The sequence below is a fragment of the Mytilus edulis genome, chromosome 3, assembly GCF_963676685.1.
Source record: "Mytilus edulis chromosome 3, xbMytEdul2.2, whole genome shotgun sequence".
NCBI classification, from domain to species: Eukaryota; Metazoa; Mollusca; class Bivalvia; order Mytilida; family Mytilidae; genus Mytilus; species Mytilus edulis.
Window position 1 is genome coordinate 82,377,136 of NC_092346.1, and position 72,089 is coordinate 82,449,224.

The following is a 72,089-nucleotide window of genomic DNA, read 5'->3' on the forward strand; positions in this document are numbered from 1 at the left end:
ATCATTTTCTGCAATGACATTTATTTGTTTGTTCTACATTTATATCTTATTATAAGTATTTAACTTTTAATTGGAAATATCTCAGCATTCGGTATTTGTACTTTAAAATTTGAATACAGGAAATGTATTTTTTCTTAAGGAAGAATGAACACCAATTAAGATAAAAAATATTACTTTTCATCAAATTTTTGTTGCTATTAAGAAAGTGCATTTCCAAGGCCTCATTCTGGAAATTACTAAGCCAGATATTATTAATGACATATGAAAAAATAGATTACTTGTTTGAAGATTTCCCTTTCCATTCTTGTCTAGTATACTATTGAATTGCAAATATTTAGAAAAAAAAATCATCTGACGGAGTCTAAAATTGAGTTATCAATATGTGTATCAATAATTTGTACCAAAATTGAGAAATTAACTACCTTTGGACAATAACCGAAAGATTGGAAATGAAAAGAGAAAACTATTGAAAAAAGTATGGTCAGAAAGAATACCAGGCGAGTGAGGGATCTGGATCAGACCATGGACGATGATTTGTATTACATCAAGTAAACGTTTTTCCGAAGAACAAATTTTTATTCAACAATTACTTTAACACATATCAATTATAAAAACTAATCGTTGATTAAGATAACTTTACCACACACGAGATGATTTCAGCTTCACAAGTGTGAACCTCCCTTTTCTATTATAAGTAACATTCCAGCTACACAAGTATATGTAGTATTAACCCATCTTATGATTCAATATTCCAGATCTTTCATTATTGATCATGATTTCCTTGAAGAAGGGTTTCTGCCTACAGGGAAGCTATTTAACAAAGTGTTATAAGTTGTGAAGCGGAAGACATCACTTCCAAATTTGATTGTTATGGAATATCTGTTTAACATATGACGACGGATATGATTCCTTCCACGGATTTGACTAAACTTTATGTAAGCTTTGGATTTCAAATATTTTGGCCACGAGCATCACTGAAGAGACATGTATTGTCGAAATGCACATCTGGTGCAAGAAAATTGGTACCGTTAATTTTATTTTATTCCAATTGTCGTAACTATAATCCTGTTCTCTTTTCCTCTAGTAAACCAATTTTTTCACGGTCTTTATCTACTGTAATGATCACATTAGATATGTCTGAAGAATTGACTGAATATTACTGAATAAATTAACTCATCATAGATAAACTAGAATTAAAATTTTGTATTTGCGCCAGACACACGTTTCGTCTTCAAGAGACTCATCAGTGACGCTGGATTTATTAAAGTTAAAAAGATCCAAAAGGTATGAACATACAACATACCAACCACCAACTCGCTCCAACTTCCTACATAATTGCCCCTCTCATATTACCCAATTTGCAAAACTGAAGCAAAGTGATCAAAGTTAAAGTTAAGGGGTCAAGACTGTATCTTGGATACAACAAGCATAAATTCAACCATATTGGGTGAATGAATTGATTGTTAGGTGTACATGTCCGATTGACAGGTTTCATATGACCTTGACATTAATTTCGTGGTTCATTGGACAATATTTAGTTTTGTGGATTTGTATACATGTACTTCTGTATGCTATAGAATAGAGCCACTATATTTGATGTATGTAATATGGAAGGTGTACATGTCTAAATGGAAGTTTTTTGTGTTCACTTAATCATTGTATTGGTTTATTGGTCGATGATAAGTTTTTGTAATTTTTTCAGTTTATCAGATAGAATAAGCAAAAGTTCAACAATATGAGGTAAATGAAGGATTGTACGGTGAACATGACTGTTTGTCAGTGTTGATATAACACTGAACTTCTTTTCATGTGTCATTGGTCAATGTTAAAGTCATATGAAACGAGTGACTGGTAAAACACAATGATTATCTAATTCTTGAAGCAATGCATGTAAATATCATAAACTCAGTTTCTTGTGCAGGATTTTGTCATTTTTTACGCATCGATATCATATTATCGTCCATTTTTTTTTCTAGCGGTCTGTTATGATGTTAAAATATGGCAGCTAATTAGTTGTCGTGTTTTGAAGCGGTAGTTTACCGATTGTCACCTTTCAGTAAACAATCAACAAAGAAGCATTGCCAGTGATCACGTGTATAACATGTACAATATAAGATAATACTTTATTTCAATGACAGATCCATGCGTATTGCGATCACCGGATTTTTACGAGAAAGGTCACGATGAGTTCACTGCATACGGAAAACATATCGGCGCATTGTTTACTGGAAGCAAACAATTAAAAAAAGGAAATTTCTTCTTAATTTTGACATATTATGGAATTTTCTTAAGAAAAAAAAAAATGCACATTAGTTTTATCATAAAAACTAGCAATTTAGTTATAAAAACATATGCCTCATATTTCTATTAAATTTGAAGTTTCATATGAACGATTAGTGTTTTGATATGATACTAGGGTACTATAAGTGCTAGGACCCGTATGGAAAAAAAGTTAAATACTGAACTCCGAGGAAAATTCAACACGGAAAGTCCCTGATAAAAAAATGGCAAAATCAAAAGCTTCTAGCTCTAATGCCTCAGAAGACGATCAACAGTTTGTAAAATTGCTAACACATCGGCATTCCAAATCAAGCAAACAGAAAGGCAAGCGTGTATGTCGCTTTGGATTTCAAATTCTGCCCATTGAAGATCATGAAAGAAACCTTTTTCCACCAGATCATTCAAAAACAAACATTCTTCAGCATAAGGACAATTACAAAAAAATAGTATGGGCTTTGCTCATTGTTGAAGGCCGTACGGTGACCTATAGTTGTTAATGTCTGTGTCATTTTGGTCTTTTGTGGATAGCTGTCTCATTGGCAATCATACCACATCTTCTTTTTTATAGATATACAGTTCGTTATTGACCCATATGCTGTGTGCATATATATAGCCAGCTATATATTGAAATCTCAAGGAGTTATGCGTATTCGTTTGCAAAATGCAGTGGATGAAGTGAAAAGAGGAAACTTCAGTGTAAAGGAGAAAAAGAGAGTTATTTCTAACAAGTTCACTGCGAAGGTCCCGCACAAGAAGCAATCTATCTGCTGCTCCAACTTCCATTGACAACGAGTTCTACAGATGTCAATATCATCAATTACTCATTACTAGAGAAGCGTATTGGTATTTTAAAGCCATCATCTGTGCCCAAAACACTTCCCGATGAATCTACAGAAGTCATTTGTGCTGGACTCCTCGATAGGCACTCACAACGTCTACCTTCGTTGTGAATATTATATTGCCACAATTCGCATCCTCTTTTGAAAACCAATTTAACAAGATAACAGGTATCTTTGACACAGTTGATCAAATAGACGGAGTAGACAATAATGTGGAGGCAATAGTTGCAGATATGAAAATTCAGTTGCCTGATGGAAGTTTGCTGGTCAATAGAAGGATCTCAAAGGTAATACGTTTAGTGAGTTATAGATTTTAAAAAAGATTCAAAGTTATACTATCATCGAGAGCAATAAATGCCCTCTGTCCATAGAGAGAGGAATCTTCTCTCAAAGGACAAAGTACCACTTATGGAGATGAGTTTAAAATCCATGAAGGTCACATTATTTCATTTTAGACAATGTGTGATGCCTTTACTACAGATGAAAGCATTGAAGAAATTTACAGATAGTCAATGACGAAATAGATATATTGCCCCAAATTTCAGACAAACAGAGGATGATTCAGAACAGTCCCGATAAGACATGGAGTCTATACTCCAGCCTGTAGATATGCATGTACACATTATGACATAGGAAAATATATTGGATGCTCCAATAGTACAAAAAATGACATTGAAATTGTTCAACCCACCACTTTTATTCCCCTTTAAAAGTGTCCTGTACCAAGTCAGGAAGATGGTCATTGTTATATATTGTTCGTTTCTCTTTGTGTTGCATTTTAACGTTGAGTCGTTTGTGTTTTCTCTTATTTTTGAGATATTGAGATAAGACGTGGCACGGTACTTGTCTATCCCAAATTCATGTATTTGGTTTTCATGTTACATTTGTTATTCTCGTGGTGTTTTGTCTGATGATTGGTCTGTTTCTGTGTGTGTTGCGTTTCGATGTTGTGTCGTTGTTCTCCTCTTATATTTAATGCGTTTCGCTCGGTTTTGGTTTGTTACCCCGATTTTGTTTTTTGTCCATGGATTTATGAGTTTTGAACAGCGGTATACTACTGTTGCCTTTATTTATCACCACCGGACCGGAATCTCTGCTGGTGGACAATCTGTCCCCGAGGATTCTACCAGTCCGGTAGCCTAACAGCATGAAAACTAGTAGAAAAAATAATATTATACTGGATGACACGACGCCCAGGATAAAAAGGTGTCAATCGGCTGTTGTCAAGGACACAACAACACCGATTTTATCAGGTGTCCCCAGGATCATCTTAAATGATGTTATGAAAATGACACATGTGCAGTCTTCTGAATCCTCATTGTACTATAAAAATGCAGACAAGTTTGAATATATTCGGCCGTGTACGGTTCAACTTTCAGATATTTTAGATTTCAATGACAACCATCAATATTGCTCTATTTCCAAATGTAACCGTAAAAATTGTAAAACCTGTGATATTCTTATAACTGATACCCACTTTCAAAGTAATTTAACCACCAAAAATTACAATACACATAGCCATGAGGATTTGAATTGCACTGCCTCCAATATTGTTTACGGTATTGAATGTACTCTTTGTGGATTGATCTACGTCGGGGAAACTCGACAAAGACTCAATTTTAGGATGAATGATCATCGGTCTAATGTTAATGATCCTAATAACAACAAATTTCTCTATAAACATTTTAATCAGCCTGACCATTCTATTGTTTCAATGAAAGTCCGGATTATAGAGAAAATATATCATCCAACAAATGACCCCATATTGAGTACACCATATCGTTTACAAAGAGAAGACTTTTGGATCAGAGAGTTGGGAACAGCCATTCCCTATGGATGCAATGACAAAATTGATGGTGTAGGTATTTTATCTAGTCCCAGGTGTAGTACTGTCAATACATTAAAATTATTTAATACTTCTGCTCGACGAAATAGAAGTCATGGTCACAGAAAATATATACCACCTGCTGTACACACCGTGACAATTGATAGTCTATTAACGTCTGTTCAAAAACCTTTAGGTATTCATCATATTAGAACTAAATTATACTCCATTTCATTGTCAAAACTTTCTTTACTATTTCAAGATGCCAAAAATACTTCCGTTACTGATTCTCGTTCTGTTTTGTATAGATTAGTTGCAATTATCATGGACATTGCTAACCATAGACTATTTAAACCCGTATTGACTACATCCAATAGTGAGGAAAAGCGTTACTTTTTTAAGGTAGAATTCGCCAATAAAGGTTTAGATGCTGTAAATATTGGCAATATTTTTCATCAAAAATCTGTACAAAAAACTATACCTGATTACTTCAAAAATAAAGCTACACCTGTTATTTCTTATATTTACACCAAGTCTATTGCATCAAAGATTTTCAACCACAAGAGAGTTTTAGAGGATTTTAACCTCAAAGATACAAAATCCAAGCCTCCGGATTGCTCATGTGCATCTTCTCAATACAATTATAGTCCAGCTGGTCATATTATTACTGGTGACCTTGGTATTGTTACCAATAAACAACTAAGAGAGTTGCTAGCCAAGGGACCAAAGTATAGAATCCCCCAGCCCATCAACTGGAAAAAGAATTTCAAGTTACTGATGGATGCAGTTGAGGACTATGCAAGAAAATGGATAAAGCGCGAACCAGACGAACCCGAACTGGACACTTTGTCTGAATGGATCAAAGCTATTCGATCATGCATTCAGAGGCGCATACAAAAACTAAGATGTAATATGAGTACAAGAGTTTCTAACCCTTTCAAGAATCCGGAGGTTGTGGATGCTTTATCCTCTTTGCATGACAAATATGTCGTTGTTCCGGCAGATAAAGCCTCCAATAATATTGTCTTCATATGTAAAAAACATTATTTGCAATGTCTCACTACAGAGCTTGGAATTGATCAAACTACTGGTAATCCTACATATTCTTTAACATCATTTACCAAGGATGAAATTTTACAAAATCATAAATCTGTCCTTCTTTCTTTTGGTATCAACATCAAAGAAAACGAAGAAAACTTGCCCTCATTATACTGGATACCTAAATTACACAAAACTCCATATAAAGAACGATACATAGCTGGGTCTTCAAAATGTTCGACTAAACATCTTTCTAAAGTATTGACTACTATTCTTTCTACAGTTAAAGATGGGCTTCAAAAATATTGTGAGGAGATATATTCTACCAGTGGTGTTAACCAGATGTGGATTCTCAAAAATTCGAAAGATCTACTGCTTAACCTTCGATCACAATCTTTGCAATTTTGCAGCAACATAAAAACTTTTGATTTTTCTACGCTATATACTACTATTCCCCATGCTCAGTTGAAAGATCGACTTCACCAACTCATAAAACAGAGCTTTTTCTATAAAAATGGGAATCGTAGATACAAATTTCTTGTTTTGGGATACAATACTTCATATTTTGTGAAGAATCACACTGAATCTTCCAGAAAATATACTGAAGATGATATTATTAAAATGCTGGACTTTTTGATCGACAATATATTTGTTGAGTTTGGAGGATTTATATTTCAACAGACAGTCGGTATTCCAATGGGTACTAATTGTGCACCCCTGCTGGCTGATTTGTTTTTGTATTCGTATGAAGCAGAATTTATTCAGAACCTTCTAAAAGACAAAAAGAAAAAGCACCTTGCGAAATTCTTTAATTTTACTTTTCGATATATTGATGATGTTTTATCGTTGAACAACCCATACTTCAGCCAATACTTACATCTCATATATCCCAGTGAACTTGAAATTAAGGATACTACTGATACTAGAAGGACTGCTTCATACCTTGATCTTTTCCTCAATATTGACGTAGATGGACGACTTCACACAAAAATCTATGATAAACGGGACGATTTCAACTTCCCAATTATCAATTTCCCATTTCTCAGCAGTAACATACCCTCTGCCCCTTCGTATGGTGTTTACATATCACAATTGATACGTTATTCACGTGCTTGTTCACACTATACGGACTTCATATACAGGAGTGTGCTCCTTACGCAGAAACTGCTCCAACAAAGTTATGAGGAGGACAGATTAAAATTGACACTCCGTAAATTTTATGGACACCATCACGAATTGGTTGATCCATATAATGTCTCTTTAACCAAACTAGCTAAGGACATTTTTACCACATGGTAGATTGTGGTTTGTCATTATGTCGTCTAATCTTTTAATTACCAAACGTGACTTATTCCCGATTGTGACCGTTCTGCTGAATGTGAATTCGCATTACTATAAGACGTGTTTCTGTACTTGTTTATCCCAAATTCATGTATTTAGTTTACATGTTTAATGTTATATTTGTAATTCTCATCAGATTTTGTCAAATGTGTTGACGTCTTCTTATTATATATTTAGGTATGACGTATAGAAAAATTAACCACCTCCTCTTTATTAATTATATTAAATTTTGTACGATTATTTACGTTTGAAGTTGGATTCATAACAAACTGGACATATATATATTACAGTTAATTGCTATTAATAAGTATTGCAATATGCATTTTGTTTAAATGAATTATCAGTATTTAGTTCTAAATCAATCCTAATTCTATCTCATTTTTGAATGATAGTTTTTCATATGTGACGTCATGCTGTTTCTAAATTTCATAAATTCAAATGTGGCATAACGTTTCTGCCTTTTCGCCATCGTATGTGACGTCACAATTTTTTAAATTACGTTGACGCTTGGACTGATTCGGATGTGTGTCTATTTTGTGATAAACTTGGGTTTAGTTTTCTGTAATTAGTTAATATTTCAGTTTCATTATGTATATCTCTTTCATATTCATTTGTTAACATTTACTGTTTGCAATAGCATTAAGTATTCTATATAATAAGGATGTTCTTATCCCGTGCATAAAAACAATGCCGTATTTGTCAAAACCTTTTCAACTTTTAATCTTCAGTGCTGTACAACTTTGTACCTTTTTCACGTTCGATCTTTTATATCTAGGCGTTATGTATTCAGGTTTAGTTTTCTGTAATTAGTTAATACTTTAGTTTCTTTGTGTATATCTCTTTCATATTCATTTGATAAAATTTACTGTTTGCAATAGCATGAATTGTTCTATATAATAAGAATGTTCTTATCCCGGGCATAAAAACAATGCCGTATTTTGCGAAACCTTTTCAACTTTTGATCTTCAGTGCTGTACAACTTTGTACTTTTTTCACTTTCGATCTTTTATATCTGGGCGTCACTGGTGAGTCTTGTGTGGGCAAGGCGCGTTTTTGGCGTATTGAATTTTAAACCTGATGCTTTTTGTTATCTATTAATCATGTTTTTCTGTGTCTAATGTGTTCTCCTATTTATTTGTATTGTAGTCCTGTAATATTATGTTGTCATTTCAATGTTATATTTAACTTTGCCATTAAAGTGCGAGGTTTGGCATGCCTTAAAACCAGGTTCAACCCACCACTTTTATTCCCCTTTAAAAGTGTCCTGTACCAAGTCAGGAAGATGGTCATTGTTATATATTGTTCGTTTCTCTTTGTGTTGCATTTTAACGTTGAGTCGTTTGTGTTTTCTCTTATTTTTGAGATATTGAGATAAGACGTGGCACGGTACTTGTCTATCCCAAATTCATGTATTTGGTTTTCATGTTACATTTGTTATTCTCGTGGTGTTTTGTCTGATGATTGGTCTGTTTCTGTGTGTGTTGCGTTTCGATGTTGTGTCGTTGTTCTCCTCTTATATTTAATGCGTTTCGCTCGGTTTTGGTTTGTTACCCCGATTTTGTTTTTTGTCCATGGATTTATGAGTTTTGAACAGCGGTATACTACTGTTGCCTTTATTTATAGCGAATACACCATCAGACCAATTATATTTGGAACTACATTGTAGTTCGTTCTTTAAATCCAGATAAAAAATGTTTCTTCTACTACATGTTGAATACAAATAAACAAACGATGAAGCATATCATGTTTTCTTATCCTGTGGAGCAGGGGTGGGTAAAAGTCATGTGTTGAAAGCTGTTTAACAAGCCTTATTGTGATATTATTGCACTGCAGGTGAAAATTAAGATGAGATTAAGGTTGTTATTGGAGACCCAACATGCAAAGCTCTGCAAACAACATAAAAGGTAACATATTCTATTTTCCATATTCCTCCTAACCAGTCTTTGAAAACTTATATACCATTAGACCACATCACTTTGAACACACTGAAAAGTCATTTTGCTAAGTTAAAGGTCCTTATTATAGATGAAGTGTCCAATGTTAAATTTCCGAAGTAACCGACTCCAGGTTATCTTTGGATCAAAAAAGTTATTTGGTGGTATATCTCTGCATTTAGTTAGTGATCTTTTAAAGTTACGCTCTGCTCTTGATCAGTGGATTTTTTCATTGTCAAGAGCAGATTATGGACAACTAGCAACTAATTTTTGGCAAACCTTGGTTTTATGAACTGCGTCAATTTGCACATTTACTCAATAGAGCCCGAGAAAGGGTACAAACAGAAAATGATCTTCTCACATTATTTACAAGACTGGTTTCATCAGCTAGGGAATCTAAAATATAGACAATTACATACATTTGTTCAGTTCGAATGCACTTGTTGATAGCACAATGTATATTCATTATCAAAGATAGAGGGTCGTTATTATGATGCTCAGTCCTCTGAATAAATAAATGGAGATGTAACAACAAATATCAGAGGCTCTATATAAAACTGATCTCAGACGCTTCCACCGCAAACAACTCAAATCTTGCTCTTAGAATTACCTATGAAAGTTTCTGCAAACTACATAATGATTCAAAATGAAGATATAAAAGATGGTCTAACCAATGGATCCTCCTACCAACTTATGCATGTAGACATATCAAACAATAAACCGATACTTTTGTGGGTTGTTTTTCTGGACAAAGACATTGGTGCAACACAAAGGAGAAAAAGCAAATCACTATACAAAGGAACTATTAATCCTAATTGGACACCAATACATTTCATAACCAGACAATTTCAAGTAGGAAAATACAAAATTGTTCAAATTGTTCGCAAACAATTTCCATAGAAACCAGCTGCAGCATCAACAGTGCATAAATGTCAAGGAATTTAACTTTCTAATCCTGCTGCATCCTTAAAAGGACGCATCCAAAGTCACATAGTATATGTGTCATTAAGTCGAGATACCTCACTATAGGGTCTCCATCTTCTCGACTTTACTAAGGAAAATAAACTAATCATAGATACCAGGACTAAGAAAATAGTGACGCTCGAATCATAAAATGCTTAAAAGGCAAAATAAAGTACGAAGTTGAAGAGCATTGAAAATTGAAAAGATAATTGACAAGAATGTCAAAATTGAGATATCTCGAGTAGAAATGAGAAGCAAATTGTTTACAGCCAATTGCCACTCGCAAAGCCAAAGCTTGCAAGATCATTATGATTGAATAAAATTCATTGTGAAAAAGGGATAGAGGGAATACAGTTGAAAGTGGCATCATCTGAACAAACACTTTTGTCTGACATCAATAGACTGTCATTTATTAACCAATGTAGACAGCATTTGTGATACAATACGTTCTGTTGTGACACCCAATTATTACAGTTCTTCTTAGAGATATCAGTATTGACCAGTTCAAACAAACTTAGCAGTTGAACAAACTTCAGAGTACTATGTGTATGTAGGTCAAGGTTATATCGATGAAACCACAGACAATCATTATTCCATTGATCATGCCTATATTACAATAACTGTTTGAAAGTGGGAGCCTAGAAAATTATTCGAGTGCCCACAAGATACACTGGTTTCATATTGTATAAGGTTGTAATCTCATAAACGTATTTCTTCCTTGTTAGACTTCATGATTCCTGTCTACCCACCCCTGCTGCTCAAATTTGTGTCTCTTAGATTTCAAAATGATGTCACTTATGATAACTAGGAGGTCAAGCAGGTCAAGCTTGATTTGGCTTTTCCATTTGTAAACCCTACAAAAATTCACTATTTTTTAAAAAATTCTCAAAATCCTAGGTAGGAGGACAAGGTAAATTTTTCTTACTTAATGCATTAAGGGCACACAGTTTGTCCCGCTAGAGGGGAATTTTCTATCTAGTTTATATGTCGTTACTGTTGAAAATATAGAGGTCACATTTGATATTGATGATTGTAACTTTTACAATTTAGGAGTTTTGGTCCTTGTGATATTGAAAAATGGCAGGACACAAATAAATGCTAAAAAATCTGATTTACTGTCATTCTGACAGCTCTTTTTAAAGAATACATTTATGTTACTAAATAAAGGCAACAGTAGTATACCGCTGTTCAAAACTCATAAATCCATGGACAAAAAACAAAATCGGTGTAACAAACTAAAACCGAGGGAAACTATCTTATTCTATGATCTGCAAAGACATATGTTCTTGCTGTGTGACATCAGTGATCCCCAGGTATGGTTTAAATATCCTAAAAGGCTGACCAGACTGACAAACCCTCATTTCAATCATTTTGTTTTTATAGTTTGGATATCCCTCAACATGTCATACTGAATTTGACGAGAAAGAGGCACACACATGAACAGATTAACTTAAAACACCTTTTTACACATTTCCCGTCTGTTTTTCGTAAAATTATCGTATTTAGAGCTCCCCCTCACACTATTAACGTTTCTTTTACAATCCGAAAAAATCAGTATTACGAAATATTCTAAATATATCCAACCTAGTGACGTCATTGTTGGAATGCCACACTTCGCAGAAGTATGGTTATCTTCCACCAGAGATATGGTGCTCATATTTGTTTTCAGTTTTTAAATCCTATATTTAATAAAATGAATCTAATGCCCAAAAATATATATGAGAATAAATATCTGCCATACATATATTGAGTCTTTAATTAAAGATTATAATAATTCAAGAAATAATGTGTGGAATAAAACCGCCCGCATATGGTAAATGTTTTGCTCATTGTTGAAGGTTGTACGGTTACCTTTAGATGCTAATACCAACGTTGATTTGTACAATTGAGTTGTCTCATAAGCGATCATTCCGCAACTCCGTAAAAACTAAATAATTTAAGAAATCTAAAGTGGAATAAAATCGGCCGCAGGGAAAAAACAGTAAACGAGGTCTGGCAAGACGATACAAACCGCCGGCATTTTTAATATTGGCAAGTAGGTGTTCTTCTGGTAACAGAAGTAACAAAAGTTCCTCTAAGGAAAATTAGAGTGAACGAGGAGCACGACCCCACACTGACGCTAGGCCATAACTTGAATAACGCTTCCTCGGTACTCGGAGGATAAAATTCAAAACTGGTAACAGTGATGAACCGGCCGCTCTGATAAACAAGAGAAAGCCGTTTATAAAAAACACAACTTCCCTGTGGTACCATAGGAGAATATTATAACATATGGTCTAACGTAAAATTATAGGGTCATGACCCCCCTGTCATCTTGCCAGATCCCGCCAAATGAGAATGTCTAAACACTCTCACCCCCGACGAAACGAGTTTACTACCCGTACAATTAACTTATCAATTAGGAAATACTCGACGGTCAGAAAAAAATGGAAAACAACACGTTTTATAATTTATTGCGTCCGAAGCGCTTTTCTGGATTTACCTTCATCAGAAACGCTCAAAGCCAAACATTTGAAATCCGAAGATGTATAAGTACCGAAAATCGTTGAAGAGCTTTATGTCAAAAATACCTAAAATAAATAGCCAAATTCATCTAAAGCCAACTTTGCCTGAGGGAGTTGAAACCTTAGTTTCATAATAATTTCAAAATTTATAAACAGACAATTTTAGTAAAGTGTGTTAATCATGTCAGTACCGAAGCACTGACTACTGAGCTGATGAAACCCTCGGGGACTGATAGTCCACCAGCAGAGGTATCGACCCAGTGATGTAAAAAATGGAAAACAACACGTTTTATAATTTATTGCGTCCGAAGCGCTTTTCTGGATTTACCTTCATCAGGAACGCTCAAAGCCAAACATTTGAAATCCGAAGATGTATAAGTACCGAAAATCGTTGAAGAGCTTTATGTCAAAAATACCTAAAATAAATAGCCAAATTCATCTAAAGCCAACTTTGCCTGAGGGAGTTGAAACCTTAGTTTCATAATTATTTCAAAATTTATAAACAGACAATTTTAGTAAAGTTTGTTAATCATGTCAGTACCGAAGCACTGACTACTGAGCTGATGATACCCTCGGGGACTGATAGTCCACTAGCAGAGGTATCGACCCAGTGATGTAAAAAATGGTAAACAACACGTTTTATAATTTATTGCGTCCGAAGCGCTTTTCTGGATTTACCTTCATCAGGAACGCTCAAAGCCAAACATTTGAAATCCGAAGATGTATAAGTACCGAAAATCGTTGAAGAGCTTTATGTCAAAAATACCTAAAATAAATAGCCAAATTCATCTAAAGCCAAAAAGAGGGAGTTGAAACCTTAGTTTCATAATAATTTCAAAATTTATAAACACAAAATTTTAGTAAAGTTTGTTAACTTGCAAACGACTCTAAAGCTCCTTGAACATTATTTAAGAAGACATCATTACCTATATCTGACAAATGCACTCCGTCATGCCTGAACAAATCTCTTTCTTGGGCTTTTATATTTGGATGGCAAATTACAAGGCCAGGATTTAATTCTTCTTTGAATATATTTCGAACAGCTGCATTAACTCGTTTACGAGTCGAATTGATAGCCACCTGATTTTCTGCCAAGTGCCAGTATCTACGAGGCAAAATTTCACTCCATACCAAGGAGAGATTTGACAATAACACATGTAATCGTATAATGTCCAACCTTATCTACTCAATAAGCTCTTTTCCTTTGATCAAACCCAAATCGTTAGAACCCAAATGTATGATCAAAATTTGTGGAGGTGGATAACATCTAAGATTTTCTTCAACTGAAGGTAACAAATTTTTCCATTTCATCCCTCGCTGACCATACCAATGAAGTTTATAACCTTTTGACTGTAATCCGAGGTTTTGACCCCCTGGTCTTCTCTTAATGCCTCTGGCCGCCCAATATACAATAGATGATCCCATGACCCAAACTTGACGGGGTTCTACAATGACAAAAATTCTTAAAGGTCCTGATTTTCTTTTTAAACCCTTTACAAAACATATTAAAATACAGTTTCGAAGATCTTCGTATCTATAAAATTTACCAAATCCGAATGTAACTCGTGTATGGATCAGAAACCCAAGATTCTTAATATCTGAATCCGAAGCCCCCATTCTGCTATAATGTGATGCTCCGCCTATTCTGAACGAATGTGATAGGATGTGGTCTTTAACGCCACAAAAATACAGGGTTTTCTTAAGTATAGAAATAAACTGAAAACGAGTCAATGGAGATCCATTGAAATGTAAATACAAGGGTTTGTCAGAAGCCGGATATCGTATTCCCAAAATGGCACGCAACATGCTCACAGGACAAAGATCTGCCTCCCTTTGCGGAATTACTAAAGTTGTTGAAATACCTCTCTGGTCAGCTTTCGAACTGCAAATCTTCAAATGCAATTCATATTTACTATTTGAAAATTTCAATGACAGATCATTAATGAAAATTGTGTGGGCTCCGATATCTGTATTCGTATCGGCCGTGAGCTCACCTATTCTTAATAAAACAAAGAATGCAAGACTAAATGCAGAAGCGAACAGACAAGATTCATAATGAGAAGAGCAAACGGATGGGAGTGATCGTATAATTTTGTTCAAAATTTCTAAAGTAACAGGAGCGCGAATATCTGATAATTTGGGACTATTCCTTCGAACTCCCTCTAACATTTTAGAAACTATAAAAGTACACGTAGTGTCAGTTACACCTAATAATTTATGTTTATGGCTAATCCCGGATAAGTATGTATTGATTGTAGATGATGTTAAACCAGAATACGATAAGTAAGCTATAAAACGAGTTAACACATCAATTTGTATAGGCCATGATACATTTAAGTCATATTCTTTGCTAAACTTTACTAACGACTATAATGCTGTCTTGTAAGTTTTCCATGTATTTTTCAAAATATTATGTTTGAGGGAAATAAATACAAGTTTCCCTACTAAAATCATTACTCTAGCAGATTTAGATGACTTTTTATTCAAAATTGTTACAACTGACTGATTGTCAATATTAAACAATAACTTTTTATTATCTAAAAATCGCCCCCACAATTGAATAGCAACGACGACTGGAAAAAATTCCAAAAACGTGATGTCCCTCAAAATACCGTTCTGACTCCACTCTTGAGGCCAACAAGCTTGCGACCATTTGCCATCAAAATAAATCCCGAACCCCCTATTTGAACCTCCGGTGCTATCAGTGTTTAGCTGGATTGTCTCATTTGATGTCCAAATCAAGTCTAGCATGACAGAAACACCGTTATACTCGTATAAAAAGGATAACCAAATTTGCAAATCATCTTTCATCTCAGACGAGACGCGAATTCTATGCCAAGCTTTCTTTACGTTGCAAGTTGCATCAATTAACCGACGGCAAAATGCCCTGCCTGGAACAACGACATGACAAGCAAAGTTCAATAACCCAATAAGTGACTGAAGTTCACGCAACTTTACTTTTTTACAACCAAGTATAACAGTAATCCGTTGTTTATATCTCGATTAACTTAACTTTTTGCAGCCGGAGCTCCATGGCGATAGTATCAAATTCTATGCCAAAAAATGTTAAAATTTCAACTGGTAAAACTGTTTTATCTTCTGCTAAAGGGACCCCCAATTCTGGCATACATTAGTAAATTTTTTTGATAAATTGGCACACTGGTTCGTGCCTGCTTCTCCGGCGAACAAAAAATCATCTAAATAATGCAGAATATTCTTAGAATGGCTGCACTTTGCCGCATACCAATGTAAAGCCGTGGAAAATTTTTGGAATAAGGAACAACTCAGACCTGCCCCGAGAGGCAAATTACGGGCATAATAAAACTCATCATCAAATTCAAAACCCAACTGATCGAAATCACCAGGCCAAATTCTCAACAATCTGAAGGCGGACTTTTTCTTATTCCAGGCATAGATTACCTTAGCCGTATTTGGCACAACTTTTTTGAATTTTGGATCCTCAATGCTCTTCAACTTTGTACATGTTTGGCTTTATCAATATTTCGATTTGAGCGTCACTGATGAGTCTTGTGTAGACGAAACGCGCGTCTGGCGTACTAAATTATGATCCTGGTACTTTTGATAACTATTTACGTCGGCTTTAGCCAATAAAACTTGCGTTTTTCCTAATTTTTTAATCATCTCGACCGCATCATCAATACTCGCATAACGCACAGAACAAAATTCTCGATCAATAAAATCATTAACAGAATTACCAGTAGGGGATGACAGATTCAACACTAAGCGAAATTCTCCTTCAGTTGTTTTAGGAATGAGAGCAAGGGGGAACAGCGAAATGTAGGAAAAGGTGGATGTGAAAATGGACCTAAAATACGTCCGAACTCAATTTCTTTATTCAACTTCTTCCTAGTGGTCTCTATATTCTTTAAAACACTTTTAGAATTTTTACAAGTAAAAGAAAATCTAGGACCAGTGTACATCAGTTTAAAGTCAAAACGTAATCCCTGAATCAATTCGACGGCAGCAGTTATTTCCGGATAATCCAACAAACATTTTTCGACTTCACAAACATTGATAGGGGAATTTCCTAATTTATATAAATCTGACAAATCACACCGTTTAACATTTTTAAGTTCTACAACTTGTAACTGGGTGTTGCCCGTTACATTTTGAGCATTTGTGATCAAATTTGCATTTTCTTTCAAACGTACAACGGCCTTGGTTGAAATTCCGACATTTTTGAAAACCGGCTCCACTGTAGCCACGAAAATTACTCTGGTTATGAGGAGACCTCCCTTGATTTCTACTAAGATTGATATCCGAAACCTGACGAGATTGATAATTCGAGGTAGAATAAGGGAATGTGACTACAGACGATGACTGACTGACATTCCCCGTCACCACGCACAAAATCCACAATTCCTGATCAATGACACCCTAGGAAGATGATGGAAAGCGCTCTTTTTTTAGTCGGTACTGATCACCATACACGGCCCAACCATTATTAGTACCCCTAGACGACGCTAATCGAATGCTTTGCATTTATTTCAAATACTCTTGGGCTTTCATAGGCCATTTTTCTAATAGAATTGCCATATAGATCATAAAGGCCGAAGTCCAAATTTCTATATTGTTTAAAGAATCTGTTTTTTTATTAACCACAGTCAGGGCACCTCCTTTCAAAACAAAATCACCATCTAAAGTAGAATCAGAACCCAAATCTGCAGCAGATTTTAGCAATAAACCTAAATGAATAAACTCACCCCGCCAAATTTTTTCCTTAATCTTTAATGGAATATGGGCCCCAATCGGATCAAATATGCTAGGAATGGTTTCCGGAATGTGATTAGCTAGACTCGACTGGGACCTCCTACTATGATAAAAAGGGGCTGCATTTTGGTCCCCTGGATGTGTATACATACCATGACTATCCTGAATCGATGCACTACAAAAGTTTAAAAGTCTGAAAAGACCAGTTTTTGTCTTAATTTGCATGAACTTTTACTCGACATTCTTTAAAAGTATGACTTGTGTCTTAATTTTTCTTGATGAATTTTCATTTTTATTAAATTTGTATTAAATTTACTCGACATATTCTTGACATTCTGAATATTGTCTTAAAATTTCTTGACAAATTCTTGACATTTGAATACTGTCTTGAAATTTCTCGACATATTCTTGACATTCTTATATTTTATCAATATGGCTTGACATATTTTGAACATTTTGAATTGTGTCTAAAATTTACTTGACAGTTCTGAACTCTACAAATCATGACCACTATACATGGTATAACTTTATCTTTATTTCTCTTTATATGATATACTGTTGTTTCAAGTTACACTTCTTACAACAAAAATAAAAGTTGGGCATGTAAAATAATTGAAAATCTAAAGTATGAAATAATTTAAATGTGGGTTTTTAAATAATTACAAGTTTTGATTCCTAAATCTTATAAATTAAATGATTTAAAAAACCAATCATTCTGTAGACATATTTCATTAAACATTCATAATACTCAATGTTTATATGGTAACTAATTATCAAAATGTGGTTTATATAAATAGCAAATTATGATGATATACAAATCATTCATTTAATAAAGGAACAATTTGTGTAATGTCACCTGTTGGAATACACATGGACAGGATGTTCCCCATAAAATTAAGGTATTCCACACCCCCAGAGTACACGCAACTGTCAAAAAGAAATTACTGATTTACCTGTTATCAGCCATACAACTTGTCAGTTGACTGACCATGCCAGTACAATTTAAAAAGTTTGTTGATAGAAGAAAATGAAAATCATCATTTTGATGATGAAAAATTGAATTAAAATGAAATTTCTTCATCAAAATTATGAAGTTAATTATTTTAACATAAAAACAATTGAATAATTCCCAAAGATTAAAAAAAAATTATTATCTACTCCAGGAATAATAAGTCTGTTCACATTTCAGGTGAAATTTATACTGTTGAGATAGTGTCCAGACATATTTAAGACTGTCAAGAATGTGTCCAGACATATTCAGACATTATTTAGAATGTCAAGAATATGTCAAGACATATTTAGACATTATTAAGAATGTCAAGAATATGTCAAGACATATCGAGACAAATTTAAGACAGTCAAGAATTGGTTGAGACTAATATAGACCTCTATCAGATGATACAGGAAGTGTCGAGAAATTTTAAGACAATGTTCATACTGTCAAGACACTTGTCAAGAAAAATCAAGAACCTTATTAGACAAATTCATACTATGTCAAGAATTTTTTTTAATTATTCAGGCAAATTAAGAATGTCGAGTAAAAATTCATGCTAATTCAGACAAAAACTGGTCTTTTCAGACTTTTTGACTTTTGTAGTGATGGGACCATCCCGACTTGGGAAACTATGCTAGAACCATTATCAGCTGCTCTTCTGTGGATGATTGTTGTGGCGACATCGTGTGATTCTGGTCGAAGAGACTCTGTACTCGACATCGGAACTCTGGAAGACGACGGTCCAGGAATGGCTACAGTCACAGACACAGGGTCTAACTCCGCACGGTCACTAAGGTTTTGGTTGGGGGCAATAATCTCGTCTCCCCTTGCATTTACCATAGCTTGGGTTTAATGACTACCCGACGCAATAATGTTCTGATTTCCACGAGGAGCCATGGGTGTTTCTGGATCAGAATGCACATTACTAACGTTTGGTCTTTTACGCTTAGACGTAGCCTTTTTCTCTGAACCAGATCGTAAACTATTAGGCGGTTGCCTGTTTCTTTTCTGAGGTTTCATCTGTGTTGAGGATGGAACTGGATTTTTCAAAGCAAATTGAACAACCTTCCCGTTCAAACGTTAGAAAATTTGGAAGTGACGTCACAATACGCTAAAGTCACGTGACATACACGGTCAAAGTTTAGAATGCAAAGATAAAAGGGGGGCCGCGAGAATAAATACGGAATTACAACTTTTATTAAACCTGTATTATCAGTAAACCGATAAACATTATTATTTGAGTTCTAAAACGAATTTTATCCGTTATTTACATTTATCACAGTCCATCACAGGTAAACTAATTGAGCTATAAATAGATCAAATCATTTTATGGTGTTGTGTGTACAATCTATAAGCTATCATCGTATTTGTTATGTATTTTATTCCTTTGAATAAACAAATTTTATATTAATGAAAATATTTATGATTGCCTTAATATCATGCATTAAGTTTTAAGTTTTCTGAAAATTATTTGTATTTAGGGTATGGTTCTCGGGGCTATTTCACATTTTGTAAACAATCGAAATGGCAGCCATGACATGTGTGTGGTTTAGGCACATGTTACAATATAAAAAAGAAGATGGTATGATTGCCAATGAGACAACTATCCACAAAAGACCAAAATGACACAGACATTAACAACTATAGGTCACCGTACGGCCTTCAACAATGAGCAAAGCCCATACCCCATAGTCAGATATAAAAGGCCCCGATAAGACAATGTAAAACAATTCAAACGAGAAAACTAACGGCCTTATTTATGTAAAAAGATAAACAAAACTATATCTGACAAAAGTCAGATTTCTTTTGCCTAAAGGGATTTATATGTAAATTGCAATAAATTATTCAGAAGGAGATACATTCTTTTTGAATTAAATGTCTGAAGTTCTGTGAAGATTTCGAGTTTTATCAAAATTCTCCAAACGTAGGATCTTTGTTGTAGGTTGTAAATAATAAAATTCAAACCCATTTGAATTTTGGGGACATTTTATTCACTTTATATCTCCCAATTGATACGATATTCCCGTGCTTTCATTTCCTATCATGACTTTCTTGATAGAGGGTTACTGCTCACAAGGAAGCTATTAAACCAAGAGTTCCAAATGGTGAAGTTGAAATCATCCCTTCGTAAATTTAACGGACGCCATCACGAGTTGGTTGACCGTTATGGAATAACCGTTTCACAAATGATATCGGATATGTTCCTTACGTCGTAATTACAATCCCCTTCCCTTTCATGAATGTGACCTACCGAATTAGACTATTTACCGGATTTGTAATCACATAAGCAACACGACGGGTGCCACATGTGGAGCGGGATCTGCTTAACCTTCCGGAGCACCTGAGATCACCCCTAGTTTTTGGTGGGGTTCGTGTTGTTTATTCTTTAGTTGTCTATGTTGTGTCATGTGTACTATTGTTTTTCTGTTTGTCTTTTTCATTTTTAGCCATGGCGTTGTCAGTTTGTTTTAGATTTATGAGTTTGACTGTCCCTTTGGTATCTTTCGTCCCTCTTTTATATAGAAAGACAATGACTATAAACAACTGTTTTATAAGATAAAAATGCTTTTTAGTTTAAAAAAAACTAAATTTTCTAGTCTGCATGATTTTGTAACTTACGGATACATTTCACATTGAAAATATCCGATTGTGCTTAGTTTTTAATTAGATTTCTTATCCGATTTGCCGATATATTATTATATCCGTAATTCGATAACTCGATAAAATTAACATTAAAAATATAGGGAAAGGTTTGGTGTTTGGAAATAATATTACAATAGCCGATATATTTGTTTAGCGGATATCCGATTAGGTGGAGTCTACTGTATATCAAAATGTAGGATTTGGAAACAAGCTTCACACAGCTTATATTAATCATATTGTTTTTTTATAAGTACATGTATCCCTGTGATGAGAGTTATAACTATGAACTTTATCAATGGAGAATTAAAACTGAGTAGATTTTTCAGTCCTCACTTTGTTGAAAAAAAAAAATTCGAATGGTCGAGCCAGCCATTCAGTGGTACACAATTAGAATTATAAAATATGTTGAAGTAGTTGTTAAATTCAATTGAATTTTAGATAATTAACTTTCAACTTTAATCAAATGTTTTGATTTAGAAGGTGCGCAGCTCTCATTGGTCCAAATTTATTCCATGATGAATTCTCCCTCAGAGCTCTTCAGCTCTTTGATAATACTTGCTTTTAGATTAGTAACTGTATAATATGTACAAGTTCTACTAATTGGTCTAAATTGAGGGAACATCCAATAAGCCTGAAAGGGAGTAAAACATTATAATCAACGCAAACAAAACTTTACACAAAGCTAAAACGCAATTATGCAGTTTAAATTATTTCTATCGTCACAAGTTCTTGAAATTTTGTCTTGAATTTGAATTCAAAATTCCTACAAATAGCTGTTGAGTTCTTATATAAATTATAAATTGAATACCGAATGATAAGCTAAGGGGATCAATGAATAGACTCTGAATGTGTCTGGGTTTTTTTAAAAGAATATAGTGGTGTTATGTCATAAAATTAACTAAATACACCTAAAATTTAATCCAAATTCATGTTTAACTGTACTTTTTGAAGTATGGATAAAAATAAATAAATAAGGAAATAAGAGAGACAAACAAAACAGGACTTAGGCATTGGAATAATGTGTTCCTTACTTATAATCATTAGAGGAGTTGCTCTATACTTAGAAAAGAAAGACTTTGAGCAATTAGTCAGAGCAAGTAGAATTTTGATAGTTGATGCATTGACACTACACATAGGCCAATCTGTCCTATATGCTCCCCTATATTACTATTAAGCTATAATGTGAATAACAATAAGGTCATCAATGCCTCAATTTTGTAAAAGGACCTAACAAGACCTATTTCTCAGACAAGGTGTATCATAAAACTCATGAAAGCAATACAATCCATTTGTAAATACTTATTATATCTGCTGTTAAATAAGAATAGCAAAAAAGTAGTTTCTAAGTATGCAGTAAAAACAACGAGCATTTCAAGTAAACAAACACCAATGAACGACCACGTGTTTTCTGCTGTGCTTGAACTATAAAACGACTCATCAGCTATATTCACACGCATTTTTGCTCAGACAGACGGTTAAACATATCTTGTTTACATTATATTTTTATAAAAAATGTATTTGGTGTTATTACTTGTGTATGCATGGAATTATAATGAAGACAACATTGATGTTCAGCCTATAAAATTGAATACACAACATTCCAGAGATGTACACACCAAACACATCTATTTTTGTAACAATGGATGGTAACGTATAGCCATTTATGTAACAGTGAATTACATTGGATAAGCTACCCGAAACAATATTAAGCTCTGGATCCGCGCCTGAATAAATGATTTGCATATTCATGGCCAAAAACGTAAACATTTGAACCTCCATTTTGACGTAGGAAACGAACTAATTTTGAATCTTGAATTACAGGACATTACGCACATTACCAGCATATCATGCATGACCAATCATGTGAACGAATATCTTTTAAATTGTATTCTATACTTACTATTCTATGTTTAAGTAAATTTAATGTTTTAATTTCCTACAGAACGAAACATCGTTAAACAAGACGACGAAGAAAAAAATATAAAGGTGTCGCTGTTTATAGGCGTGACTATTTTAAACACGGGTACGTATTAATTGTGTATCGAATTATTGTTGGTAATGTTTAGCTAGTCACAGTGGGGTGCTTTGACTAGTGAATGCTCATATATTGGTGTTCTTTTAACAAATATCCAATTCATTTAATATTCACAACAAACACTTTAGGTAAACAACAGCAATATTCGAGACAAAACTTACAATCAGCTGTTATACAATTGTAGGAGAGACAATTGTTTTGTTGTATCAAGAACACATCCGTCGATGTTTGATATATCAACACGGAAGTTTAAAGAACTACATTCTTTATACTATGCAAAAAATAAACCAGACAAAATATTGACAAGAATCTACTACAGGAGCCAAAGGTAAGATTTCAATCTATTTTATAATTGTCAGTTTTGTGAAGGAACGTTTCATTTACAAAAATTAATCCCGTCATCCAAACATGATTCCTTAAATCTACAATTTTAAATGCGATAATATTTAATTTATTGATAAATATAATTTGTCCGAAATCTTAAAAAAATATTTTAAAGATTCTTTATATAGTTCTTAAAGAAAATGGTCCAGCAAACAAAATTGAACTTGTATGCAGTTTCTCAAAGATATACTTGCATATGACCTTTAAATGTAATCGATAGAATTTGACGACTTTTAAATTTTATTGATTACATGTAGTATGATATGCACGATATCTTTTTAAATATTTTAAAGTTTGTTTATATAATTTATGAAGAAAATGGTTTCACTAATATTGTTTACAAATATTAAACATGTCAGACATTTTTTTACAAACAGATGAAAATGAATTTTTAAGACTTTGTTTAAATTGTATATTTACTGCATGATAAAAGTACTAAAAGCACTAGTGGCCTTAGATTTTTGAAAATAGCAAAAAAAGTAAACGGTCATGATACACATTCATATTCATTTCTGAATAGTAAAATAAAAGTACTTCAGTTAACTGTGAATGTAGATTTTTTTTGCAGTGTTATAAAGTGGTGAAAATTCTAAAAAGGCTATCATTATCCCTTATGGGCCAGGAAATACTACCGAGCCACCTAAATGATTAGTATAATATGCCTGAAATCTTTTTAAGAATTTTAAAGTTAGTTTAGATAGTTTGTGAATACAAATGGTCCAGCAAATTTTATCACAAGTATTAAATCTGTCAGAAAGTGTCTTCCACTAGAAGTTTATAAGAAAAACGCTTCCATAAGATAAAGATATCTTATCAGTTTTAAATCCAAATTCACAAGAATATCACCCAAATTCAACAACATAACAAAATAATTATAAACACATACATAACAATATTATATAATCAGGTGTCATTCTTATGTTTTTTGTCTATCACAAAAGGGTTTCTGGTATCATGGATGAATTTTACAATTATTCTCAATATATCATTTTCACCACAAGCATGTGTAAGACTTTAAATCTATCATTAGTCATGTTCATAAAAGAAAGAAATATTTCACTAGTTTTTGAAAGAAGCAATTCCGTTATTTTGATAGTTTTTCACGGGGTGAAATGAAATTTCCTTTCTTCTTTGAAAAGCACAAGGAACAAAGTTTCTCATCTCAAGAAGTTTGAAAATGCTGACCTTGTTTAATATTTAGGATACTGCTACTTGATGTGTTAATGCAATATATTGCCTTAGTTGTTGACTTCATGTAACTCTGGATTTATTGACTTGGATGCCCATCCCATTTGAAGAATTTTATCTGAATTAAGTGCCAATGAATTATTTGTTTATTCTAAAGATATATAGACTTTTCAGGCTGATTTGAAATTATCTTATCTGCTTATAATCTTTTTGATGTTTCTGATATTTTCATTTTTGCATCATTTAACAAAGAATTGAGTATGTTGTATGAGGATATGCTCTTCATTGCTGCTTTTGTTTAGAATTCTCTTGTGTGCAGCTGTCTTCGGGACATTTGAAATGGTAATTCTTGCTTCATTAGTACATGTAGTATATGTAGTACAGTTTTCTCGATTTCCATTCTCTGAAATAAAAAGATATTTAAACATTAAAGCTGTCACATAAAAGCTCACAATTTCTGTTAAATTGAAAAAAATCAATTTGATGAGGTCTCTTGTACCATCTTAAAATTAAAAGTGTATTTTAGTTACATACTATGTAGATGTGCATATTATCAGGAAATTATGATTCATTTTTTTTTTCTAGAGTTTCATGATAATCTGTTGTGGGGTTTTAGAGGAGTTGTTATGAAAAACTTGCAGTAGTATATTGAGGCAAATATGTTCAAAGGGCCATAACTCCTAGAAACTAGAGGCTCGTAAGAGCCTGTGTCGCACACCTTGGTCTATTTGCAATTTAAAAAAAGGACACAGATGGATTCTTGACAAAATTGTGTTTTGGTGATGGTGATGTGTTTGTAAATCTTACTTTACTAAACATTCTTGCTACTAAGAAATTTCTCTATCTATAATGAACTTGGCCCTTGAGATACAGAGGTAAATACTTTGTAAAAATTTACAACCAGATGCTCCGCAGGGCACAGCTTTATACGACCGCAGAGTTCGAACCCTGAACATTGGGGCAAGTATGGACACAACATTCAAGCTTGATACAGCTCTGAATTTGGATTGTGATTAAATAGTTGACACAACACAAGTTTCTGACACATAATGAATGTGGTCTAAGAACTTAAACTTAAAAAAAAAAATTTGGACCCTGATTTGGACCAACTTTAAAACTGGACCAAAAATCAAAAATCTAAGTACATGTTTAGATTCAGCATATCAAAGAACCCCAAGGATTCAATTTTTGTTAAAATCAAACTTAGTTTAAATTTGGACCCTTTGGACCTTAATGTAGACCAATTTGAAACAGGACAAAAAATTAAGAATCTACATACACAGTTAGATTCGGCATATCAAAGAACCCAAATTATTCAATTTTTGATGAATTCAAACAAAGTTTAATTTTGGACCCTTTGGACCCCTTATTCCTAAACTCTTTGAACCAAAACTCCCAAAATCGAGCCCAACTTTCCTTTTATGGGTATATTTTATAGATTTGTATTTACTTATACTAAAGTTATGGTGCGAAAACCAAGAATAATGCTTATTTATGCCCTTTTAAATTCCTATGTTTCATTTTACAGATATTTATTCCTAGTTTTCATGTTAAGGACATTTATTCTTTGAATCATGTTAAGGATATCTATTTCCAGTTTTTATATGAAGAATATTTATTCCAATGTTTCTTGCTAAAGGTATTTATTGCAATGTTTCATGGAAAGGATATTTTTTTCTATGATCAAGATATTTATTCCTAGATTTCATGTTAGAGATGTTTATTCCCATGTTTGATGTCTGGGATATTTATTCTCATGTTTCATGCTAGGAATATTTATTCCCATATTTTATGTTAAGAATATTTATTCCTTTGTCTCATATATTAAGGATAATATATATAAAGTATTTTTATTCCTATGTTTCATGTTAAGGATATATGTTCCTATGTTTTATGTTAATAATAATTAATCCAAGATTTCATGATAAGGATATCTATTCCTATGATTTAAGTTTAGGCCTCTACAATATTAGAATGTTTATTCACAATTTTCATTGTAAATGACAAAGCTTGTTTGAGTCAGTATTTTTCAGCCTTCTTAACTGACATCAACACTGGTATCAGATCTTAGAGAGGTCAGATTTGAATATTCCAGTGAAGTAGTGCGAGAATTTTGGGGTAACCCCTTGTTTCTTTAATTGGGAAGTACTGGAACTAGTCTTTCATAGTGTACTAGATCTACTCCTGAATTTTAATTACAGATCTTTTATGAAAGCATGCAAAGCAAACCTTTGATCAACTTGCTTACTATGTTTGTTTGTATTTATGTATGTATGTTTGCATTTATGTTTGTTTGTAAACAACAGGTATGTAGACTGTTTCAGTCTGTCTACTAAATACTGGAATTTGATGTTAATTTCTATTGTCCAATCAAGTCCCAGTATATAAAACAGACTGAAACTCTGCCTTCATATTGTTTGAAACATTCAAGAAAATATAGCAAGCAAGTCTATGAAAGTTTTGTTTTGCATAATGCATGCTTTTATAGAATAGCTGTAATAGTGTTCTGCTATATACCTGTCTTGCTCTTTTGATTGGACCTGAATCATCTAAACCTGTGTTTAATCAGAACTTTTTCTAACTTTAAATATTTAAAAGACAACATACATGTATGCAAGTTACTTAAGGAGATACACTGTTGTTCAGTTTCATAGATTTCAACAAAATAATTCATTTTTTATGTCTTCTTCATAATTTTTTTAAAGAAATAAATTGCATATTAAATTAAAGTCCACAATAACAATTCCCCAGAAAGACCGGATTGCATTACGCATTGAAGTTTAATCATTTTATTCTTTTCTATGTTTTTGACTTATAGACACATGCACTTTAATTTAATATGCAATACAACCAAATTCAGCAATTCCCTAGTAATCTATAAATTAAATTGAATGTAATACTAAAAATTAATGTTCCTCACGATATATCATATTTTGCCTGGAAATGATTTTGTGTATTTGAACTCATATAACAGTGTTTTATAAAAGAGGGACGAAAGATACCAGAGAGATAGTCAAACTCATAAATCAAAAATAAACTGACAACGCCTTGGCTAAAAATGAAAAAGATACACAAAGAATAGTACACACGACACAACATAGAAAACTAAAGAATAGGCAACATCAACCCCATCAAAAACTAGGGGTAGTCTTAGGTGTCCCGGAAGGGTAAGCAGATCCTGCTCCACATGTGTCACCCGTAGTGTTGCTCATGTTATAACAAATCCGGTAAATAGTCTAATTCGGTAGTGTAGTTACGACTTAAGGAACATATCCAATATCATTTGTGAAACGGTTATTCCATAACTGTCCTTCCGATTAAATTAAACAAAAATAGATAGTCTTTCCACCAAAAACAATATATTCAAAATAAAAAAATGATAAAATAACAAAATACAGTTTAACATGCCATTTCCAGTCGCAACAGATAGATATTTGTATACTGATTCCAAAAATAAATGGTTTCTATACACTTTTGTTTAAAATAAGGGGTATACTAAGTTTGTTACAATTTAAAAAATGTTATTTATTCTATTATTTGATTGTTTAATTGACACTGATTCCAAAAATATATGGTTCCTTATAATTTACATCAAGAGTGCATTTCTTTCTAACACAAACGATGCAAACGGTTCAGCTAGTATACGTTTAGATAATTTGTTTCTAACATACCTTTGCATAGTTTGCATAAACTTTGACAAACTATACACTCGCTGAATGCGTCTATAGTTTGTATTTCGTCGTTTCTACATGTAACTTTAACAATTAATGAATTATCTTAACATATTTTCCCCACTATATATCGGCGTGTTCATGATTGTTACAACTCAAAACAATGTTTAAAAGTACTCAAATTTAGGTATTGCCCTTCTTTCTTTCATTGTAGCTATTTTTAATAAAAGAAAGGCTTCATCGTCACTATCTTCATACAATCATCTGACAAACTCTACAACAGTAGACACAAATACATCGTTTGATCAGTGTTGCTGACTCTGTTTGAACTTTCAATAATGCTATTAATAACTGCGGTTCCTTCAACAAACATACGTAATAAATCTCAAGACTTTACTTTATTCTATTTCATATGTATGAAAGTTTATTAACGCATGGGACCCGTGACAATAAATTCAAATTCACAAATTGGCACCTGCTCTATCTCAAAAAGAACTTTATCATTGATATGGTCGTATTCATATCTCTGAGATTCATATATTAACTGTCCACAAAACTTTAGAATTTTTGAAATGCTAAGGCTTTTCTACCTAAAGAATAGATTACCTTAGCTGTATTTGACAAAACTTTTGGGAATTTTGGTCCTCAATGCTCTTCAACTTCGTACTTTATTTGGCCTGTTTAACTTATTTGGATTCGAGCGTCACTGATGAGTCTTTTGTAGACGAAACGCGCGTCTGGCGTAAATAAAACATTTAATCCTGGTATCGATGATATGTTTATTTACAGTGTAGTGTACTACTGTTTGAACAAATAAAATCAAAATTATAGAAAATTCTACTAGCTCTTCTCTGAAACTTTTGTATCTAATGCTTCTTCACTTCAAATGAATGTTCCTTTAGGAATCTGATTTGTGAATTGTATCCGAATTTTTGATCCATCAACAAACATGTCCGCCATGACTAAAAATAAAACATAGGGGTCAAATGCAGTTATTTGCTTATGTCTCAGAAACTGAAGCATTTAGAGCATTGTTGGGTTGCTGCCACTAAATTGGTTATTTTTAGGACATTTTGCAGTTTTTGTTTTTTTAACTCAAAATATCTTCTCAAATGAATCTGGTATAAATTTTGTATTTCATTTCCTTGTTCGCCAAGAAACAGAGACACTATGGCTAAAATGAAATATTTAATTACTTTTGAAGAAAATATGACAGATACAATAAACAAAATACAAAAAAAATTTAAATGGCATTTTTAAGCCACCCTATTAATATATATTGAAACGCAAAAATAATCCTGATGAAAGATTTTAGCTAATAATAACAGGTGAGCGATTCAGGCTCTCGAGAGCTCCTTGTTGTATTTAATGCGTTTTCCTCAGTTTTAATTTGTAACCTGGATTTGTTTTTTTTTCTCTCGATTTATGAGTTTCGAACGGCGGTATACTACTGTTGCCTTTATTTAAATCCTCTAGAATAATTTACAAGTTTTCAATGAATGTAACCGATTGACATTTTCATTTATAGAAACATGAACTTCAAAGCAAAAGAAGCTTGCCAATGCTCAAACATTATTTATATATGAAGAAGAAACATGTCAAGGTTAAAACAAAACCTGGAAAAATTGCACGACTATGTTCAGGCGCGAGAACGGATGCGTCGACATGAAAGGCGTTTCTTCCTATTCATTAATCCCCTTCCATGCGCACCCACACTCAGTTAGATGTTACTTTCGGGAATAGGTCATTATAGGTACACTTACAGATCTAACAACTGTTTTGGGTCTATTGATATAAGACTGCATAAGCCCATGGCCATCACCTAGGAGTTGTGACATAGACACATCATTTTGGTCAACATATTTGTGAAAGTGATCGTAAAACCAATAGGATGTCGATTATAGTCAGCTCGCTCATATTTTGATCAGAACAGTTATTTTGTTAATTAATTGTATAGTTTGAACATATAAATGTACATGCGTAAGGTATCAGATGAGATATGTTTACAACATAAGATGGAATTGATGTCGCATTATAAAAGAAACTGGAACTTAACATTTGGAAAGTTGTGAAATCATTATATTTGTCATTTACTCTTTTTTGAAGACTTCCATCTGTGTCAATAGGACGAAAATATCGAAATATGAAGCAGTTCTTATATTTTCTTCATTAGAAATTCTTTCTTTGTGAACTCAGCTTTATATGTGAACAAGAATAGTTGTTCAGTAGTAATTCAAACTTAGTTCCGTGATATAGATACAATGGATAAGCGTTGATTCTTGAAAAAGAAACCATGAGCCCGGAGGGCAAATGATTTGTTTTTCCCGAATCAACGCTTATCCATTGTATCTATCACTTAAACTATTGTGTTAATGTCTTTTAAAAATTAACACCTATTCTTAATTAGAAGGTATTGTAAGTGAGTTTAAATAACCATGTTATTGTGTCAAATGATCCATTACAATAAATTATATATCACAATTAAATGATTAGAAATATAAAAAAATATTTTAACACAACACGTCTGCACTTAAAGATCTTCATATCATCAGGCATCTGAATGTTCATCATAAAGTGAGATTTTTCGTGACCTTAATCAAGAAGTTAGTAACTACGATTTCCATGTTTTTGAAAAAGACTCTGTTAATTACGACACTGTAGTAAATCTTTCAATTCTATAAAAATGCTTAGTCTTTAGTGTTCTATGTTGTGTCTTCTGTACTGTTATTTGTCTCTTTGTCTTTCAATTTTTTAGCCATGGCGTTGTCAGTTTATTTTCAATTAATGAGTTTGATCTTTTTTCAACTGAGCATTGCGAAAAGAGCCCTTAAAATGTTAACCACTTTCACATGTGCCTCCCACCAGCGATTGTCGTTGATTGCCTGATACATTTTTTGCTGTTAATCTTTGTGGTAATGATTGGGGTCTTCTTCTTTTAATCGCTTTCCCTTATGTCATACAACTTCGATCAATATCATGTTATTCAATAGGACCCGTTGTTGAAGGCATTTTTATTGATAACAAATTTACATTTTAAACAGCAAATCATTCATTTTACAAAATCATTCATTTTCTTTAAACATTTGTTTCATGCTTGTCTTGTATACAAAGTAAGTCTTGTTCGTTGTTTTGAATCTGCTGAAATAAAGTGGACACTATCAATATTACGTGGAAAATAAGAGGTACCACTATCTAGAAAATCAAAACTCTTAGTTCTATTTTGAATAAACCAATCAAACGCAGTGTTGAAATCCCGATGGAGGGCCACCGATTCTAGAGGATATGCGTATATCAACGATATATAAAAAGAAGGTGTGGTATGATTGCCAATGAGACAACTCTACACAAGGACCAAAAGTCTGGCTTCAAAAGAACTTATAATAAATCTCATAGAAAGTCTCTAGAGAGGTAAGATACGAACCAAGGTAAACAAGCATTAGTTGTATATCGTTTTAAAATGTCGCTAAAACTGATTTTCCATTTGTAAAACGTGTGTTTATAGTACGGTGACCAGACCCAATATTTTTTAAATTTAATCGTCAAACATACTTTATGTCTATATTATATATCATTGGATTCGGAAAAATGAGTACTTTTGAAATATCGATGTCGTCAAAAAGAAATGTGGTGACAGTTTTTTCATAAAATAAAGCCAAAGATCAAATTCTGTTTTTCTTTTTTCTTCTTCCATACTTTTAAAATTTGAAGATATATACAACAATTAAGTTTAAATTTCAGATACAGACATTTTTTTTACAAATTTTTTAACAATGAATTACCTTGAAAATGTAAAACAAAAAGAATTAGGAAATCGATTTATTCTGTAAATTGGCGTTTTTCAAACACTTGATCTATGATACATATATTCTGTTAAAGTTACAGAAGTTATATTGCTGGTTGACATTCAGCGTCAGCAATAAAGGATAACTATTATTATTTTTAACTGAAGCCTACTATCATGAAGGCGTATTTTGCTTAAGCTCATTCATGTAATTCATTAAAACTAAAAAGCACTCAATACCTCCAAAACAGTTGCAATAAAAAATCCAATCAAAGAGATCCACACAACAGAATTATGCCAGAAGTATGTTTTGGTTCATCTATCAAGGAACATGATTTGAAATGTCTACATAATTCTGAACTTTTCAGGAGCAAAGCTCCGGACATGTAGGGTGTTGTTGTGAACGAACACATGACTATTTTACATGGAGATTTTCCTTTCAATGAAAACACAAGATCCTGTAAGAATTCTGCTGACATATGCCTTTTACAATACACGGGGTGTAATGAATCATTTAACTATCGCCAGTCGTATTGTAAAATTGACGTAATAGGGGGTTTAGCAATGCGTAATGCGGTCCAAATTTTTAGTTTGAAACGAATTACGTAAAACATGCTGTTTCAGTGCCGCCTCACAGAGAGGTAATCTGACTAAACTTACATCTTTACTAGCTGCAAGCTTGACGCGCATTAGATAATAATTATATTGGAATGGTTTTAAAGAGATTTTTCTGATCATAGAGCTTTGAAATTAACTTTCATGTACAAGCAAGGGCTTTATCTTTGGCAATATTATCGAAACTCCAAAAACCACTGAAATAGTCGTGAGTGTCCTTCAAAGTCTGGTAGATAGTTTGTTTTCCTACTCCAAACAGAGACAAAGTTGTGTCGCATCCGGTCGGGCATGTACAGCAGTTAGTGGGTGAAAATCTCCGTCCATCCTTTGCACTGCTAATGCTCCCCATCTGCACCCACAACTCGCTTGCATGTGTCATACATTTATAGTAGTGAACACGAACACACAGAACAAACACATTTGTATTAGAGGTCTGTATGCTTGTTCTTCCGGTCTTTCCCATTTCTCTAAACTTCGTGTCAAAGTTTAAGGAATTGAGTATCAGCCTAGGTCTCCTCTTGAGTGCTAAGCAAGTTACTACAGCCATTAACAGTGTTGGTATAAATAACTTTGACAATTTTGGAATTTACAAACGTTCTGCCTATGTAAAGCTCACATCAGGTGGAATCATAAGGGATTTGTCAAAGTTTTGCAGTTAGGAATACTTCTCCACTCAATAATCTTATACACTTTGGTGGAAGCTGTAGTCTTTGTGCAGCGTTCCCTTTCGGCAGAGGTTATAGAGTTGTTCATTTATTTCGTAGCGGTCAAAAACATCTGCTACTGTGTGCGCTATAGAAATTCATCAGAACATATGTTTTAAGTCAGCTGCAAGGTCACCGAATGTTTTACCTTTCTTAATATCAATACATTGAACCAATGCCATACCATCTCTGATGCAAGTTGAAAGTGATGGTACAAATAAGGGTATGGAAAGTGCACAAGAGACTCAGATTCTAATTACTTCGCCAAATCAGACTTACATGATTTTCCGATGGTGCCATTATCTTGAGAAAAGGAATTTAGAATGGGACTCACAGGGTCACATGATCTATGGTAACATCATCTCTACATTTTGCCAAAATCAGTGCACGTCTAAATACAAGTTATGGATTTATTTGAGCTAAAAGTATTTCCTCCGGTTTATATCTAATGTTTGTTTTTGTGGTCATGTTGTAAAACGTTTTTAGTTTTGACTTTGATATAGGACTATAAAGACTCCTTGCCTGGATCTAAAGATAGAGAACTAGTGATAAATTTTTTAGATATTTTCAAGCCTTCATATTCAGCGGTGAGCAAAGAATCTCGAATATCTCGTGTATCATGCATTCTAGAAGAGATGTAAATAAGACACGGAGGATGGGATTCCACATCAAAGGGATCAGCCATGGATCATTCAGATGATCCACAATGGCAATAACATGTTCATCTCTTTTCATTGCTTTTAGTTTTATTTTCCCTTGTGATAATGCATTATTTGCAGCAATTCCAGCACTTTTCAGCGTTACACGACTAAGAGATTCTAAGAAATGTTTAGAAAGGGTCCATCTAACAAGCGCAGACTTTTGATTTGTTATGCCTACAGTGCCACCTGATCCCCTTGAGGCTTCTAGAACGGTCTTTCTGTTGCCATGTCTTTCCATAAACCGTTGAAATGTCCAGGAGTCTGTTTGAAAGCAAAGTAGCCATCTATTAAATTCTCAGAAAGTTGAAACATATCGAGTATTTAAACTTGCATACACCTTCAGTAATTGGTACGGTTGGTTACAAAAACATGAGTATACATTTGAGAAGACGATCTCAAGGAAGTTACAAATTTCCCTCTCATTCTACTCTTACATTTGACAGCTACTGTCTACTGCTTCAAGGAACACATCCTAGTATTTGAATGTAGTTAATACAGCACATTCCCTTTGCTTATATGTATCTATAATAGGCTGTATATGATATTCGACTAGCTCCGTCGTATGAGCGTTAAAACTTATATCTGGCTTAAATTGCTGAAATAATGCGTCTGATATAAATTAATTTTATATTATTGATTAATAAAGGTATTAAATATCATATAAATGTGAATTATTTTACATTTTGCGTTAAAAAAAATTATGAAATTAAATTGAAACGTACTCTATTCAATGCAAAATATTCGTAGTTTTAATCTTTTACATAAACTCTTAAAAAAACGGGTTAATATTGCTAAACTTTATTTGAAATCGTTAAAATAAGGTATAACAACAATGTATATAATAACAGAAATCATATCACGGATGTTATTTTACAACTTAGACCTCAAAACTTTTCTAGGTCGATTTTGTGTTCAAGTTAACTAATGTATTTCAAAGCCCATTTTACAAAAATTGCACCGTACGATTTTTTGACAACAAGTCAAAATGTTAAGATTAACCTTTCAACTACCAATACTGTGATTTATAGCCGTATAGTCCGAATGACAATTAAACTCCTTAAATAAGCGACTTTTCCTTACTCGGTCACCGTACTATTAAGTCAGCATACTATTTCAAAAAGTTCTGATTCAAGAACAATTCATAGCTTAAATAAAACTATTCCAATCTAATATGTTTCATCTGATATTTAACTGACAATGCTGGCCTCCTGAGTGATATGAAGCAATAATTATACTCATACTGGAATGTCAAATGGATGTCCAAAGTTACAGTCAAAATCACACATTCGGTCGATGTTTTGACCTAGAGCATCAAAAATGATTTTCAAAATGTGCATTTGGCGTAGTTACACTGCTACAGGTAATGTTATTGAATACAAATCCTTTTGCATAATTCTGTTGAATCTACAATGTTTTAAATCAATGAATTAAAACTTGTCATAACTAGCTAGCACCGTGTTAATGCCCACCAGAAAAAACCAGGACCCATTAGCACTTAATCACGACATATTTCAATTGAGAAAATGCACTATTTTGATAAATTGACACCGTGTCTTACAAAATAATTATGTATTAATATAAAGCAAAATGATTTGGTATGATTGCCAGTGGGACGATGGATTTGTTTACCAAAAGGGGACCTCATGGTAATTTTTGTTTATTGTTTCCAGATGATTTTAAAAATGAAAACATGTGTGGTACGCATATTGAAACAGCAAAAAAGCGCTCATGTTTATCTATGAACCCATCAATATTAAAAAAAATATATTTCCTTTTAGCTGTTTTTTCCGGAATACACAACAAAAATCAACATACATGTTCTTTCAATGGTCACCTGAGAACCGATGAAAACAAAAGCATCAACACAGAAGGAACTCATTGACAAACTTCTCACTAAGTATCCACTACGAAGACCACAAACATATGATTACTACGTATTATAAAATACTAGTTTAGACGTTATCAGAACTCTGTAACATATTCTAATTTCCCCAAATGGTAATGCATTGAAATATTTTTAATTACAGGTATCAATATCATGAAAACAAGGAGTCTGGTACTTTTGCTTTGTTCATTTGTAAGTATAAAAAAAGATAATATAGTGTATTTCTAATCAGTCTGAAGATACAAAAAAGATATTTTTATGATAGAATAATGCGGAATATCTCATAATAAATAAACACTCTTACATTAGTAAAGTACTTTAATTCATCAACAGCTTTACATTTTGATTTTTTTTTTAATTTTGCAGTTTTTTTTACTAATCATTACTTAAAGATTTGTGTATCCGTTTATTTATAAATAAAGGAAATTTTGTATAACGTTGTTCATTAGTCATACATCCATCTAGAGAAAACAAATCCAGATTACAATCTTAAACCGAGGGAAACACGTCAACTATAAAAGGAGAACAACAAAACAGCAGAAACACTGAACTGCAACAAAATCAAAAACAACTGCCAACACACATAGAAATGGACTTATTTGAAAAGAACTGCCTTATCTCTAACAGCACAGTTTAAGAAAAAACGTGGGTTGAGAGAACAAAATATATATTTTAAAGATTGCTTTATATACATCTTAAAATCCTTAAATCATCTTGTTTAATACTATCTGAATTTTGTCAAATGTGATCAAAATTGTAATATTATTTGTGTTGGTATTTAAATGTTTAGGATGTTATGTATTGTTATATGTGCGAATCTGCCAAGTCAGAAACGAAAAGCTGTATAGAACCAAGACTACACTGTTTGCCTATTTATCCTGACTGGAACAATTATGAGGTGGTTTGTAGTAATGCAAAGTCGTTTGTACCCGGTAAGTATTGTAAATAGTATACAGACTAGTATTGTAATTGTTTGGTGACTTTTTCAAGATATTTCATGTATTTCTTAAAGTTATTTCCTTGAATTCTATAAAGGTTATAGGATTGTTAAAAACGGTTACATTACCTATGTTTTTATATTTGTCAAACTATAGACATTCATATGAAGTTTACTAAATTAGTGGACCACTTTTATATCTTTCAATTGTTTCGGTGTTCAGCTTTATTGGCAAGGCATACATTTGAATTGAAAATATACACTTTTAAATAATGATGGGCTTTCAAACGGTCGTGCCTATCTTCTAATGAACTTTATTATAGTATAGTAACACTATTATCATTACAAGGAAAAACTTGATAGTTCACAAAATAATGGGGAAAAAGTTATTTTTTTGTATTAATCATTGAAACCCTATCATATTGATGTGCCAGTTGCTCCCATTTTGAGTATTACTGTAAGATGTTAATGTTCATGTAGAGTTTAAAGGACAGTTATTTGTAACACCATACGTTAACTCGCAATGCGTAACAAGATGGGTGCCACGTGTGAAACAGAAAATCCGTGTATTTCTTGAGCATATGACATGAGGGATCGCCGCGCTTGCATTGCTTAGTCATGACGGTCTGTGTAGTGTTTTGTTATCTTAGTTTGTCTTTTTGACTTTTTTTTTGTTTGGTCGGGGTGTTGCCTTATGTTTAAACGGATAGACCCTGACTGACAAACGGTATCGTTTTATATATTTAGTGCCTTTTTGTCAAAAAGATTATCTACAAACATACCTTGTAAGTACCATAATTAAGTAATTGTGAATGCCAATCTTACTGACATTTTATTTATTTTCTAGGAACGTGCCCAGTATTATTAAAATGGAATATTACATCAGTTCCATGTCCAGATATGTATTACACTGATGTGATTTACAGGTCTAATGAAATAGACATACCAAAACTTAAACGCATTTGTATTGGAGAAGGACAGCTAACATACATAACCAGTTCGACTTTAGATAACCTGTGCTATTGTGGAAAGGATTATTTGGCTGATTTGCCTCTGCAAAAAAATGAAACATATTGCGATCCTACGTTGAGGAACTGTAGTTGTCACCGAAAAACAACAAACAATATAAGCAAAGGTACTTATAACAGGCGATTAATTTTGTATGAATTTTGTGAGCTTTTAGTAAAGCTAATGGGTAACATTTATCTTGCGACTATTCTAAAGAGTAACATATATAACCTAATTTGACGCGAATGTAAAGTCTGATATATAGTATGTCTTGAAGTCATAAACAATTTTAAATTTAAAAATACAAATATGTTGAATATGTTATATATACCTATAAGAATTACTATTAAACAAGTGTATGTTAATTTCTTGAAAAGAAAACGCTTAAGAAAATAATACTGCTATTGATTCATTGTTATCTCGTACCCTTATTCGCCAATACTTTCCCGTATGCAGTGACCGCAACAAGAAGACAATGAGACGTCTTGTAAGAACTTTGGCACCCAAAGCGCCAGTATAAGAGGAAAACATGATAAAATGAACATACAAATGTGCACTGGAAGTAACTAGTACGTTTTGCCCGCCTTTCCTGACAGACAACCTATTTCCTTTCTTGCATAATCTGTTTTGCAAATTCATGCGTTTATTACCGTAACGTTTTGATGAAAATACTATAATACCTCCTGTCTTCATGTTTCTAACCCTCAGTTGATAAACATTTGCCGGTGTTATAACTTGAAATAGCAGATAATCCGCTTATAGCCGACAGGCAATTGTATCTTATCCCCTAATTATACCTTGATATAACACTAGTTACTTAACTTGCATTATTGAAAGATGTCATCAGATCGCCAACTTCTATTTTATTTAGATTTCTTGATTGTCTACCCCAATATAACTTGTTGAGTCGTCAATCTAAAATCTACACAATGGTGTGTAACATGCCTAAATTTGAGCTGCGTCGAATAGAAATCGACCTTATGCAAGTGCAATCTTCCATTCTCAATCTTATTTCTTACATCGAATCCTTTTAAAATATTTAAAGACTTTGCATTGTGTCATAGATCAAATTTATTCGTTCGGTGTATGTTCACTTGTGGTAATGTGTCTTTTGATTGAGTTACGCCATTTCAATTGATATTTTGTATTTTGTCTTTCTATGTTGTAATGTTACACTATTGTTTCAGGTAAGGGTAAATGTTGGTACCTATTAAAACGTGTAAACCCGATGAATTTTAGGAACATGATGTTCAGTGGTTGTCATTTTTGTTCCTGTGGTTCATATGTGTTTCTCGTTTCTATTTTTTATATAGACTACGTTGGCTGTCCTGTTTGAATGGTTTTACACTAGTCATGTTTGGGACCTTTTATAGCTTGCTGTTCGGTGTGAGGTAAGGCTCCGTGTTGAAGACCGTCCTTTGACTTTTATTGGTTTACTTTCACAAATTGTGACTTGGATGGAGAGTTGTTTCATTGGCACTCACACCACATCTTTTTATATTTATTCTATAAAGATAATTGCAATCAAAACTAAGTCCAGGATTATGTTCATTCAATGCTAAACATATGGAAATTATGTAGAAAATCCACAGTCTTTGCCCTGGTACTCTCATCTGTGGGAATTCGGTGCTTGATAGATATAGGGTTATTGTATGCAGTGCTAGTAGTGATTTCATTAAAACAAGTTTATCAATTTAGATATTGGTTAAAATAAATATAATTATGGACCAAATGAAGTACACATTCTAGGGTGTGCTTAACCTTAGTGACTCGATCAGCACAAGGTATTTTTTTCAATTCAAAGGTTGTTTATCACTTTTTGTAAACAATAAACGCTAAGACATTATAGAACACAAGTGCGTTATCTATGTTTAAAATCTTATAACAAAAATCTCAGTTTTAAAGTCAGTGGATTTTCTACAAAAATCTTGGTTTTATTTGCCACAAAATCCCCTGTTTTTATTGAATGATATGAAACAATACAATATATATATTTTCATGTTTTGCACGAAATTTCTCCTTAGTATGTGTTCAATATAGCCCATCTCTATTATTCATTATCTTTGCTGTTTTGATACTATTGCAGTTTGAAAATTTCGCAGTTCACATAGCTACAGAGGATGTCAATAACCTTGACAAATATATTGATATTTAATTGTATAATGTCGATTTCTATCCGATGCAGTTCACTTGTTGTCGATATCATTCGTAGCAACCCCCTAGTATGTCATCCTTAATTATTTCGTATACCCTCAACACAATAATTCCAAATATCAATTTAAACGTTTTTAAAGAGCTAATGATAATACAGTGAAACGGTCGTTACAATTTAATTTAGGCTGTGATTCCTAGTTTTCATCTTGTATTTTCATCCATCACTTCGGCCAAATCATGCCTACATTTGTAGCATGCATGAGGTCATCACAGATCACGGTTCCTAAAGGACTTGGGCATATGCATAGCTAGTGATATAGTGATTGGTCCTTAACTGTTACACGAACAAGTTTTTCTCGTGTAAAAGTGACAAGAGCCCAAACATTCATAGCTACAGAATTAAAGACTTTGTTTGACATGCCTGTTTTTAATTATTAATCAGCAAGCTCACTTTTGAAATCCTAGCTGGAACACTGTTAGGGAAAAGTTTAATTAAGAAATGGGAAAGCATCCAAAATATATTTAAAAAAAACCAAAAACAATTACCAAGCCTCTAGCATTTTAAAAAATGAATTGAATCTTTGCCTTTTTTGAGAACTTGTTATTATTTTTCAGATGAGGGTGCAGATTTACAGAGCATATACATTACAGTAGCTACTGTATTCAGTATACTTCTTGTTAGTATTCTAGGTATGAACGGATTTAAAATACTTACTTTGGTTAAAATGTTTAAAAAGGTTATATCTTTTAAAAATGTTAAGAAGGATCAGATCATGATACTAAAAGATGATCATGACAAAATTAGTGTTTATCTTATCTTTACTTGGTGTCATTTGGACAACCGTTTCCTGTCATATCTGTTTTTAAATTTAGTTAAAAACAAAATCTCCTATGAAACCACTTGTCCAATTAAAACAGAAATTGGTCACTAAACCCAACATAGTAACTAAGTTAGTTCCTACTTGTTACTTATGATTCTGTAGATCAACCAACATTGCAACCGATCAAAAACAGAACAAAAATACAAAATGCAAGTTAAATGTCAGAAACCTGGTGTTCAGTGGTTGTCGTTTGTTGATTTGGTTCATAATTTTTTCTCGTTTCCTTTTTTCCATAATTATTAGACCGTTGTTTGTATTGTTTGAAAGGTTTCACACTAGTAATTGTTAGGACCCTTTATAGCTTGATATTCGTTGTGAGCCTATACTCCCTGTTGAATACCGTACTTTTGTCCTATAATGGTTTACTTTTAAAAGTTGTGAGTTGGAATAAGAGTTGTCTCATTGGCACTCATAACGCACTTTCTTGTGTATATATATATCTATTATATTTTAAATAGAAATACGCAATATTTCGCTAAACAAATAAGCTTCATCAGGCGTGTGCATCTCTCAAGGTGAAATCGGATGCATGATAAACAAATTTTTTGTAGCTTAATCTATACAAGATTTGAGGAAAAGTGTAACACATTTATTGATGTTGCATAAAATATGTTTGTAGCTACAAATACATAAAGTTGGAATATGTTGATTGTTGCTATTTCTAAACATTATATATATGTATAAAATTATATAAAGCAACCATGTGAGCAGTTCTTACTTTCTTCTATGATAAACTATTGTAAAAGAGGGGCAAAAGATATCAAAGGGACATTCCATCTAAAAAAGTCGAAAATAAACTGATAACGCCGTGGCTGAAGAAACAGAGAAACGATTGTAAACAAAACACAACCTACAAAAATAAGGACTGAACTTCACAAACCCGACAAAAAAACTTACGGTGATCGCAGGTGCTCCGGAAGAATAACCGGATCATGCTCCTCATGAGGCAACCGTCGTGTTGATAATGTTAGTGCAAACCCTGTGTTAAGTCTAATTCGGTAGGTCACAATTCGGGAAAAAGGACAAATTGTAGTTACGAAATTTGGAACATATCTGTAATGATCTCCATAAAAATAATGAAGGGATGATTTCTAACTTCGCCAGTCGGAACTCTCAGCAACCTCTGTCATGGAAATCATGATATAAGAGATATATAGATACTTCTGTTAGCGCTGCTGTAATGTTGCTACATAGAAAATACAATAATTGTAATTGAAATCTAAATAAATAATTCACCTCCTGTAACTTTTAAAAAAACATTTGTAATCAATAGACCTTTATAATCAGCAGAACATAAATAAAGGTGACTGGAATACATTTAACAAAGAAATAGGAAAGTATCCATTGTACGAATGAAATTTTAACACATCTCACAGTAAAATACTTGCTTTTCAAAGCACATAACATTAGTTGAAAAAGTCACTGTGTAAAACAAATTGTATGATTGAAGTTCTTTTATAATTGTTTTTAAGACTTGTGTGACTTATTAGGTGGAGATTTCCCACTTAAAACAGAAAGTCAGTTATCTTAATTAGATAATATGAATATTTTAACTGTGCAGCGCCTTGTTTATTCTTGCAGCACACTGTATTCTGTCATCAGATTATTTAGGCTACTCAACGCCTCTGAGATAACCACAGAAGTCTATTTTTAAGATATCATTTGCGATTTGTTTACTTAATACGCATTTGTTGAATTGAAGAACAACAAGTTAATACAAAAGATATAAAAATAATAGATATTTGTTTATTTTTAAGAGCATGCTTTGCCTTAAAAGCAATGACCATTACTAGAATTGTACCGTTACAGGTTTGTCACTGAAATGCAGAAGAAGACAGACACAGCAGACAGGTAATGTTTGGTTTTAAAAGTAACTGAGTCGATCCGTAGTGATGATTTGTGATATATTATTGATAATTTCAAACAGTGGTATATCATTGTGTTCTTCCCTATGATATGTCAGCTTTATATTTGGACCTGTTCTAGTCATCAGGCAAAATTGAATCAATTGCCTAAAGTAGACTTTATTTATTTAGCTAATATCAAGAGGAAGACACAACAGACATAATAGATAAAAACATCACAAATTGGGGTATAGCATTGTTAAAAAGACAACTTGATTGCAACTCATTGGTAGCTGAAATGTTGCGTCGATTTGTTGGTGTCAGCTATGCATAGCAGATTTTAAGGAAGGGTTCGATTTCCAGTAGAGGCAATACAAATTACAAACGCTAAAATTACGCTTTTCCATAAGTGATTAAAATTCACTTAATTCGCCACTTCAAACTTCATGCAATTACACACACAAAGTAAACAATTGAATATAATTTGGTGCGACAGCTTTAGGAAGCGTTGATTCCAGAAAACGAAACAACGACAAATGAATAGACTGGCGTCATGGCAATGGATTAATTTGTGGTTAGGTCATTTTAAAGGGAACCATAAGTGGTAGATTAATGAAATATGGTATGCAGATTTATAATAAGCATTAGCATATAAATTTTTCATGGCGATTATTACTTCACCCTTCACTCATGGTCTTTTTGCATAATTTACATGATAAGATTTGCGAGTAAATCAGTTAACGTTTAAGATGAATCGCTTATCTTGAGTTAAATTTTTTTGGATTTAGATGTATTGGTATTTTCAAGTCTCATTTCCATTGAGATATTATGACCCAACCCCTCATCATTGCTCAATGACTTCGATACTTTCAATAAATATACAAGTTAAAATGTGTGTTTACGTTAGTTTAAAGGAAAAAAATAAAATCAGAAACATACTGAATTCCGTAAAAATTAAAAACGGAAAGTCCCTAATCAAATTGACAAAAGCTCAAACACATCAAACGAATGGATAACAACTGTCATATTCCTGACTTGGTACAGAGATTTTCTTATGAAACCAAGCATAACTCAATTGCATTTGGTATGCAGTGTTTAAGCATTAAAAGTGAATATGGAAATTGGCCATTTGTATTTCCGTTGATATGATTTGGTTTTGCTATTGACTTAGAATCATTGATATAGTTTACATGTTTAAATATTTTGGTATTTTTAGCTTACCTGGCTCTAAGTGATCTTTTCTAATAACTTGGCGTTCGTCGTCCATCCTCTGTTAACTTTTAACAAAACTCTGAATCTACTTGGCTCAATTTAACTAAACTTTGCCTCAATTATCATTAAGGTATCAAGTTTAGGAAATGTGGATTATTCCGCACGCTATGTTCGGCATGACTAAAATATAACATAAGGGGGGTGTAAAATGCAAGTTTTGTCTATTATTTTTAAAACCTTTATAGATAAACTAAATCTGTCACAAACATAAATGTTTAGAATGTTGAGCTCTGACTAGTGTCTATTTACATCAAAATTGTTAGATGATTTCTTTAGGGAGTTAAAGCATTGAATGAAAAATTTAATCATTTTTTAAATTTTGTTTTTTTTTAATTTAAAAACCTAAAAAAGATAGAGAGAAACTTTAAAATGCATAAAAATAGCTGCTACACATGTTCTACCAACAAGTCTTATTGTTGAAATTGTCAGTAGAATCCTAATAAGACTAATGGCCCTTTGAAACACATTTTGACCTTTTGCGTTTTGCCTTATATCTTTAAAATTAAAATTGATGGATAGAAACTTAATAGGCAAACATGATCATTACGAAATGATCTACAATCAAAATATATAGTGGAATTCGTTCGATGGCTCATTATCGGAGTTATTGCCCTTTAATGACGATTTGTAACATTTTGTTTGAGTTGTCTTTTACATGATAAAAGGTTATAATAAATAAATAGAAACTTAAACAAGCTCAAATTATTAGCAAGACAATATTTACTAACAAGTCAAATGTTGACGATATAAGTAGTATACTGTCACTCTTTATAAAAGTGAATGACCTTGATATAGGATTTGTGTACCCTCTTTTGTGTTTTGAGCATAAAATAAAGAAGATTGAGAGAAAATAAACGGGCTAAATGACCAGCAATAAAATATCAACAAAACAATGTTTTTTGCTTGAAATCTATGGTGATGAGTGAATATATATATAGACCAACGTTAGCAATACAGACTCTTTAGAGCCTCTAGTTATTCCAACATTTGCGTTATACTGACAACATTACAAAATACAAGACAAATAATCTCTGGGGCAACAGTCAAAAAAATAAACAGTTCATGTGAACATAAAAGATTTTTTGATAAATACCAAACAGAAAAGCGTATCTTACTATGCATTCATACACGTCATGCGAATCCAGAATCATAAAGATGTAAGAAATTAAATTGAAAAACAAACGAACCAGGAAAACCTAGATTAAAGACAAATTTTCAGAGCATTGTAGCATAATTCTCACGAATGTTGTGTGTTAAAATCAACATGCAGAATAATGATCGATTCATTTACAACAATCTGAAAAATTGTAAAAAAAATATCTTGTAAAATGACAATTTCAACATTTTATTTCAGACGTGGACTACAGAAAATGATTATATTTTTTTTTCGTATTTATTTCATATTTACTGATAAAGATTAGTCACAGAGAGAATAAATGTCATTTCTTTGGCAGAAAAAAGACAACAACAAAAATTGTCATAATGTTATAAACGGTGTAAATAATTCAATTATACACTTATTCAATAGTGCCTTTCCATAGTACAGTTTATCAAGTATATATGCAAATTTGTTTTATTCTAAAATGTCTTTTTTTAATTGTATTTAAGTGGAACGTGACACAAATTCCGGATGGTCTAATTTGATATATAGTTATTCGGCAAATAGCGAAGGTAACAACTAAAATTAATAACAAATAAGATAAATAATTATAAAACTTTTAGGATTTTCAAGCTGTAATTGAGCAATCGTTGTCTTCTAAAGCAGACCATACATACTGCTTGAGTTTATTGCAAGTTCAACACTCCGAGAAACAGTCTTTCACCGAATTGCTAAATCTATCACATGCTTAACGAAATATCCCTACAAACTATTGTAAACAGTGTGATAAAGATTGACGATTTCAATATATTGTTGCAGGTATAAACCACGACATCAAGTGTTCTTTTACTTTTCAATAATTCAAATATTTATCAGAGATTTCAAATTAAAAAACCATGAATATTCTAAATGTTATTGAATACCATGAAGTTTCCAGAAAATGTAAACTAAAAATAAGTGCAAAAGAAGGTCAGTTGACCTTATATGGATTTGGCAATTATTTAACTAAATATTCTTTTCGGTCTAATAGCTCTTCACCGGTTTCGGTTTATATACATCCTTGACTTTCAAACAGTCGGTATTGAGTGTTGCTGATGAAGATAAATCAAGAGAAGTACCTTCGGCGCATGCAATTTATGACATATTGTTTTCGTTTCTTTTCCTCACAAAAAGACAATACACTCTTAAACCATTCATATACACAGGGAGATAATTTGCTAACTTGTTTAAGAAGTATATCTACAGTGAAAAACAAGCATGTCAATTTACGATTGTGAGATCAAAAAAAATAATTAATGATAAAATGTTATAGGGCATTTTTTTCTCTTACATGTAAAACACGTGATATTTTATCAATTATCAATTATATCAATTGCCAGTCGCAAATCATTTTTTTTTAAATTTCCTCTGCAATCACACAGTCAAATGTTTTGAGGCTTGCCATTAAAATGATTGGCATGTTTTTCTAAAAACAGGGGGAAAATTATCTATAAGAGAAGATCTACATTTGTAACAATATATCTGAAATTAAACTTTATTGCGTTTATAGTTTTCTTTAAAATATTTAACAGCTAAGTTGAAAGTTACTGAAAACTATACTGAAATAAGCCAAAGTTCACGTAATGAGCAGGGAACTTTGTAATGGAGTTACATGTATATGGCTTTTAATTGTTTTTATTATGTTAAACTATAAAACTATAAATTGGACGTATTCATTGCTATCCTCCCCTTACAAAACTGTTGTATCTAACCAAAATTCCACTATTTCTGATTTAATATTTAAGTCATATATATTTTGCGAAATAAGAGTCAAAAAGCCGGGAAAAAAAGTTCGAAATGAAAATAATGCTGATACATATCGTGCGTCGGACCAGAAAGCTCTTTTGGATAAAGTTTTGAAAAGCAGGGATGTATAAATACTTTATTTTGTTGTAGAAGTAGACATGAACCGTGTTCAAGTTCCAGACACACGCGAGTACAAGGATGATTCCACTCAGCATATCACAGAAACCAAAGACAAAGAAGAAAGAACCTGTTCCCAAGAAAATATTGATATAAATGTTCATGCACAAAACCTCATCCAACAGGAACGTAGCAGTATTCAAGTGACACCAGGTATTGACATTTGGTTGTATATTTGTTTAGGCTGTTGTCATTGTTTTAATCAGCTTAAGACAAGACTTACCATAAACTACTCCACCGTATGAGATATGTGTCTTCTGGTAAATTAAAAAGATTTTGTTTCTAAATGACGAATAACTTATAAAATCATTCTGATACCTTTAGGTTTGAACATCATTACTAGAAGGTTTTGAAGTATTTTAACCGTTAAAGCACGCATTTTCCTCTATCAAATTATAGGAAAAAAAAATAATTCTTACATCCATTTTGCTAGCATTCTACATAGTATATATTTCCTTAAAAACACATCGTTGAGTCCAAATAACAAGTCCCTGTTTTTAACCACACAATATCAACAATTTAGTGAAATGACTGAAGGTTTTAGTTAACTTTTTATATTTATAATTTCATAACAATAAAACCAATTAAAACATAAATTTACGTATTTTATTTTATTAATTATATTATGAAATAGTTGTCATGATTACAATTCAACCAAGGCTTGAATTGATTGAATAATTAATGTTATTCTAAAATCATGATTTGAAGCAGGTTATATCCCTTGTAGTGAAAGAGATCTGCTTCGTAGTAATGTGAGATCAGATCAACAATGAGTAAACGATTAGCGGTTTTTACTCCCTGTTTAACTAAATATAATGTTTGGTATAATTGAACATAAAATGTATTCTCAATTTTTGGCTTTCATTATTCTGTGTTGTTATTTTAACCTAGTTTTAAATATAGAAATGTTTGTAAATATAAGTTTCAGCTTGTTTTCTTTTTACTTCTTAGCATTGCTATTGACTGTAGCTTATCAATAATTATACCATTATATTTCCTATTAAGAGACATGACTTACATTCCAATTGTTGTTTTATCAGATTCGAGCTTTCAGAAGTGAGTTTCTAGAAAGTCCCATAGTGACAAAAGTCAAGTTGATCATTTAAAGCGACCTTTGCTGTCAAATTCATGTTCACATATTTGACTCCAATTCTTAAACTATGATTTATGACATACTGAAACGTAAATCGAAATTAAAAAAAAGGTCGGAAATAAACAATTTACAAGGTATGGGCTCGATAATATGTATCATTATTTCGTGTGTACTTTAATCTAAATGTCATCTAATGACTATCGAGTTGACATTCGAAGCCTTCCAACAGTCATATAAGCGATATTAACATGAATGTAGATATAAATAGAAAGCGAACTCTTGCAATTAAATTTTTCAAGGTCTGTTTAATTTCATTGTTTACGTTAAAAATGTATGTGAATCATCGTTTTTACTTGTATAAAATACAGTTTTGTAGATTGAATCAGTCGAATAATTGATTTACCTTTGTTTCACTTTTAATGTTGACATTCGTTTCCTTTTATTAACTGAGCACGAAAATGCCTTGTAATATCATGTTGTAATATTCCCGATATGTGAAAATAAATGTATAAAGTTCGAGATTGCGTGTTAGTTTCGTAAGCACGTCTTTGTTTGTGATATCCTGTGGTATCTGTCGTTGGTGGAATATGTTTTTTCTGCGGTTTGCATGTCGAATCTTATATGGGGACGGAGTCCCCAATAACAGTAGAAAATTCAATAAAAAAAAAATACGGGAAAATTTCCCGAATTTTTCATTGTACTAATGAACTCAAAATCGGTCAAATTTTTTTTGTCGTGTTTTGAAATCCCGGACCTGCGCAGAAATGTACAATGTACTTCCTTTTTCCGGTCTCGTTTGTATGAAACTTTGAGTAAAATATATATTTATCAGTCTAGTATAAAATTGGAAGGAACGCGCAATACCAATTTCATTTTTAATAATTCCTTGATATGAAAAAACGTTACCTGATGATAGCGTTTCTTTGTTTACATTACATATGACGTCATAATTTAAATAACGTCACAACTAAATCCCTTACAACAGAACCAAAATCGGAAACGTTGCGGTATTTCCGTTTCTTTTTTTTAAACAAATATTTAAGTTACAAAAAAATAATTCATACAGACTTCGTCCCCATTTACAGGTAATGCCTGCCTCATATTATTGTATGTTAGTGGGTTTCTCTGTGATGAATGTGTGTGTTTGTGCTGCATTTCTGTCATGCAATGTTGTCAATAAACCGATATTTTTTTAATAATGTCGTTAAGTGGGATGTTTGGCAAGCCATTATACCAGGTTCAACCCAACATTTTTTCTTAAAGTATCCTATACGAAGACAGGAATATGGAAGTTGTTATTTAATAGTTCGTTTCTAAGTAAGTTGGTGTTTGTTTTTGTTACACTTCCGTGTTCCTGATGTTACTGTTGTTTTCCTCTAATAATTGATGTGTTTCCCTTAGGTTTAGGATGTAACCTGGATTTGTTTTCTCTCAACCGATTTATGAACACCGGTATAAAAGCGAATTAATTGTTCCCTATATCACTTTCATTAATGATTGAACGAAAACACTTTTTTATCTTATTTTTTTTAAATATTTAAACAGAAAAATATAAGTTCAGGTATGAACGAGATTTTATCCTGCCTTTTTTAAACTGTGTCTCCTTATATATTACTATATGTGGATTTTTAATTCGTATTAATTTCCCATTTACTGATAATCATTTATCAAAGCATTAATTTCATTTGTTTGGTAAATAAAAGAGAGCAACAAAAAAATGTCATACATTTTACAAACCGTGCTGATAATTCAATTATATAATAGCATACAAAGGTGCCTTTTCAACACTATGATTTATCAAGTACAAATGTCTAATCCTTATGTTTAATTGTATTTCAGGAGAAAGTGACACACTTTCAAGAAGTGATGAAATAAATAATAGACCTAGTGAGAACAGCAGAGGTAATATTTAAAATTGATGAACATAAGATAAAAGAGAAAAAATAATAATTTGATTGAAAACAAAAACTTAGCAAATGTTGCTTCGAAGGTAAACAATAGACATTGTCTGAGTCGTACTCTAGAACAGCTTCTCACTAAATTCCTATATGAAGATTCAAGACTGTGATTCCGTTGAACCTTGAACAAGATAGTTTTGTGCATATTTTACATTAACTGTTTGAAAAAGATAGATATTGACAATTCATTTAGAAAGTAAATTTATAACCCAAGACACTAACATATATGAAATTTAAAACAATCACTACCATCAAATTGTTTTTAGATGATTTGTAACTTCAACCAAAGAAGCAGAACTCCTATGAAACTTCTTCAAGATCTTAATATTTTTTATTGACAATAATTTTATCACGTTTTGAGGACGAGTTTAAAAAAAAACAATCGCCATTCCATGCACACCAACAGTTATACTGTTATTGCCAAGTTGTTCCTATATTCGTATTAAGTGTAATAATTGTTAATTTATGCATCATTGCCATTTTGTTTTGTTTCTTCTGTTACCTATTCTGACATTGGACTTCTTTTGAAATGAATTTATCTGTGCGTATTGATGTTTGTTTGTATATTCTACATTGAAAAGGTATAGGGGGAGGGATATTATATCACCGAACATGTTTAACCGGTCGTATTTTTGCGCTTGTCCCAAGTCAAGATCCGCTGGCGTTTGTTAGTCTTGTATTTTTTTTTAAATTTTATTTAATTTATATGTTTCGGAGTTTAGTGAGACGACCATTCTGATTTAAATAGAAAACATTTTTGATAAAGGGGCAAGCTTAAGCCCGTCTTCGGTCGCAGGTGTTTATAGATATGTTGAAGACGCACTGGTGGTCTTTAGCTGTTTCTGCTATTTCGTAAGGTTGCCGTCTCTTCGACACTTTTCACATTATCAATTATAATTCAATGTGTATAAAACAAACATGCTGAGCCGGATTTTCAACGTACTAGTTCACTAGTTATCAGTTCGTAAGAAGTGTCAGCTTACCCTACCTGGACACATTATTCTGACTCCTTGGTGTCGTATTCTTAGCGGAGAAGATGAAAATGCCACTTTTCAAGTCTTTGGTTTGAACTAATCAAGTATCGTACCCACTAACTTCTGTATCCGATGCGAACATGCTATAATGAGACCATAAAGGCGGTAATGAAGCTATTGAACACAGGATTCCATGTGGTACAGTTAAAAACATCAATTTTAAATATTTTAAGCGTCATTCAGATGGTATACTAGTATAGGAGTTTATAAAAGAGGGACGAAAGATACCTTAGGGACAGTCAAACTCATAAATCGAAGATAAAATGACAACGCCATGGCTAAAAATGGACAAACAGAACTAGAGTTGATCTCAGTTGCTCCGGAAGGGTAAGCAGATCCTGCTCCTTATGTGGCACCCGTGTACATATAAATGTACATGTAAATTCATGCATTCTTATTATTTATGTTACCAACTAATATTGTTGCACTCATTTGAAAATGACAATATAATTTTTCAAACATTAAATCTTATTTAAGATAACACCAATGAGGAAAATTATTTAGAAGAACCTGATAATATGGATTTACCACGGATCGGTCATGGAACGAGCCCACTTAACATCTCAGCGGTTAAGGCAAGTTTACATCTTACGTTATGTCAAGAAAAGCCCTTTTCCCCCTGATTTATTTGTTATGGATCATATGTTATACTTGTAAGTAAAAAATGAAAAGAAATGCAATTTGAATGAGTCAATACGTTTGATTATTTTCCGTGTATACCTTATGTACGTTTTTTGTTTTGTTTTCAAAATAATAGATAGTCAATTTGAACAACTGTACTGATTTAAATACTTTTAAACATCTTATATATAATATTGTATAAAAAGTAGCAATTCTAATTAATTTTACCTATTCTCTTTTAATTAGGTACTTAAGCCATCACTAGGAAAAACGACACCTATATATGACGCTTAGATCTAAGATACCACAACTAATGATGTTTTCAATGACATTTTTTGAATAAAAATCATTTACACGTGATCATCCTTTGAAAAACATATAGTTAAGAAAAACAATTTAAACTCAGATTTGTGTTGGCTGATTTTCTGTTGTACAGTGATGATTTCTGTAGGATGCAGATACCACTAAAGATTATAAAATTATGTTGTCTACTCGATCAGCAAATATTGATGATGGTTTTTATCAATAGTACAACAGGGTAAATTCAGAAAATGTATCTCATCATTTTTTTTATGTATTGGTCATATAATCTATCGAATTTCAATACCAAATCTCAATATAAGATTTAGAAATGCTGAAATTGTTAACATAGAGGAAAATCTATACAGCAACCGATACTGCGGTCAATTTGTATTTTGTATAAAAATTGAAATGATTTTAAAAGAATGTTGTAAAATACTGTGTTCAATAAATATGAATTCTATTTTCATTTTGTATATATAGTTGAACTGACTTTAAAAGAATGCTGTATGCTAATATGTTCAATACATATAAATTGTACTACGAGTTTGCTTTGATCAGTTTTGCCAGTACATCTTGTAACCACAGATGTACTTTATTATAGAAATTTGTTTGTATTAAAATGTTTGATTATTTACATTAAATATAACCCCAAAATTATAATTATGGTTTATTTGTTTTTTTAATTACTTGTGAAGTTCAAAAACTGTCAATGACAATCACTCTATGGAAATTCCTGTGTAATCAACATAAGGATGATCAGAACAGCGAAACGTGAAGAAAAAAAAATGTGCAATATAAAACTAGAACCTGTGTCGTTTAACTTGGTGTATATGAATATTTAACAAAGGACACTCTCTAACATTTTTGAAAAGAATAGAATCCATGACAAAAATCTGTTTTTTCATCTTGTATTTCTGGTCATTTAGCACCATCATCTTTAGTTTGCTCAAACACAAAGAGGAAAACAAAATTTCTCCTTTAAGGGCAATCACTCCTATGTTTTGAGATTGTAACACATTGAGCAATGCTATACTCATATTTTGACTTTTATTTATTATGTCTTTTTTGTTCATGCATTGTTTTGAATATAACGGAATTTGATTCGACTGACATATAAGTGAGAGGTTTAGCGCTATAAAACCAGGTTCAAGCCACCATTTTATACATTTGAAAATGCATGTACCAAGTTATGAATATAACAGTTGTTGTCCATTGTGTTTTGTAATTTGATTTTGCCATTTCATTAGGGACTTTACGATTGAATTTTGAGTTCGTGTATTTGTGATTTTACTTTTTTCCTATAAAGAGTAAGTCTACTAAACTGGCTGACCATTTTAAGATTATAACACAATGATGCCTGCTCTAACCCTATTTTTGACATTTATACTTATTATGTCTGTTTGTTTTATTCACACATTGTCAATATTATGGAATTTCATGCATTTTTAATACAGGTGAGAGGTTTAGCTAGCTATAAAAAGTAAAATCACAAAATACTAAATTGGTACAGGCATTTTCAGATGTAGGACCTGGTTTTATAGCGCTAAACCTCTCACTTGTATGACAGTGGCATCAAATTCCATTATGTTTACAACGATGCGTGAACAAAACAGACATACATCTTCTTGCATCAGACTCGGACTTCTATTGAACTGAATTTTAATGTGCGTATTGTTATGCGTTTACTTTTCTGCATTGGCTAGAGGTATAGGTGGAGGGTTGAGCTCTCATAAACATGTTTAACCGCGCCGCATGTTTTGCGCCTGTCCCAAGTCAGGAGCCTCTGGCCTTTGTTAGTCTTGTATTATTTTTAATTTTAGTTTCTTGTGTACAATTTGGAGTTTAGTATGGCGTTCATTATCACTGAACTAGTATATATATTTGTTTAGGGGCCAGTTGAAGGACGCCTCCGGGTGCGGGAATTTCTCGCTGCATTGAAGACCTGTTGGTGACCTTCTGCTGTTATCTTCTCTGTGGTCGGGTTGTCGTCTCTTTGACACATTCCCAATTTCCGTTCTCAATTTTATAATAGGTAAAATTATCAAAATTAGGGGTATAGCAGTCATCACCGTGTCACAATCTCAATCAGAACAAGAACAGACAAAAATCCAACAAAGAAGCACAAAAAGCATATATCAAATTACACAACCACAATCATTGCTTTTTCAAAATGATTATAGAACAATAACATAATGGCATCATAATAGAGCAGTAACATAATAGCGGGATGTATACAAGTACATAGCCACGTCATATGTTAAATAACACACACAAAGTCACACGTACAAAGTAAACACGCAAATGTTAAGATGATACAAACTACACATTGACGGGATGTATAGTACCAAGTCACGTCAAATGGATATCACCGAAAACAGACCAAACAGTAAAAGTAATATTAATAATTGAAAAAAAGACAAATAAAAGAACTTTATAACATGTTATTAAGATGTCAAACAATGTCAGAACGTCGAATCTATACACCAAGATTATCATGTATTATTTGTGAAGTTGATACGGAATATTTATTAGCAAGGTCGTGGTACCTTCCGATGAATGTAACATTATTTTTAATATAAGGGAAAGGGCGAACACACCCTGGTTCATCAACTTTCTGTTCAGACACCAAGATCAATCCAACATTTTTTACATAAGAAAATGAATGTACCATTTTAGAAATAAGTCAGTTGTTATCCATTCGTTTGATGTGTTTGAGCTTTTGATATTTCCATTTGATTACAGACTTCCCGTTTTTTAATATTGTACAGAGTTCTGTATACTAGTTATTCTACTTTTTGTAATTTAAAGTAAATCGTTATCTATTTCAATTTTCTATCATATATGACAAAACGTAAAAATCATTTTGAAGGGCAATAAGGAGTCGTCTGACCATTTCCTCCATGTTGTTTACATTGTAGAGATTGTTTTGCTGGTCAATTTTACATAGCTAAGTTTATATCTGTTTATTCTATTTTAAGATACGGGTGAATCTTGAAAACCGCTTCGGACGTCCAAAATTAATGTTTAAAACTTAAACATTTGACTATACAAGATCTTTTAAACATTACAAAATTGATATGACTCATCTGTGGTATTTTAAAAAGTCAGTATAACAGATCCGCGAGTTTCGAATCCGGAGTTTCAACAGATTTTGTCTTAGATGCATGATATTTTTCATTTGTTGTCAGTAACTGCAAGTACTCTCAGATCTGTACTTGGTGTCTTTTTGTTTTTGGGATGTGCAGGTGCCCGGTCACGTCCATTTGTGTTTTAAGCCTTTTTCAACTGTTTTTCTTGTACTGTTATACCACTGTCCCAGGTTAGGGGAGGGTTTGGATCCCGATAACATGGTCAAACTCGCCACATCCTATATGCATGTACCTGTCCCAAGTCAGGAAACTGTAATTCACTGGTTGACGTTTGTGTATTTGTTATATGTTTTTCGTTCATTATCTCCCAATAATTCTATTAATATAGGGAGGACAGTGGCGGATTTACCGCGGGCACAGGGGGCACGGCCCCCTAGTTCAAGTCATAAAAAAATATATAACATATTTGTATTGCTACTGAATCTTCTTATCTTAAGCGGAAATTAATCACAGCTTGATTTGACTTCTTAAACTGGCCATTAATTAATACCATGCGTGATTTATGACAACTTATTGGTGGGTGTGTAAATATTGACACCTGTAATGTAAAATACATTTACATGTTGATTGGAATAGTACAATTTTTTATTGGTTTATAATACAATACAGATTCCCAGGTGAAACTTCTGATCAGTGTTTTAATTAGGGATAGGTACAAACTGAAATATATGTTTAATCTTGATTAATATAATAGTCCCAGGTTTAATGTCGATAATGTTGGTATACATCTTTATTTGGGTATCTCCAAACTACAGTACATCACAATAACATTTCTTGTGAATGTATGTTTTTTCCTCTCCCAAACTGTCTTTTTGTAAATTAAGTAACAATTTATTTCAACTATTTATTTTTTAAAACCATACAAGATTTGTTTTTTTAAACGGAATGTCGTATTTCCTTCCCCTCTTATTTTCAAGGGAAATCGACCAATTGTGTATCATAATCGGGGACTTATATATTTCTCTATACATTTCCAACCATACAATTATTATTGTTTATTTTTCTTGTTTCAATTGCCATGAACATGTATGTAGTAGGTCACCATTTATAAGGACATAAAGGTGTTTTACAGTTATTAGAATAAGGTGCAAAGTAGTAAGGCAAGGCAAAAGTATAGATACAAGAATATAGAGGTGATGAAATATGAAGAACATATTGATTGATTGTTGGTTGTTTAACACCCAGTGGCAGATATTTGATGCGTGTTTAGGACGAATATAATAAAGATCAATTGGCAGGAATAAAAAGGCATAAATTGAAATAGTAAAAAAAGATTAAAAAGGTATAGAAATATAGAAACGACGATCTACCCCCTCCCCCTAAAAATTTAGTTAAAAAAACCCTCACACTCGCATAAATATAAATACATCTGTAATAAAATGTTGGTTTTATGGTAAACCTCTCCCCCCCCCTCCGACATCGAGGTTTAGGATCCGCCGCTGGAGGAGATTGAATATGGATCTAGAAACTTTCAATAATTGATCAAGACCAAAAAATCACCAGAAGATATGGTGTTTCATCTCCGTAAGGACTTCAAGCCTATTACGAAATAACTGCTATGGAAAATTAATCTTCAATGCCTACGGAGGAAACTTATGATGGACAGAAAAACAACTCGTGTTTATCAATTCAAACAACGTGGAGATTCCGACGCAAACAAAATCTGCGAAAGTGAAAATGAAGCGAACGAGCCAGAAACTTCATATGAGTATTTCTTCACAAACATTAAATGTATGAATCATTTTTCAAATTCCAAAGATGATGGATTTCTGAACTTTCTCATACCAATGAGAGCAATGATTGAAGATGTTTCGTTCGTAGAAAAATGGTAAAAAGCAGGGACATGTCCAAATATATATTGTGTTCAAATCATCGGCACTCTAGGTTAGATAAAATTAGTTTCAGAATTTTCTATTATTCAATACACTAATTTATAATATGTCAGTAATCTACTGTACTATACATGCTTATTATTTGTTAATTGCATGAAATATGCAGTTCTGTAAAATATCTGACGTCATGAACCTCTGACTTCCTGTCAATCTGAAAACCTGAATAAACCGACCCACTGCCTAAACGCAGGTGGCAGTTAGGTCCGCTGCTGTATGCCCTGGGGTAATCGGTGCCCTGAGGTAATCGGTGCCCTGAGGTAATCGTGGTAATGCGTCATTGATTAAATACGCACGAAAATATAGTTCTTATTTAGATAGATCTTAATACCAAATTTTAATGTGACCAAATACCAAAGATGTCAACAAACTTCCCAAATGATGTTATTATTTGTATTCACCGATCATTCATTTCGTATGTACGTGTAGGGTGGGGATGGCTGGTAAAATTATAAACTTTTATTTTTTATAAAAGTTCAATTAATGATCTGAAGTATTCATTCATGACAGGGTTACCTGAGGTAACCACAATTATAACAACAAATACAACCATTAAACTCAAGTCAACTGAGGTAACTTTATTTATACATCACATAAACAATACAAATCTATGAAGTCCTACATTCTAAATGAAGAAATTGTGTAATGAAAATATAAATGTATACACTAGCAAAGTATGTACTAAAAATTCTTTCATACCAGGGTAACCTGCGGTAACCCAAACAATAACAGCAAATACAACCTATTTAACTCAAGTTATTTCAAATCACCTTTACATATTATACATCACATAAACAATATAATTTCAATGAATTCCTACATAACAAAAGAAGAAAGTGGTTTAATACAGCATAAATGCATAAGGCTCCGTGTTGAAGGCCGTACTTTAACCTATAATGGTTTAATTTTTAAATTGTTATTTGGATGGAGAGTTGTCTCATTGGCACTCACACCACATCTTCCTATATCTATATACTAGCAAAGTATCTACTAAGTATTTTGTTATGACAGGGTTACCTCAGATAACCCATAAAATAGCAACAAGTATTATCCATTGATATCAAGTTAACTAAAGTCGCTTTTCCGATATATCACATAAACAATACACATCTATGAGGCCTACATGTAAAATAAAGAAATTGTTTGATTACAACATAAATGTTTTCTAATAAGCATTCTTTATAACATGGGTACCTGAGGTAACCCCAGACATAATTACAAATATAACCCACTTAACTTAACTAAAGTAAACTGATATCACCTTTACATGTACATCAAATAAACAATACAACTTTCATGAAGTCCTACATTCAAAAAAACAGAAGTTTGTTTATTACAATAAATGTAAACACTACCAAAGTATCTACGAAGTAATCATTCATGACAGGGGTACATGAGGTAACCCCAATAATTACAATAAATACAACCCATTCAACTCAAGTTAACTCAGGTTACATTTATATATACCTCGCATACACAATACAAATCTATGAAGTCCTACATTTTAGATTAAGAAATTGAGTCATTACAGCATAAATGCATATACCAACAAATTATCTACGAAGTATTCTTTCATAACAGAGATACCTCATGTTATTTCAAAAATAACAACAAATATAATCCATTCAAATTAAGTTAACTAAAGTCGCCTTCCCTGAATATCATATAAACAATACTTATCTATGAAGTCCAAAATGAAAAAGTAAATGGTTTATTACAAGTTAAATGTATACTCTGGAAAACTATCTACGACGTATTCTTACGTGACAGGGTTACCTCAGATAACCAAAACAATCACAACAAAGATAACCCATCTAACTCAAGTTCACTCAGGTTACCTTTAAATATATATACATCACATAAACAATACAAATCTATGAAGTCCTACATTTCAAATTAAACAATTGTGTACTTTCAATATGAATGTATACACTAGCAAAGTATCAACTAAGAATTCTTTCATAGCAGGGTTACCTGAGGTAACCAAAACAATAACAGCAAATACAACCTATTTAACTCAAGTTAATTCAGATCACCTTTACATATACATCACATAAAAAATATAACTTCAAAGAATTCCTACATTAAAAATGAAGAGGTTGGTTTATTACACCATAAATGCATTTACTGGCAAAGTATCTACTAAATACTCTGTCATGCACGGTTACCTCAGGTAACTCATAAAATAGAAAAAAGTATTATCCATTCATATCAAGTTAACTTAAGTCGCCTTTCCAATATATCACATACACAATACCCATCTATGAAGTCCTACATTTCAAATAAAGAAATTGTTTGATTACAACATAAATGATTACACTAGCAAACTATCTAAAAAGCATTCTTCATAACATGGGTAACATGGGTACCTGAGGTAACCCAGACATAATTACAAATATAACCCACATAACTGAAGTTAACTGAGGTCACCTTTACATATGCATCACATAAACAATACAACTTTCACGAAGTCCTACATTCAAAATAAAAAAGTTTGTTTATTACAATTAATGTAAACACTAGCAAAGTGTCTACGAAGGATTCATTCATTACAGGGTTACCTCAGGTAACCATAACAATAATAACAAAGATAACCCATCTTACTCAAGTTAACTGAGGTCACCTTTATATATATATACATGACATAAACAATACAACTTTCATGTAGTCCTTCATTTGAAATAAAGAAGTTTGTTTATTACAATTAATGTAAACAATAGCCAAGTATCTACAAAGAATTCATTCATTACAGGGTTACCTCAGGTAACCCAATAATAACAACAAATACAACCCATATAACTCAAGTAAACTCAGGTATCACCTTTAAATATATATGCATCACATAAACCATACAAATCTATGAAGTCCTACATTTTTAAATTAAGAAATTGTGAAATTCAAATATAAATGTATACACTTACAAATTATATACTAAGAATTCTTTCATAGCAGGGTTACCTGAGGTAACCAATACAAAAACAACAAAAACAACCTACTTAACTCAAGTTAATTCAGATCACCTTTACATATACCACGGTGGGTATGGTTGTCCTGCGAGAGAATGTACTGTGCTGGTGATTTGGTCCTGACGGGTGCTGGTGGGTCCTGATTCTGTGCTGGTGGGTTTGTTTACATTGTATCAGAACGGCAATAAAACGACTGTTTTGTTGCTTAATTTTTCTCTGATGTGTCATAAGTACCATGCAAAGTATATTACAACAATATTATATTGCAAAAGTCGTGCAAGTTCGTTAAACGGAATTGTCCTGACGCTGTGCTGGTGATAAGAAAAACGGTCCTGGTTCTGTGCTTCTATGTCCTGGTTCTGTGCTTTTATATTTTAGTTAAAAGTGGCATATATTCAGGATCATTGATGCTGTACTGTTATTGACTAATTAGCTGTTGTCTGCTTTCTTGAAATTGATATTGTTGTGAATCTGTTTACTGTTATTATGAGAGAAAAAATACCCCTATTTTTTTTTTAATTAACTGTAATCTTTTTTATTGGCCTGTTAATGGAACCCTTCTTGCCCCTTTTAAGATAAGAAAATATGTTTACGACTTTCGGGATTACGATCATTTTGCAAGATCACCAAAATACGTTGTAGTTTATACAATACTTATATAAAGTAGATGATGTGGTATGTTTGTTGTCAATGGACAAATTTCCATAAGAAACCAAAGGAAGTATGTGTTAACAACCATACGTCATCGTACGACCTTCAACAATAACCCATAAAATAAGAATGTAAAAGGGTTAACATAAAAATTGAGAGCAAAAATATAGAACAAAGGACTTTCTGAGCGTTTGAATCATGTCTATTGCAGCTTAAAACAGATTTGTTTGTGAACAATTGAGTGCTGACTATAAGAATGACAATAGTATTGCGGGTTTGTTTGTTTGGTGTTTTTTGGGGGTGGGGGGGGGGGATGGGAATAAGTTAGAGCGAGGTTACAGTGAAAGCTTGGAATAGTTTCCTGTAAGATTTAAACGTTGCATTGTAAAAGAAAAAATGTATCTTATAGCTGTTAAGAATCACTTGCTGTTAGATTTTTCCAACATATTTTTTTTTTGTCTAAACGGTTATCAGGTATTTTTTTTTTCGAAAGTTCGATAGAACGCTAAAAAAATCACTAGTCTATGAAAGGGCAGGCTAGAATATGTCAGAGAATGAAGACGAGATAACATAGAGAACACTAACAAAATTAAGATTTCTTAGCTTTTTCATTTCAAAATAAATATTTTTGATAAAGAATTACGGGGGAGGAAGTGAACAATGTGTCCTTCTTTTCTATATTTAAATATTTTTCATGAATAAAAATAAAATGTGCCTTGATTATAATTGAAAATGAGTTAATGGAAAAAATACCCAACTAAAATACACTTTTATTTTGATATTGGAAATATCACTAAACTTTTAAGTTTTGTGTGTCAAACACACCATCTCTGTAGTAATGACTCCTTACTAAGATATTTCACTTCATTCATTTTTTTTCCTGCATTTTTTTTTATTTGTGAATTCATAGAATTATCATATTATAATGTAGCCTTAATTTATATTAAAAAAAAAACTGAATCTAAAGCCAGATATATCAAACAGTTTTGTTTCCATCTATCCGTTTTCAGGATATTATATTTTAAGCAATTTAAGATTGTGACCCTCACAGTTTCCATTCACCACAAATATTCTCGTTACAACGAATCATTTTAAATACAAAAATACGTGTTGCAGCCTTTTGTTTATCTATTAATATATGTATACGGATAAAGTTATGAAAGGCAGCAGGGTCATCAGGGTGAGGAGTCCATGTCATCTGAAATAAATGCTAAGCATAGATCTAGAAAGCGACAGAGATAATCATGACATTAAAAAAGTCTCTTCTTTTCGACTTTTTTTCGAACAAATCAACACATAAAATGAATTATATAGTATTGTGGAATTTTTAACTTATTTTAGATACTATAAATTGTTATCTGATATTGGACGAAAGATGTTGCCCTTTTATGTTATTATGTAATACAAGTTCAGATCATTTGAAAACACATATTAAACAGCCGAATGGATGCACAAGACCTAAAATAGGAGTTATAGATCCTGTTGGCAACAATTATCTGGCTAACTGTATTGATTTTGTAACATTTGTTTCAAATATGACCAACTTCTTATCCAAAATCACCAGCACCGTATCAGGACCCACCAGCACAATGACAGGACCCACCAGCACAGTATCAGGACATGAATAAATTGAGAAAATGCTAAATTTTAATAAATTGCAATGTTTTTTCACAAAATTGTTTTGTCGTGTGGATTGCGGTATAGAAAGCGGACTCAATGAGGATTTTTGTTTTATTTTTTCAGTTCGAGATTTTCTGAAAATGGGCATTTTTGTGTTACACTTACTGAAACAGTTTAGAGGGTCAATTTTTTAATGGTTTATATATGAACCCATAAGAAACGAAATTAAAAAATCTCAACTGTTTTCTTCCATTTTTTATGAGTGAAAACGTCAAAAATCATGATTTTCGTCTTTGTTTACATTTTTTCATTGATCACCAGCACCCGTCAGGACCGAATCACCAGCACAGTACGTTCTCTCGCAGGACAACCATACCCACCGTGTATACATCACATAAACAATATTACTTTAATGAATTCCTACATCAAAAATGAAGAAGTTGATTTATTACACCATAAATGGATATACTAGCAAAGTATCTACTAAATATTCTGTCATGACAGGTTACCTCAGGTAACCCATGAAATAGAAACAAGTATTATCCATTTGTATCAAGTTAACTTAAGTCGCCTTTCAGAAATATCACATAAACAATTCACATCTATGAAGTCCTACATTTAAAATAAAGAAATTGTCCGATTACAACATAAATGTTTACACTAGCAAACTATCTAAAAAGCATTCTTCATAACATGGGTACCTGAGGTAACCCTAGACATAATTACAAATATAACCCACTTAACTGAAGTAAACTGAGGTCACCTTTACATGTGCATCACATAAACAATACAACTTTCATGAAGTCCTACATTTAAAATAAAGAAGTGTGTTTATTACAATTAATGTAAACACTAGCAAAGTTTCTACGAAGGATTCATTCATAACAGGGTTACCTGAGGTAATCATAACAATAACAAAAAAGATAACCCATCTAACTCAAGTTAACTGAGGTCACCTTTTAATATATATACATCACATAAACAATACAAATCTATGAAGTCCTACATTTCAAATTAAAACATTGTGGAATTACAATACAAATGTATACACTAGCAAAGTATCTACTAAGAATTCTTTCATAGCAGGGTTACCTGAGGTTACCAATACAATAACAACAATATAACCTATTTAACTCAAGTTAATTCAAATCATCTTTCCATATGCATCACATAATCAATATAACTTTAATGAATTCCTACATTTAAAAAGAAGAAGTTGGTTTATTACACCATAAATGGATATACTAGCAAAGTATCTACTAAATATTCTGTAATGACAGGGTTACCTCAGGTAACCCTTGAAAAAGAAACAAGTATTATCCATTCATATCAAGTTAACTTAAGTCGCCTTTCAGAAATATCACATAAAAAATACACATCTATGAAGTCCTACATTTAAAATAAACAAATTGTCCGATTACAACATGAATGTTTACACTAGCAAACTATCTCAAAAGCATTCTTCATAACAGGGGTACCTGAAGTAACCCAAGACATAATTACAAATATAACTCATTTAACTGAAGTTAACTGAGGTCACCTTTACATGTGCATCACACAAACAATACAACTTTTATGAAGTCCTACATTTAAAATAAAGAAGTTTGTTTATTTCAATTAATGTAAACACTAGCAAAGTGTCTACGAAGGATTCATTCATTACAGGGTTACCTCAGGTAACCATAACAATAATAACAAAGATAACCCATCTTACTCAAGAAAACTGAGGTCACCTTTATATATATACATCACATAAACAATACAAATCTATAAAGTACTACATTTCAAATAAAAAAACTGTCGAATTGCAATATAAATGTATACACAAGCAAAGTATCTACTAAGAATTCTTTCATAGCATGGTTACCTGAGGTAACAAATACAATAACAACAAATACAACCTATCTAACTCAAGTAAATTCAAATCACCTTTACATATACATCACATAAACAATATAACTTAAATGAATTCCTACATTAAAAATGAAGAAGTTGATTTATTACACCATAAATGCATATACCAGCAAAGTATCTACTAAATATTCTGTCATCACAGGTTACCTCAGGTAACCCATGAAATGGCAACATGTATTATCAATTCATATCAAGTTAACTTAAGTCGCCTTTCAGATATATCACATAAACAATACACATCTATGAAGTCCTACATTTAAAATAAAGAAATTGTGCCATTACAACATAAATGTTTACACTAGCAAACTATCTCAAAAGCATTCTTCATAACATGGGTACCCGAGGTAACCCAAGACATAATTACAAATATAACCCACCTAACTGAAGTTAACTGAGGCCACCTGAACATGTGCATCACATAACAATACAAGTTTCGTGAAGTCCTACATTTGAAATAAAGAAGTTTGTTTATTACAATTAATGTAAACAATAGCAAAATATCTACATAGAATTCATTCATTACAGGGTTACCCCAGGTAACCCAATAATAACAACAAATACAACCCATATAACTCAAGTTAACTCAGGTATCACCTTTATGAAGTCCTACATTTCTAAATTAAGAAATTGTGTAATTAGAATATAAATGTATACACTTACAAAGTATATACTAAGAATTCTTTCATAGCAGGGTTACCTGAGGTAACCAATACAAAAACAACAAAAACAAACTATTTAACTCAAGTTAATTAAGATCACCTTTACATATACATCACATAAACAATATAACTTTAATGAATTCCTAAATTAAAAATAAAGAAGATGATTTATTACACCATAATTGGATATACTGGCAAAGTATCTACTAAATATGCTGTCATGACAGGGTTACCTCAGGTAACCCATGAAATAGAAACAAGTTTTATCCATTCACATCAAGTTAAGTTAAGTCGCCTTTCAGAAATATCAAACAATACACATCTATGAAGTCCTACATTTAAAATAAAGATATTGTCCGATTATAACATAAATGTTTACACTAGCAAACTATCTCAAAAGCATTCTTCATAACATGGGTACCTGAGGTAACCCCAGACATAACTATAAATATAACCCACTTAACTGGAGTTATTTGAGATCACCTTTACATATATATCCCATAAACAATATAACTTCAATGAAGTCCTACATTCAAAATGAATAAATTAGTTTATTACAATTAATGTAAAGACTAGCAAAGTATCTACGAATTATTCATTCATGACAGGGTTACCTCAGGTAACCCCAATTATAACACCAAATACAACCCATTTAACTCAAGTGAACTCATGTAACATTTACATATAATCGCATAAACAATACAAATCTATGAAGTCCTACATTTTAAATTAATAAATTGTGTAATTACAGCATAAATGCATATACCAGCAAAGTATCTACGAAGTATTCTTTCATAACAGGACTACCTCAGGTAATCCAAAAAATAACAACAAATATAATCGATTCAAATCAAATTAACATAAGGTTGCAGTCTTGTTAATGACTCCTCCATAGGCTTACATGCAAAACAGCTGATCTTAGAAAAAAAATTCATGTTCATATCATCTATGTACCAAAGTGAAATTGTGATTTAATTGAAAAAAGGGGGTCTTGCCACGAAGAATAAAACGTTACGCAATCGTGAAGTCAACTCATTTTTTTTCTACTTTCTGTTTGCTATTTTTACTAGACCTCACCACTTCAAGTAAACATGATATCCTTCCACTTTCCTGGAATGATATCCCCAAAAGATGCAAGATTTTTTAAAAAGTCTATATTTATTTTTCCATTCACCATAAACCTATAAACAAACAGAAAAAAATGAGTTCAGAAAAAAATTCAGTCTACTAAATTATCTGTAAATCTCTTTCTTGTCTATCTTTATGAATAACCTGACCATGAACAGTTGTACAGTGGTTCAATGAGGTAACCTGACCATGCACAAGAGTACAATGGTTCCCTGAGGTAACCTGACCACGCACAGTTGTACAGTGGTTCCCTGAGGTAACCTGACCATGCACATTAGTACAATGATTCCCTGAGGAAACCTACTATGCACAGTAGTACAATGGTTCCTGAAGTAAACTGACCAGGCACAGTAGTGTAATTGTTCCCTGAGGTAACCTGAACTTGCACAGAAGTACAATGGTTCCTTGAAGTAATCTGACCATGTACAGTAGTACCATGGTTCCCTGGGGAAACCTGACCATGCACAGTAGTAAAATGGTTCCCTGAGGTAACATGACAATGCACAGTATCACAATGGTTCCCTGAGGTAACCTGGCCATGCACAGTAGTACAGTGGTTCCCTGAGGTAACCTTTCAATGCACAGAAGTACAATGGTTCCCTGCAGTAACCTGACCATGTACAGTAGTACAATGATTCCCTTGGAAAACCTGACCATGCACAGTAGAACAATGGTCACCTGAGGTAACATGACAATGCACAGTAGTACAATGGTTCCCTGAGGTAACCTGACCAAGCACAGTAGTACTGTGGTTCCCTGAGGTAACATGACCATGTACAGTAGTAAAATGGTTCCCTGAGGTAACCTGACCATGCACAGAAGCACAATGGTTCCCTCGGTAACCTGACCATGCACAGTAGTACAATGGTTCCCTGAGGTAACATGACAATGCACAGTAGTACAATGATTCCCTGAGGTAACCTGGCCATGCACAGTAGAACAGTGGTTCCCTGAGGTTACCTGGCAATGCACAGAAGTACAATGGTTCCCTGCAGTAACCTGACCATGTACAGTAGTACAATGATTCCCTTGGGAAACCTGACCATGCACAAGAGTACAATGGTCACCTGAGGTAACACGACAATGCACAGTAGTACAATGGTTCCCTGAGGTAACCTGACCATGCACAGTAGTACTGTGGTTCCCTGAGGTAACATGACCATGTACAGTAGTACAATGGTTCCCTGAGGAAACCTGATAATGCACAGAAGCATAATGGTTCCCTGCAGTAACCTGACCATGTACAGTAGTACAATGATTCCCTTGGGAAACCTGACCATGCACAGTAGTACAATGGTTCCCTCGGTAACCTGACAATGCAAAGTAGTACAATGGTTCCCTGACATAAACTGACCATGCACAGTAGTACAATGGTTCCCTGAGGTAACATGCCTATGTACAGTAGTTCAATGGTTCCCTGAAGTAATCTGATCATGCACAGTAGTGCAATGGTTCTCTGAAGTAACCTGACCATGCACAGCAATACAGAGGTAATATTAGGTAACCTCACAATGTTCAATCATACAGAGGTGACCAGAGGTAACCTCACCATGTGAGCAATCATAGATATGATCTGAGATACAGGAAATACACAGTAATTTAGAGATGACCTAAGGTTATCTGACCATGTACAAAAGTCCACTGGAGATGTGAGGTTTTTCCTTGAAAATATCCAACATCTCTCAAATAAGATTGATTAAGACAATTAACATTTTAAAAAAGCAGTTATATACTATATAACCTGTGCTTGTAACTACGTTACTTTCTAAGTAATGTTAAATGAAAAAAAAATAGATTACTGTTCGTACTGCAATGTTTCTCTTTTTTAATACTGGTGAATTTTGATTTTGATACTCATACTAATGAATATTATGCATGAATATAGATAAGATCAGCACGTGTAGCCATAGACTGAGAGTTGTAGATTTGTAGTGTAAATATATAGATGCCGTTTATAGAATACAAAATTAGATCAGAAACATAGTTATTAAAATTGAGAAAGGAAATGGTGAACATGTCAAAGCGACAACCACCCGACCATAGAGCAGACAACAGCCGAAGGCAATCAATGGGTCTCCAATGTAGCGATAATTCCCGCAGCTGTAGGTGTCCTTCAGCTGGCCCCTAAAAATATGCATAATAGTTTAGTGATAATGGACGTCATACTAAACTCCGAATTATACACAAGAAACTAAAATTTAAAATCATACAAGCCTAACAAAGGCCAGAGGCTCCTGACTTGGGACATGCGCAAAATTGCGGCGGGGTTAAACATGTTTATGAGATCTCAACCCTCCCCCTATACATCTAGCCAGTGTAGAAAAGTAAAAGCATAACAATACGCACATTATAATTCAGTTCAAGAGAAGTCCGAGTCCAATGTCAAAAGATGTTACAAAAGAAAATAAATAAAATGACAATAGTACATAAATAACAACAGACTACTAGCAGTTAACTTACATGCCAGCTCCAGACCTCAATTAAACTGATTGAAAGATTATGTGTTCATCATATGAATATCAGGCACAATCCCTCCCGTTAGGGGTTTAGTATCATACTATCATAAAATATATAAGAACATAACCGTGTCATGCCAACAACTGTTTTTTAGAAATAGATGTGTTTAGTTCCGATTCAAAGACTCTATCGGTGAATCAATATTAAAGACAAAATATGCAATCTTTAATGACCTGACAACAGTATCGTAACTATATCCCTTTTTAATAAGTCTATTTAAAGGTTTTGTTAGTTTCTGAGGAGAATACTGACATTTTTTTTCTTTATATAGCATATTTCCATAAAAAAAATGGATGTGAAATACTAGTACCTGAACGTATAAGATGTCTGCATGTTGAGTTATATTTACGAATTATTTCCTTATACCGATGACAAAATTTAGTAAATGTTTTGACCAGTTTGTGATATCGAAAACCCTGGTGTAATAATTTTTTAGTAATACATAAATTTCTCTCGCTAAAATCTAATACGTTGTTACATATACGAAAGAATCGTACAAGTTAAGATATATAAACACTATAAGATGATGACAAGGGAACGTCACCATCTACAAATGGATAATTAACAATAGGAAATGAAAAAACATCTCTCTTATCAACAATTTTTGTATTAATCTTCCCGTTTATGATATAGATATCAAGATCGAGGAAAGGGCAGTGGTCATTGTTATCATTAGCTTTAATTAAAGTAAGTTCTACAGGATAAATTTCTTTAATATACATACGGAAGTCGTTATTATTGAGAGCCAATATATCATCCAAATATTTAAAAGTATTGTTAAATTTTTGTATCAAATATTGTTTTGATGGGTCTTTGCTAATTTAAGTCATAAATTGTAACTCATAACAATACAAAAACAGGTCCGCAATAATTGGTTCACAGTTAGTCCCCATTGGAATTCCAATAACTTGACGATATACGGAATCTCTAAAGCGAACAAAAATGTTATCAAATAAAAATTCAAGCGCATAAATAGTATCAAAGCATGTCCATTTGACATAGTTCTTTTGTTTATTGCTACTAAAAAATGATCGCAAAGAGTTTGAACATATGTGCTCGCATTCCGACTTTTTAAATGACCAGTTAATTAGGGATGTGATTTTTTTCTTAATAAGAATATGAGGCAAAGTGGTATATAGGGTAGAAAAATCAAAACTTTGAACAGATTTCGAATCACCAATATATGCATGCAATTTATCAAGTACTTCCAACGAGTTTTTGACACTCCAAAAGTAATTAATTCCACTATTATCAAAAGCCTTATTTGAACAATTTATTATCAGTTTTTTTTATTGTAACAAGTGTACTAGTAAGTAAAACAGACAATTTAGTAGTTGAACAATGGACAGTGGCGGGTCCAGGGGTGTTCTGGGTATAGGAACCCTTTTTTTTTGGAGATCAATGCATTTGAATGGAAAAATATAGTTGGAACCCCCTCCTTGTGTCCTGGATTGGGAACCCCCCCTTTTTTAAATGGATGGATCCGCCACTGCCCCTCATGCAGTCGAACAAGATGGACTGATTTTAATAATCTATCTATTAAATGTTATCATTTTCTACTTATGTTACTTTAAAAGAAGTAACCAAAATCAATATATGCGTAATCTGTTCATATGTAAGTGTCATATATTACCAAACACAATGATAGTCAAAGTTTCAACAGGACATTCACGAAACTTAGGCAGCAATCATTTCATTTTCAGGGGGGGGCTATGGTTTTTTTTTAAAGTTTGTTTCTAATTGTTCTGCCACTATATGTAATGCTTGAAATGAAAGAAAAAAATGTTTTCGACCTGTCTCCAAAAAATCCATAGCCCCCCCCCCCCCCCCCCCGAAAATCAAATGTTTGCTGCCTTAGGCATGTGTGGATAACTTTTATTCTGTAATAGTTAGTTTAAATAATTGTATATACATTTATTTACATAAATCTCTATGAAACCAGTTTTTGACAACTATTATTATAAAAGTTTAAATCGCCATTCAAAAAGTGTTTTCTTCCTTAAGTCATTTACGTTTCACTAAATAAATATCTGTTCACGTTGCAATGATCACAAAAAACCAAATATTTGGATTTTTTTTCGTGAATTATTTGTTGTAACTTATTGTAAAAAATTGTATGTGTTCCTGTTTTCTCCTATTTTTCGCACATATACTGTCAGTCGAAATAGAAAGTACAATGATGTATTTTTAGTTTATTCTATTTTTAGATCATGTTATTACTACGCATATGGGCACTATTGCCACGATTACCTGAGGGCACCGATTACCTCAGGGCATACAGCAGCGGACCTAACTGCCATCTGCTGCCTAAACCGGCCCTTTTTGACGGTCCCAGAGGTGGCCGGTTTACACAGGTTTTACTGTAATTTGAAATGGCCACAAAAAATTTGGCTGTACATTTTTCTAATAACTGCAAGTGGTCAGTACATAAAGACGATATTTGCTGTAGTGCCGCTGAACAGATTTTTGTTTTCTCGAAACTGAGATATATCCTGAACAAAAACGATCTGAACAAGATATATCTCGAATATATCCTTCTACTTTTAGAATATGTATGCCAGCTATGGCTTAGGTTCTGAAAGAACTGAGCGCTTGTAGCTTGAGGCAGCCCGAATTATTAATGAACTTCCGCAATTTGCAAGCAAAGAATGACTACTTTTTGAAACATGATGAGAAATTTTGAGTTCTCGAAGAAATAGACGTTCATTATGTTTATTTCACAAAATACATAATGATAATGTTCTAGATTATCTCACGGAATGTGTCTCTGTTTAGGCAAATTATAATTATTATAAAACCATAAACCGTTCTCACTACAGAGCACCGTGATGTAGATGGGACATATTTTCTAAATCATTTTCCCTTCCTTAATTCGTGAATGGAATCTATTGCCGTTAGATATTAGGCACATCTAGTCATCTACAAATTTCAAAATTAAAATCGGGCGAAATGACATTTAATTCTTGTTACCTACTAATCGTCGCTGGGCTTCCAAAATGTTGTAATAACAAATTTAAAAAAAAAAAATTTTACAAACAGGCTTTGGAAATTCTGACAAAATGCATGCTTCCAAAATGTCGTATGTGAAGTTGAAAATTTGTGCAAACAGCTGTGAAATAAAAACTTTGACATTTCTTGATTATCTGCGAACTTAAATTATTTTCATAGAAATAAAGAAATGTACAATTATTTTATTCCCAAAATCATTATACAACGAATTTTAAGTTTTCATACAACATTTTGGAAGCAAATTTATTGATTGATTGATTGATGGTTGCTTAACGTCCATTGGCAAATATTTCATGCATATTCAGGACGAGAACAAGTTCACAATACATACAATAGGTAGGTTGTTGTAATAGAGGCCATATAGG

The 72,089-nt window shown here is 32.7% G+C and overlaps 1 protein-coding gene across 1 annotated transcript; it reads left to right on the plus strand.

Annotated features, from left to right (window-relative positions):
• Positions 1-22,920: 22,920 nt before the first annotated feature.
• LOC139514534 (uncharacterized) lies at positions 22,921-52,882 on the plus strand. The gene is made up of 11 exons (XM_071303900.1): positions 22,921-23,455; positions 36,199-36,248; positions 36,847-36,988; positions 37,841-38,128; positions 40,771-40,845; positions 42,846-42,887; positions 45,761-45,823; positions 47,187-47,366; positions 50,146-50,208; positions 51,776-51,873; positions 52,166-52,882. The coding sequence occupies exons 2-11, from the start codon at positions 36,210-36,212 to the stop codon at positions 52,211-52,213; spliced, it is 1,038 nt and encodes a 345-aa protein (XP_071160001.1). The 5' UTR covers positions 22,921-23,455; positions 36,199-36,209; the 3' UTR covers positions 52,214-52,882.
• The last annotated feature ends 19,207 nt before the right edge of the window (positions 52,883-72,089 follow it).

What these genes read in the sequence shown, in the direction of transcription:
- LOC139514534 (XM_071303900.1), top strand. Translation starts at nt 36,210, where the DNA reads ATGAAAACAAGGAGTCTGGTACTTTTGCTTTGTTCATTT. An exon ending in AACAAACAATATAAGCAAAG is followed by an intron (nt 38,129 to 40,770) that starts GTACTTATAACA and finishes ATTATTTTTCAG; the next exon opens with ATGAGGGTGCAGATTTACAG. An exon ending in TTAACATCTCAGCGGTTAAG is followed by an intron (nt 51,874 to 52,165) that starts GCAAGTTTACAT and finishes TCTTTTAATTAG; the next exon opens with GTACTTAAGCCATCACTAGG.